Source organism: Drosophila eugracilis, unplaced genomic scaffold (assembly GCF_018153835.1).
Source record: "Drosophila eugracilis isolate 14026-0451.02 unplaced genomic scaffold, ASM1815383v1 contig_2164, whole genome shotgun sequence".
NCBI classification, from domain to species: domain Eukaryota; kingdom Metazoa; phylum Arthropoda; class Insecta; order Diptera; family Drosophilidae; genus Drosophila; species Drosophila eugracilis.
Genome location: NW_024573049.1, coordinates 3,585 through 75,538, shown reverse-complemented (window position 1 = coordinate 75,538; position 71,954 = coordinate 3,585). Strand labels below are relative to the sequence as shown.

General features: G+C 40.2%; 1 protein-coding gene across 1 annotated transcript; it reads right to left on the bottom strand.

Moving 5' to 3' along the window:
* Window positions 1–47,618: 47,618 nt before the first annotated feature.
* On the bottom strand, window positions 47,619–48,979 carry LOC121530061. The gene is made up of 3 exons (XM_041818435.1): window positions 48,182–48,979; window positions 47,925–48,107; window positions 47,619–47,765 (listed from the first exon to the last, which is right to left on the bottom strand). Exons 1-3 carry the CDS (start codon window positions 48,977–48,979, stop codon window positions 47,619–47,621), a joined length of 1,128 nt encoding a protein of 375 aa, XP_041674369.1.
* Between the last annotated feature and the right edge of the window lie 22,975 nt (window positions 48,980–71,954).

The window sequence follows — 71,954 nt, the reverse complement described above, 5'->3', positions numbered from 1 at the left end:
CATAATACCATATCTAGAAGCACACAATGTTATCCCTGCCCATCAATTTGGCTTCCTTCAAAGCCATGGAACAATCGAACAAGTAAACAGAATAACATCAGAAATTCGCACAGCCTTTCAGCATCGGGAATACTGCAGCGCAATATTCCTCGACGTATGTCAAGCCCTTGATAGAGTATGGCTAGATGGTCTCATGCACAAAATTAAAACACACTTGCCTGGATACACTCATAAGCTTCTTGAGTCGTATTTATACAACAGAACCTTCGCAGTAAGGTGCAACACAGCAACATCCGGAGACTACATTATAAAAGCTGGAGTCCCGCAAGGAAGCGCGATAGGGCCTACTCTGTTCCTCCTAAACACATCGGATATTCCCACAAATGAGCAGCTAACAACATCTACGTTCGCTGACGACACCGCAATTCTAAGTCGCTCGGGGAGCCCAGGCAGAGCCACCACACAGCTACCAAATCACCTGCTCGTAGTAGAGAGATGGCTATCTGATTGGCGGATTAAAATAAATGAACAAAAATGTAAACACATAACGTTTACCCTCAACAGACAAACTTGCCCTACTACTATCATTAAATAACATGCAGATTCCCCAATTTAACGATGCCCATCACCTTTTTTTAAAGATAAGATATTTTTTAATTTAAAAAAAAAATTTTTTTTTTTTTTTTAATTTTTATTTAATTTTTTTTTTTTTTTCTTTTTTAAAATTTTTAAAATTATATAAAATTAAAAATTTTAATAATATTCCAAAAAATTTAACTTCCAAAATTAAAATTTTGTTTCTAAATAATTATTTATTAATCTTTAAAATTATATTATATTTTAAAAAGTATTATTATTTACAAAAAAAGCTCAACAAAAATTAATAAAATAAGGTATATGGTTTTGTTCTTAGTAAAAAAAAAAAAAAAAACATAAAAAAAAAAGAAAAAGATTTTTTAAAATAAAAACCCCTCTTTATTTTAACATTAAAAAAAAAAAATAAAAATTAAAAAGAAAAGTATTATTATAATATTTTTCTCCTAGAGATTTTAAAAATTTATTTTTAAAAGATATATTAAATGAAAGAAATACAGATGATAATACATTAAATGAACTTAGAGATAAGCGAGAAAACATAGAAATAGAATTATTTTATAAGTCAATTGAATTGCAAATGTTTTATTTGGATCGATATTGTGGTAAATATAAGTAAAACAAAAATAAATTGTAAAAATATGAATAATATTTTATTAAAATTGTTAATATACACATCATAAAAATGTACATATATACACATGTAAATATAAGATTTAAAATATAAAATGAAAATATGATTAATTATTAAAACAAAAATTAAAATTAAATATCTCCCAACTTTCTGACACACTCATCTGTATATTGTTTAATGGCGTTTTTGACTCTTTTATTTTCACGCGTTTAGATAAGCATCAGTATCACTTAAAAAACTTTCCATTGATTTAACACCTCTTTTTAAACGATTTGATCGCTCCCTATTATTAGTAAAATGTCCAAATTTGTCAACAGACATAATGATTATAAATAAAAATCTCTTTTGTGTTTAATATATATACTCGAATTAAACAATAATTCCCTGCTCTCGCAGTTCTTCTATTGTTGAGAAAATCTCATTATTGTGATTGTTGTTACCCGCTGTTTTTGCTGCCCCTAAAATACGTGTAGCCGTTCGACTAGTTCTTTCACATCATTCCAATATATAATATGTAATTTGGCTTTGATTCCTCCAGAGTCATATAACCGAAACCAGTCTTTGACGAAGTGGAGTGGATGTTGTAGGATTTTCATTATCATTTATTATATTTTTAAACATTTTAGTGTATTTAAATACATACGTGAACCTTTACTTCGATTTTGTACGTTATAACCTAATCTATGAAAATTTGTTTCTAAAATAATATTTTTATTTTTAAACCATGATCATTTCTTTTTTGGTGTTGTTTATAAAATATAAGAGAGTAAAGACCAGGAGTTATGTCGCAACTCATTCCACTAGAAAATTGAATCTTATTTAATGCATAATCTGAACTTTTTTTTAGGTCCGTAAGCTTTATCCAATAAATTTTCCCGACTCAAATGGCTGATATTAAAATCATAATTTTCACTATCTAGCTCATCTTCTATATTTATATCATCCCTCATTTCATTTTCTTCTGTAGGCATTGATATAGGTTCCGTCTCACTCTCTTTGTCCTCATAATCATGTGTTTCGTCTTTCTTTCCTTTTTTAAAAACATTTGTTTGTGAAAAATAATCTTTATACGAATCACTATCATTCATAGATCGGTACTGAGATACATTTCTGTTTGAATAATGTTCTCTCCCATTGGTTGTGTAGTACAGGTCATCAACATATGTCATGTCATTCTCGTACGTTTTATTTTGGTATAATTCACGTTTAACCTTGGCTCCTGTAGTATAGGCCAGTCCAATACTCTCAGGACCCCATCCAGTGATAACCCAATAGATTTTATTGTATAGATGGAAAGAATAGATTTATTTGATCGTTTAGTTGGAGCAGCCGTTGCTGCCGCTCCAAGCTCCCAAAAGGATCTTCTGCTCTTACAATATTTTTAGGAGTCGGGAAGTCTAATGTCTCGTAGCTGTGCTGCCAACAGCGGAGAGACGGTTACATTTATTATATACGAGTATATATATATATATTATGTTATATGATCGTATTACACTAGTAGTTTAATAAAGCTGGTTCTGGCAGAGATTAATGGGCTATTAAGCTGTCACATTAGTGATAAAAATATAGTTTCCCCCACCCCGAAACCCATTATCCGTCGTCTCCTGTGATAAGGATTCCCCTCACCACCCTTTTAGTCAGTATGGATTCTGGCACAGAAACCATAAACCCATAAATTTTAGTTTTTAAAATCAGTGCACGTGTTCAAAGAAGTAATAAAATGTAACGATTGTGTCATGATTAGTTTTCCGACCCCCAATGTGTTATTTGGGACTATTGAAATGAATTCCTGACACTAATCAGGAGGATTGGAAACGTCTTAAAGGGTTGAATTTTCTCAAAACACTGTCGATTTTCATATATGTAAGCCTCTGTCTACGTGTGTGCGTGTGTATGGTTGAGTAGGAACCCCAGATGTGTGTGGAAACATGACATGTGGAACCGATGAGGAAGATCCATTCCAACCCATAGATAAAAAGGATACACATTAATTATTAAAACATGGTGTTCCCCACCCCGAAACCCATTATCAGTCGTGATTAGGATATCCCCTCACCACACCCGCAGGTCCTTTTAGTCAGTATGGATTCTGGCACAGAAATCATAAACCCATAATTTAAAGTTTTTAAAATCAGTGCACGTGTTCAAAGAAGTAATAAAATGTGACGATATGGAGAACCGATATACGTTCATGGACGCACCATAACAAAATTGTCAAGTGCATAGTGAAGTATAAGTCAATGTTTCAAGTTGTTTATTTAAATTTCAGCTTTTTTAGATTTCAGTAAGTAAGGAGAAAAGGGATACAAGGAGTGTAACGTTGCAGTAATTGTTTTCTGAGAACTCGTTTCTAAGATATTTATAGTAGCTAGAACATAGGACATAGGCTGATTATAATACATCAGTTTTACGTTTAGCTGAATTTATTTTAAAATTTTAAATACTTATATGCACGGATACTTGGTATGTATGTGTGCGCCTGATACCTGACTCAGGCTATAAGATCCTCCCTCCATTGGTTTTCTGAAAGACATGACCCTTTGCTATCTCTTTGGTGAGTCCACCTGGGAACTCACCCCTATCCTCAAGTGTGTGCTCGGGGCTGCTTGTGCGTGGAGCGAACTCACCCCAACCGTCAAGTGTGTGCTGATATATGCTTGTGCAAGTTGCAGTTTTTAACTTACAATCGTATAAATCATACTATTGAAAAGGGCTTGAAAAATGCATTCCAATGAAACCAAACACACTATTTTTTTTTAGGGAGGGTCTATATTGGGACCCCCAAATACCGAAATTTTTACGTTTTTTGGGTAGTAATGAGCACTTGGGGAAAACGGAATGAATTACGTACGTAATGTAATGATCTTGGACTCCTATGACCTATACCTGAAATATAGAATTGGAAAGCATTTTGTCTGAATTTTTTGGATCTGCGGATGCTGCTCTAAGACATAAGACTGTTTGTAGCGGAAAAGTGTCCAGGCTACCGGAATTACACAAGCGAACTCTGGAGCTTACCCAATACCGCAAACAGCTTGAGGTTCCGTTCGTCGTGTACGTCGACTTTGAATGTGTACTGGAGCCCAGAAATATTGAAGTAAGCCCAAAATTATTCAATTTAAACTCTCATATACCTATAGTTTATGCTTATTATATTAAGTGTGCCTTTGATTCTAGGCTATATACATTTTTAATAAATACAGGTAGTATCGCAGGATCTAATTTTGTAGATTTATCAAAAATAAAATTAAACCAATCATAATGACTCCTAAAGACGAGTTTGAATTTCAAAAATTAATTATTATTAAATGTTAGAGTTGACTCACTCGAACCGTCGTCGTATGCAGACGTGTATTTTATTGTGCTCCGGGAAAAAAGTATTCAATAATATCCAAAAAAGTGCAGTGACTGGTTTCGTAAACCAACAACAACGCGAAAAGACGCTTTCAGCGATGAAATCGCTAATGTTTATATTGATAAATTAATTAATTAATTTAAAACAAAACTCTTAAAATTCTAACAAACTCAACCTCGATTGCAATGAGTTTAAACGACGTTCGCACACAACGTCAACGTGAGCAAGACGAGAGACGGCTCTCAGTACAAAGAAACAACGCTTACTTCTCTTTCAAAGCAACCTAAAGTAATGCAAGCTCTTCCCGAACACGGTCAATTACCCCAAACTTGACCGAATTCTTAAACGTAGAGAGCGAGAGAGCGCGTTCTTGCTCCCCCTCGCTACCATCGATGTCTCTGCAGCCAAAGAGCGCAGCAGCTAGCACCGCAATTTCTTTGACAACGTCAACCGTAACAACAATAACAACCGCAACTGTAACGACAGCGCGATTAACGACGTCATCAGCTAGCAGCGCAAACATTAACACTTCTGCCGCTGCGCTTCCCGAAAAAGAGAAAAAAACAAAGAAAATAATAAGCCGGCTGTGCAGACTGGTATGGATCGCTACATCCAAATCAAAAGGAAGCTAAGCCCCTTAAACTCTCAACGCAAAATAACCCGTGGCAATGCTAACATAGCTGCAATAGAAACGCCCTCTAAATCAAACCGTTTTAAAATCTTGGCAGAGGATGATGCCGAATCTACTGAAGTCGAAAAAAGGAAGACTAAGCCCCCGCCAATTTACATACGAGAAAAAAGTTCCAACGTTCTTGTCAACAAAATTTTCGAGCTTATTGGCAAGGACAACTTCCACATAACACCACTCGTAAAGGGCAACATCCAGGAAACAAAAGTTCAAACGAAGTCTGAAAATAATTACAGAGTATTATCGAAGTATCTCACCGACAAAAAAAAGAACTTTAACACGTATCAGCTAAAAAGCAGCAAGGGGTTGCAAGTCGTACTTAAGGGCATAGAGTCCGAACTATTGATAACAAAGGCGCTACAAGAGAAGGGATTTAGCGCTAAGACAGTCTTCAATATCCTTAACAGCGATAGAAAGCCGCAGCCACTCTTAATGGTTGAGCGCGAACCAGAAATTAAGCCCCTAAAGAAATACGAAGTGCACCCTATATACAATCTTCAGTTCCTGCTGCACCGCAGAATTACGGTTGACGAGCCGTGTAATATGCACATATATAGAAACACATATGTTGACCACCCACTGTACCAAGAGTACTTCAAGGGCACACACTGTAGTGTTTATGTTTGTTTGTATAATTTGAAACCTGGGTCATAAACCTTAAGTGACCGAATTTCCAAACGCTAGCTGTGCCTCAGCCGTATGCCGAAACTGCATTCGCAGCATAAATTGTAATATGAGCAAACCACTTATGTGTGCATAAAAACCTCCGCTTAAGCAATTAACTATATGTTTAAGAATATATAACCATCTCTCTGCTGCCTCTGTTGGCAGCGCAGCTTCGAGACCTAGACTTCCCAACTCCTAGAAAATATTGTAAAGGAGAAGAACCTTTTGGGAGCTCGGAGCGGAAACAACGGCTGCTCCAGAAAATAAGTCAAACAAATAAAGAACTAAAAAGAAATATTAAACTAACCGATTTATAACCAACTGGATGGTATCCCTGGACGACGTTTAACGTTACACGGCGACCGTGACAGGACATGGACAAAGGCATTCCAAGGACAAGGACCTAGGAGCACGAGAAAAAAAAAGAGACGACGAGGAATTTGAAATCTATGGCGAAATCTAAATGCCAAAAAAATACCTTTAATATCGTAATACCTACGGAAACCGCAGTAAGTAGAGTGTGATGTGCGCAAAAAGAAGTGGCGTGGCTAAACGAATAAAAGCCAGGAGGGCTGAGCTACTAGAACTGTTGAATAGCGGAAAACAAAGCTGGAACAGCTCGGTAAAGATTCATGCGGAAGTTGAGCACCTGAACATTCTGCTCGAACAAAGAAAAACTGAAACCACGGCCACGCACACATCCACCTACGTAGTAATTAAAAATATTGCAACGACTAACAAGAAGACTCTTCCGCCGCCGAAAAAAGAAAGACCGACATCGCTTCCTAGATCGCACACCGTTATCCTTGCCAAGCACCTGTGAAGCCAGCACCGGTGCCCCATCAGAAGACAACAGCCTGCAGCCAGCACCAGCCCGCTTGACGACCAAGGAGAAGAGACCGGCAGCGCTTCCTACCCAATGCACTGCGTTGCATATTTATACCCGTTACTCGTAGAGTAAAAGGGTATACTAGATTCGTTTAAAAGTATGTAACAGATAGAAGGAAGCGTTTGCGACCCTATAAAGTATATATATTCTTGATCAGGATCAATAGCGAAGTCGATTGAGCCATGTCCGTCTGTCCGTACGTCCGTCCGTCCGTCCGTCCGTCCGTCCGTCCGTCCGTCGTATGAACGCTGAGATCTCAGGAAATATAACAGATACAAAGTTGAGATTAACCATGAAGATTCTTGAGGTCCCGGGACAGCGCAAGTTTATTACAGCATCCTGCCACGCCCACTCTAACGCCAACAAATCGCAAAAATTGCTGAAATCTCAGGAACTATTGGAGCTAGAAAGTTGAATTTCAGAAAGTATAATCTTTAGATGCTTGCGCATTTTACAATGGTTCTACTATCCGGCCACACCCACCCATACGCCTACAAGGCTCAAAAGACGGTTTTCGGATTTTCTAGAAAAGTTGATATCTCGGTCACTATAAGAGATAGAAAGTTCGGATCAAGCATGAAGGTTCTAATAATGCTCCCAATGCGAATTGGTTTTTTCCGATGAAGCCACGCCCACTCTAAAGCCCACAAAACCCGAAAAACCAAAAATGCAAAAATCTCAAAAGCGATAAGAGCTACAAAATTTTGCTTAGGAACACGTATTCTAAAGATGTCTCTGCAACTTGCTACGAAGTTGCATCCGGCCACGCCCACTCTAACGCCCACAAACTTTGGCGTCTATAACATTATTATGAATGCCTTCGTTTGACCCTGTATAACTTATTTCTGTTAATATCTATCGATTTACAAAAGATTTTAAAAATCTGAACATTATTTCCCTATTTATAAAGAAATTAAGGTTATAGGCCTCACATGGGCAGTGACGTCACTATAAGCATACTCAACATACTTCCTCTGACAATAGGTGGTGCCTTGTGAATTTCCACTAGCAAAATTAATATTTTAAAATTGTGTAAAACAGTAACGGGTATCTTTAGTCGCGGCACTCGACTATAGCGTTTCCTCTTGTTTTTTTTGGATTGCACTGCGATGCATATTTTTTTTTATATATATATAATAATTGTAAATTGAGCGATATTAATGTTGCCCAATTAGCGTGTGGCCTGAAAAACATACAAAAACTAGGCAGGTTTCTTTATGTTAAAAAAATAATATAGGGCAAGAAAAAAATTAATTTCATAATATGGCCAAATAAGGCAATTTTCATATAGAGACATTACACATTTACACAAAGACAAATTCCAAAGAAACTTAAGAAAAATAAATGGGCCAAGGTAAATGGCAAATCTATAATAAATTGAATTACACAATCAAATTAAGAAAAATTATATTAACGAATGAGAAGACACCCAAAATGGGGTTAGTAGATGTAAAACAGGTGGACTCCACTGTTAATGTAATAGATAAAGTTGAATCCAAAACAAAAGAGCCATAAACAGAAGCCAGGCTAATAGTCTGGACAAAATATAAAACTTAAAAAAAAAGAAACCGCCTACAATAATTATTAAAAAAGATGTTTCGTTAAGAAATAAAATACAACACCTATAATATGTATGTATATCCATATGGAGATATATTATTCTTGGGATGCTAACAGAGATAGACAATCTACGGAAGCTTCTAGAAGCTTCGTATATTGATGAAGGTCTATCGGCCGAGCATGCTGACAAATTCAGCACCAAGGAAGCCATCTCCACAATTGTTAAAAATTGTGAGCATGGCCGACTCAAAACAATATTGGAAGCAAGTAATTTTGCAACAATGAATGAAACCGTCACGAAGTACATACAATGCAGTACTGAAATGACACGCAATGCAAATTCCATATTATACGCCCATCGAGGAAACTATCGCGGTAATAATTACAAAAATAATTATCGCGGTAGAGGTAATAATCGAGGTACATATAACAATAACGGATATTACCAAAATAATGGAAATAACCAAAATAATGGTTACTATGGAAACAATAATAACCATTATAACAATAACTACCGTGGTGGAAACAATCGCGGCGGATACGGCCGTGTTAGAAACCATAAAAATAATGGCAATAATAGCCATAACCATAACAATAACAACCACAACCATAACGTCAGGGTAGTCCATACAGATTCGGGTAGTCCAGACGCCTTTGGGTACACAACAGAAGAAACTCCAAAGCTCACACCATAAATCTCAGTTAAAGTACATTTGTTAGTTTCACAAACGTAGCAACAGGAAAAGAATAAGTCTTTTTACTAGATACAGGTGAGGAAATATCCATATTAAAGGAAAATTCTGATGCTTTTCAAAACATCAAAAATAATCAAATAATAAACATACAGGGTATAAGTCAAGAAGTTACCAAATCAAAAGGTTTAACTTCTATTGAAATTCAAACTTCTAAATACATAATTCCACATGATTTCCACATCGTAAATTTGCAATTCGCTTTTCCTTGTGATGGAATACTAGGAATCGATTTTATTAAAAGATACAACTGTCAATTAGACTTCAAGCCGCCTGAAGACTGGCTTATAATGAGACCCAATAACCTCCAATATCCTATTTATGTTCCAATAACATATAGCTCTGGTAATAACTCTCTAATTCTTCCAGCAAGATCCCAAGTCATCCGAAAAATTGAAATGAATTCAGAAAATGACAGTGTATTAATTCCGAATCAAGAAATTCAGCATAGTATTTATATAGTAAATACCATAGCAACAACCCAGAATGCATATATACGGCTACTAAATACCACAAATACAGATCAAGTAGTTTATATTAAAAATATTCATCATGAACCACTTTCAAACTACGAAGAAGTACAAACCGACTTAGAAACCTGACAAAAAATTCAATACAATAAACAACTCACAACATTATGCACTCAGTATAGTGACGTATTCGGACTAGAAACCGAATCGATCATTACCAATAATTTTTACAAACAAAAACTGAGATTAACTGATGATGAACCTGTATATATAAAAAATTATAGAAATCCTCATAGTCAACAAGACGACAAATTCGGAAAATAAAAAATGGCGATTAGCAATTGACTATCAAATTATAAAAAACTCTTGTCTGATAAATTTCCGCTCCCTAGAATCGACGATATTTTGGATCATCTAGGTAGAGCAAAATATTTCGCATGCCTTGACTTAATGTAGGCAACACAACTTAAAGTTACATCCAGGAAAATGTTCATTTTTCATGCATGAAATCACTTTCCTAGGACATAAATGCACAGATAAAGGAATCTTGCCCGACGACAAAAAATACGACGCCATTCAAAATTACCCAGTCCCACATGATGCGGACAGCTAGAAGATTCGTCGCATTTGGCAATTATTACAGACGTTTCATAAAGAATTTTGCAGAATACTCCCGTCACATAACAAGATTATGTAGGAAAAATGTAAAATTCGAATGGACAGCAGAATGTCAAAACGCCTTTGAACATTTTAAATCAGCATTAATAAATCCAACTCTGTTGCAATACCCAGATTTTAGCAAAGAATTTTGCATAATCACAGATGCTAGCAAATACGCTTGTGGAGCAGTCCTAACTCAAAACAAAAATGGACTTCAGCTTCCGGTTGCATACACATCAAGATCCTTTACGAAAGGTGAAAGCAACAAGAGCACTACAGAATAAGAACTAGCAGCTATTCATTGGGCAATAACACACTTCAGACCATATATTTTTGGTACACATTTCACTGTCAAAACAGACCACAGAGCACTTATTTACTTATTTTCAATGGTAAATCCCAGTTCCAAACTAACAAGAATGAGACTTAAATTAGAGGAATAATTAGAGAATATAATTTTACGGTAGAGTACCTAAAGGGCAAAGATAATTATGTAGCCGATGCGCTCTCCAGAATAACAATCACAGACTTAAAAAACATAAATATTCTGAAAGTCACTACCAGAAACCAAAGTAGACAAAAATCCTGCGCAGGAAAAGAACAAAAAGAATTGCATAAGCAATCTATTGAAAAAACTTCAGAGCCCAACGTATATGAAGTCATTAATAATGATGAAGTACGTAAAGTAGTGACTTTGCATGTAAATAATAATATGTGTTTATTTAAGCACGGAAAAAAATTACAGCAAGATATGATGTTAGCGATTTGTATACTAATGGAACCCTTGACTTAGGTCAGTTCTTCCAAAGGCTTGAAAAGCAGGCCGGTATTCACAAAATCAGCCAACTCAAAGTGGTACCGTGGGAAAATATCTTTGAACATGTTTCATTTGATAATTTTAAAAATATGGGCAATTATATACTGAAATCATTAAGAGTAGCGCTACTCAACCCGGTGACCGTAATAAAAAATAATAAAGATAAAGAAGCTATGTTGCCATGATGATACAAGGTGGTCATACAGGCATTACAAAAACCTTGGCCAAGGTCCAAAGGCACTATAACTGGAAAAATATGTCCAAAGACATAAAAGAGTACATAAAGAATGTCCTAAATGACAAAAGTCTAAAACGACTAAACACACGACAAACCACATTAACCATAACCGAAACTCCGCAAAGGGCTTTCGATAGAGTAATTGTGGATACGATTGGTCTACTACCAAAATGTAATAATGGAAAAGAATACGCAGTAACACTCATCTGCGATTTAACTAAATACTTAGTAGCTATACCGATACCAAATAAAAGTGCAAATGCAGTAGCAAAAGCTATATTTGAAAATTTTATTCTAAAGTACGGTCCAATGAAGACGTTCATTACTGACATGGGAACGGAATATAAAAATTCAATCATTGAGAATTTATGTAAAAATTTAAATATTGAAAACATAACTTCGACTGCACATCATCACCAGACTGTAGGTACCGTGGAGCGAAGCCACAGAACACTCAATGAGTTGATCCGTTCATACATCTCAGTTGACAAAACGGATTGGGATGTATGACAACAAAACTTCGCATATTGTTTTAATACGACCCCCTCTATGGCACATGACTATTGTCCATGTGAGCTAGTTTTTGGTAAAACGTCAAATTTACCAAAACATTTTAATAGCATAGATATAATAATAATAATTTATAATATAGAAGATTATGCTAAGGAATAAAAATTCAGATTAGAACAGGCATTTAAGAGAGCTAGACCAATGCTAGAGGCTCATAAACTAAAACAAAAAATTGTTTACAACAAAAATACTTTAGATTTCGATTTAAAAATAGAAGATCAGGTTTATTGAAAAATGAAACAGGACATAAGCTAGATTTGAAATATACACGCCCTTATAAGGTAGAACAAATGGGAGATAGAGATAACATAACAATATAAAATAATAAAAATAAAAAACAACTAGTACATAAAGATAGATTACATTTTTTTATTTCATAATCAATTTTAATTTCATAAATATATCACGTGTGTCCATACATATATATATAAAAAAAACACAAAAAAAGTATATATACATATAAAAAATAATATATAAGGATACATACATATAAAAAAAATTATCATACATAATATAAACATACATACCTACGATAACAAAAAACAAGAGTAAAACTAAAACAAAAAAGACACAAAAAAATTTTGTATTTGTAATTCTTGTTGCTATAAATAATATCATGTCTTAAATTTTGTAAAATTTATATTAGAAAATAATTCCATTATATTGCGTTATTTTTCAAAAGGAGGGAGATGTAATATGCACACATATATAAAAATATGTATATCGAGCACCCACTGTACAAAGAATACAAAAAGGGGGCATGCACTGAAACACTTTGTCGCAGTGTTTACATAATTCGAGGCCTCGGTCATAAAGCTTAAGTGGCCGAATTTCCAAACGCTCGCTGTTCCTTAGCCGCACGCCGAAACATATGCATCATAAATGTAAGTAGTTTAATAAAGCTGGTTCTTGCACAGATTTATGGCCTATTAAGCTGTCACATTAGTGATAAAAACATGGTTTACCCCACCCCAAAACCCATTATCCGCCGTCTCCTTTGATAAGGATTTCCGCTCACCCTTTTAGTCAGTATGGATTCTGGCACAGAAATCATAAACCCATAAATTATAGTTTTTAAAATCAGTGCACGTGTTCAAAGAAGTAATAAAATGTGACGATTGTGTCATGATTAGTTTTCCGACCCCCCTATCCGTTATTTGGGAATATTGAAATCAGGAATACCTGACCCTAATTAGGAGGATTGGGAACGTCTTAATGGGTTTAATTTTTTCAAAATTTTTTCAGTTTCTATATATTAGGTTGGCAAAAAAGTCTTGCGGTATTTTCGCTAGTTGGCGCTGAAAGCGCGTAGTTCTTGTTTTATTCGTCGCATCAGTTCATACTATACCTTTTTGGAAAGCTCATTTCACGCGCTAACACGTGTTTGATTGTCTTTTCTTTTAAATGCGACACGCTCCGGAAGGCCTGTCGTCGAAAATTGCGATAAAATCGCTGAATTGGTCGAAAGAGACCGACATAGTAACAGCCGTAGCATCGGTCAAGAGCCGGCCATGAGTCATCAAACCGTTATAAACCATTTGAAGAAGCTTGGAGTCACTAAGAAGCTCGATGTATGGGTGCCACACGAATTGACGCAAAAAACAAGAGGAAACGCTATAGTCGAGTGCCGCGACTATAAGATACCCGTTACTGTTTTACAAAATTTTAAAATATTATTTTGCTAGTGGAAATTCACGAGGCGCCACCTATTGTTAGAGGAAGTATGTTGAGTATGCTTATAGTGACGTCACTGCCCATGTGAGGCCTTATAATCTTAATTTCTTTATGAATAGCGAAATAATGTTCTGATTTTTAAAATCTTTGGTAAATCGATAGATATTAACAGAAATAAGTTATACAGGGTCAAACGAAGGCATTCATAATAATATTATAAACGCCACAGTTTTCCGCGGTTTGTGGGCGTTAGAGTGGGCGTGGCCGAATGCAACTTCGTGGAAAGTTGCAGAGGTATCTCCTAAATACGTGTTCCTAAGTAAAATTTTGTAGCTCTTATAGTTTTCGAGATTTTTGCATTTTTGGTTTTTCGGGTTTTGTGGGCTTTAGAGTGGGCGTGGCTTGATCGGAAAACAACAGTTCACATTGGGAGCATCATTTAAACCTACATGCTTAATCCGAACTTTCTATCATTTACAGTTACCGTCTTTTGAGCCTTGTGGGCGTATGGGTGGGTGTGGCCGGATAGTAGTACCACCTTAGGATGCGCTGGAATCTAAAGAATATACTTTCTGAATTTCAACTTTCTAGCTCCAATAGTTCCTGAGATTTCAGCAATTTTAGTTTTTTGCGATTTGTGGGCGTTTGAGTGGGCGTGGCAGGATGCTGTAATAAACTTGCACTGTCCCGGAACCTCAAAAATCTTCATGGTTAATCTCAACTTTGTATCTGTTATAGTTCCTGAGATCTCAGTGTTCATACGACTGGACGGACGGACAGACGGACATGGCTCAATCGACTTCGCTATTGATCCTGATCAAGAATATATATACTTTATAGGGTCGCAAACGCTTCCTTCTATCTGTTACATACTTTTCAACGAATCTAGTATACCCTTTTACTCTACGAGTAACGGGTATAAACATATTTGACCGTATCGATGCATGCGTATCGCTTCTAAATCGCAACAAAATCGACCCGTTTTTGAAGAATATGGTGACTGGCGATGAAAAGTGAGTCACTTACGATAACGTAAGGCGCAAACGGTCGTGGTCGAAAAGCGGTGAAGCGGCCCAGACGGTGGCCAAGCCTGGATTGACGGCCAGGAAGGTTCTTCTGTGTGTTTGTTTGAAGTGGCAGGGAATAATCCAGTATGAGCTGCTCCCCTATTGCTAAAAGCTCAATTCGGACCTGTACCTGCCAACAACTTGACCGCTTGAAGACAGCACTCATGCAGAAGAGGCCATCTTTGATCAACAAAGGCTGAATTCTCTTCCACCAGGACAACGCCAGGACACACACATCTTTAGTGACGCGCCAGAAGCTTCGGGAGCTCGGATGGGAGGTTCTTTTGCATCCACCGTATAGTCCGGATCTCGCACCAAGTGATTACCACCTGTTTCTGTCCATGGCGAACGCGCTTGGTAGTCTACAGATGGCCACAAGAGAGTCCTGTGAAAATTGGCTCTCCTAGTTTTTTGCCAATAGCGAGCTTCTATGAAAGGGGCATTATAAAGTTGGCCAATTTTATGAACAATTGAAAATTCAATAAAAATACCGCAAGACTTTTTTGACAACCTAATATGTAAGCCTCTGTCTACGAGTGTGCGTGTGTATGGTTGAGTGGGAACCCCAGATGTGTGTGGAAACATGACATGTGGAACCGATGAAGAAGGTTTTCCCATGGTTTCCCCCCACCCCGAAACCCTTTATCAGTCGTCTCCTGTTACTAGGATTTCCCCTCACCACCCCCGCAGGTCCTTTTAGTCAGTATGGATTCTTGCACAGAAATCATAAACCCATAAATTATAGTTTTTAAAATCAGTGCACGTGTTCAAAGAAGTAATAAAATGTGACGATGTGGAGAACCGATAAACGTTCATGGACGCACCATAACAAAATTGTCAAGTGCATAGTGAAGTATAAGTCAATGTTTCAAGTTGTTTATTCAAATTTCAGATTTTTAAAATTTCAGTAAGTAAGGAGAAAAGGGATACAAGGAGTGTAACGTTGCAGTAATTATTTTCTGAGAACACGTTTCTAAGATATTTATAGTAGCTAGAACATAGGACATAGGCTGATTATAATACATCAGTTTTACGTTTAGCTGAATTTATTTTAAAATTTTAAATACCTATATGCACGGATACTTGGTATGTATGTGTGCGCCTGATACCTGACTCAGGCTATAAGATCCTCCCTCCATTGGTTTTCTAAAAGACATGACCCTTTGCTATCTCTTTGGTGAGTCCACCTGGGAACTCACCCCTACCCTCAAGTGTGTGCTCGGGGCTGCTTGTGCGTGGAGCTGCGAACTCACCCCAACCGTCAAGTGTGTGCTGATATATGCTTGTGCACGGAGGTGTGGAAATTTATTTTTAAGCGTTTTAATGAAAAGTTGCAGTTTTTAACTTACAATCTTATAAATTATACTATTGAAAAGGGCTTGAAAAATGCATTCCAATGAAACCAAACACACTATTTTTTTTTAGGGAGGGTCTATATTGGGACCCCCAAATACCGAAATTTTTACGTTTTTTGGGTAGTAATGAGCACTTGGGGAAAACGGAATGAATTACGAACGTAATGTAATGATCTTGGACTCCTATGACCTATACCCGAAATATAGGAATTGGAAAGCATTTTTTCTGAATTCTCTGGATCTACGGATTCTGCTCTAAGACATAAGACTGTTTGTAGCGGAAAAGTCTCCAAGCTACCGGAATAAGCGCAAGCAGTTTGAGGTTCCGTTCGTCGTGTACGCTGACTTTGAATGTCTACTGGAGCCGAGAAATATTGAAGTAGGCCCGATGATTCTAAGCTAGATAAATTTGTAATAAAAACAGGTAGTAACGCAGGATCAAATTTTGTAGACTCTCTTGTACAAGATTTATCAAAACTGAATGATGAGTACTTGTATAAAATAAAACCAATCATAATGACTCCTGAAGACGAGTTTGAATTTCAGGATTCATTAAATTGTCATATTTGTAAAAAAATATTATTTAATGATAGAGTTAGGGATCATTGCCATTTAACAGGTTTATTTAGGAGTGCAGTTCATTCTAAATGTAACTTGGAGTATAGACTATGTAAATTATAGCCGCGTTTTTCCATAATTTTTTTAATTACGATTGTCATTTATTTTTTGATGACTTGGCTAAAATTCCTGATAGTATTAATGCAATCCCAGTAAAATAAAGAACAATATATTTTGGTGTCCAAAACTTCAAATGGAAACAATTGAAATTCGATTTCTTGACACATTCAGATTTATGTCATTAAGGGTAGATATCCTTGCTTCTAACTTAATTGATGATCAGTTAAATACAATAAAAACATTTTTTAAAAATTAAAAAGATTCAGGTAGTCGACTTGAAGAAACTTCCCTACCATCAAGAGCAGCATTCTATAGTAACTTGACAGAAAAGGAATGCTCTCAGGATGATTATGAACAAGCACATAATGTCTGGTCACAATTTTCTTGTTCAAGTCTAAAGGATTATCTAGAGTTGTATTTAAAAACTGATGTTTTCCAATTGATTGATATATTTGAAAATTTTAGAAAAATATGTTTACAAATTTATTCATTACACCCACAGTTGCTCAGTTTTTTACTACACCAGGTCTATCTTGGGCAGCCATGTTAAAGACCACAAATATTCAACTAGAGTTATTAGTAGATATCGATATGCATAGATTTATTCAAAATAGCATTCGAGGCGGCTTAGTACAATGTTGCCATAGATATACAAAGGCAAATAACAAATACTTAACAGATTTTGATCCAACAAAGGAATCATCCTTTTTAATGTATTTGGATGCAAACAATTTATATGTTTGGGCAATGTCACAACCTCTTCCATATAAAGGGTTTGAATGGTTGTCCCCTAATGACTTTACAAATTTTGATATACATAACATATCTATTGATATTGAGTATGGATATTTTTTGGAAGTTTACCGTTTTGTCCATCAAATAGTTTTGCGTCTAAAGAGGATAAAGTAAAAAAATTAACAGCTGACTTCGGGAACAAAAACAATTATGTAATCCATTATAGAAATTTGCAGCACTGCATACGAAATGGTTTAATATTAAAAAAGATTCGTAGAGGGGTTCGCTTTTTCCAAAAACCTTGGCTAAATACTTATATTGACTTAAATACTTTACATAGACAGAATGCCAAGAATAAATTTGAAAAAGATTTTTTTAAATTAATAAACAACTTGGTCTATGGGAAAACTATAGAAAATACTGAAAAATGTGTAGAGGTTAAATTGGTAACTACATGGGAGTCTACAGATGTTCATAAACTCGGTTGAAAAAATATTGTGCTAAAAAGTTAATTTCAAAATTAAATTTTAATAGTACAACTATTTTATTATTTTAAATGCCATCCAAATAAAAAAACTTTCTGTGATATGTGATAAACCAATGTATTTGGGTTTTGCTGTATTGGACTTATCAAAGTGGAAAATGTATAATTTTCATTACTATTACATGAAATCCAAATTTCAAGAAAATTTAGTTTTAAATTACATGGATACAGACTCATTTATCTATACTATAAAAACTGATGATTCTTATAAGGATATTCGTGGTGATATTGAATCAAAATTTGATACATCCGATTATTCAGATAGAAGAATTTATAGGTCTATGATCGAAAGTTTATAGCTATAAAATAGATGAAGTTGCAAATTCTTATAATAAAGCATAAGATGTTAGTTCACTGGAACTCCACTATATGGTAGTAGGACAATGTTTAGATCAAGACACAAAATATCAACAAATAGGGTATATAAGAATGTGATTTGTGCTATTGATAGTAAAAAAAGCGTAAACATAATGAAACAGAGTTTGCAATGTTAAATCACAATGATCATGGTACTCTATCAATAAAACATAAAAGGTTAATGGAGAAGGACATTGTGGATAGTATCAATTTCTTAGAACTTAAAAATATATTTTTAAGAGATATAATAAATGGGAGAAATACAGATGTCAATACGTTAAATGAACTTAGAGATAAGCAAGTAAACATAGAACAAGAATTATTTTATAAGTCAATTGAATTGGAAATGTTTTATTTTGATCGAGATTGTGGTAAATATAAGTAAAACAAAAATAAATTGTAAAAAACATATAATATTTTATTAAAAATGTTATTATACACATTATAAAATTGTACATTTATACGTATGTAAATATATTTATTAAATTTAATTATATGTTATAATAAGAAAAATATAAAATAAGAATAAAACAAAAATAAAAATTAAATATTACATTGTCTTTTAATTTGATATTTGTACTATAAAATATCATCTTTATTTACCCAGCTGGCTTCGTCCATTGGAAAGCCAAGCCATTTTACCAAAACTTTATCACCCCTCTGTATTGTTGACTTTTCTAATTTTAAAGATTTCTGTTGTATAATTCGGTCAATACCCTTTTTCAAACACATGTTTATACTTGCTGATACGAACGTGATCGCCAACAAAAAACAATTGCTAAACAAAAAAAAACAACTGCTAAACAACAAAAAACAACTGCTAAAAAAAAAAACCCACTGCTAAACAACAAAAAGCAATATATAATATATAATAAAATGAACATGGAGAACAACAACTATAAGAACGAGGAGACTACAGAAGTCGAATTCGATCCTACTGACGATGATAATAAGAAGACACCTGTTAATCCGACAAGTTTGGTTTGTTATTTCAACGAGAAAAACGATAAAAAAGATGATGCCGCAAAAACAGCGTTCATACCAATTGATGTTGAAAATAATGCAAAACGAATAAAGCTTGAGACGGTAACTCAAGAATTCTATAGAATAAGAAATCTAAGAATAAGAAATCTATTTTGTCAAAGGCAAATGCCTTTCAGAAAATGTCAGAAAGTTGGGGGAAGACCTAAGAAACTCGACTTAACAAAATTTCAAATCTTGAAAATAAAATAGAGGTCTATACCAAGAGAGCAGATAGTACTGATCAAATATTTGAGAAAGTTCTTGAAAAGATAAAAGTTATTGAGGACTATATTTTTAATTATGTTACAAAACCGACATCGATACCAAAAAAGACAAAAATTGAAATAGAAGGTGTAGCCTATACACCAATTCGAAGAATATGATCAAACAAGCAATTGTAAATAAGTTTGCACGGACAGTCTCGCAAACATTTTCAACGAAGACGAGTCATTGCGAAGGGAATAAACGATCTGTGGCAAGCAGATTTGGTTGAAATGGGGGCTCTTCAACATCTAACAAGGGTTATCGTTACTTATTAAATGTAATTGATACGTTTTCTAAATTTTCTTGGGGTTAAGCACTACAATCAAAAAATGCCAATGATGTTGGGAATGGAGAAAATCTTAAAACCAAGTCATGGAACAACAAAAAATTTACAAACAGATGATGGAAAAGAAACTCTTTAATACAAAATTTAAACAATTAATGAAACGTTATGAAATAAATCATTATTCGACGTTCAGCACTCTTAAGGCATCAATTGTCGAGCGTTTTAATTGAACACTCAAAGAGTCAATGTGGCGTGAGTTTAGTTTCAATGGGAAATATAATAGGGTACACAGAACCATAAAAATGAGCCCAATCAGTGTCAACATTACCAATGAAAAACAAATATTACAAGACTCATATAATCACATAACGATATATGTTAAGAGTAAACTACGAAATGGCGATCACGTTCGTATCAGCAAGTATAAACATGTGTTTGAAAAAGGGTATACACCGAATAATACAACAGAAATCTTTAAAATTAGAAAAGTGAACAATACAGAAAGGTGATAAAGTTGATAAAGTAAAATGGCTTGGCCTTCCAATGGACGAAGCCAGCTGGGTAAATAAAGATGAGATTTTATAGTACAAATACCAAATTAAAAGACAATGTAATATTTAATTTTTATTTTTGTATTATTATTATTTTTTTCTTATTATAACATAAAATATATTTAATAAATATATTTACATACGTATAAATGTACAATTTTATAATGTGTATAATAACATTTTTAATAAAATATTATATGTTTTTTACAATTTATTTTTGTTTTACTTATATTTACCACAATCTCGATCAAAATAAAACATTTCCAATTCAATTGACTTATAAAATAATTCTTGTTCTATGTTTACTTGCTTATCTCTAAGTTCATTTAACGTATTGACATCTGTATTTCTCCCATTTATTATATCTCTTAAAAATATATTTTCAAGTTCTATGAAATTGATACTATCCACAATGTCCTTCTCCATTAACCTTTTATGTTTTATTGATAGAGTACCATGATCATCGTAATTTAATTTTGTAAACTCTGTTTCATTATGTTTTCGTTTTCTTTTACTATCATTAGCACAAAGCACATTCTTATATACCCCATTTGTTGATATTTTGTGTGCCCTTGATCTAAACATTGACCTACTACCATATAGTGTAGTTCCAGTGCGTAATACATTTTTATAATGAGCCATAGTTAAATTTCTGGAAATTACACCTTTTGCTTTATTATAAGAATTTTCAACTTCATCTATTTTATAGCTATAAACTTTCAATCATAGACCTATAAATTCTTCTATCTTAATAATCGGATGTATCAAATTTTGATACAATATCACCACGAATATCCTTATAAGAATCATCAGTTTTTATAGTATAGATAAATGAGTCTCTATCCATGTCATTTAACACTAAATTTTCTTGAAATTTGGATTTCATGTATTGGTAATGAAAATTATACATTTTCCACTTTGATAAGTCCAATACAGCAAAACCCAAATACATTGGTTTATCAAATATCACAGAAAGTTTTTTCATTTGGATGGCATAGATCTCGTCATTTATTTTAGTTGCACTATGAAAATTTAATTTTGAAATTAAATTTTTAGCACAATGTTTTTTCAACCGAGTTTATGAACATCTGTAGACTCCCATGTAGTTACCAATTTAACCTCTACACGTTTTTCAGGATTTTCCATAGTTTTCCCATAGACCAAGTTGTTTATTAATTTAAAAAAATCTTTTTCAAATTTATTCTTGGCATTCTGTCTATGTAAAGTATTTAAGTCAATATAAGTATTTAGCCAAGGTTTTTGGAAAAAGCGAACCCCTCTATGAATCTAATATTAACCCATTTTGTATGCGTAGCTTGTAATTGTTATTCTGGAGAGCGCATCGGCTACATAATTATCTTTGCCCTTTAGGTACTCTACCGTAAAATTATATTCTCTAATTATTCCTCTAATTTAAGTCTCATTCTTGTTAGTTTGGAACTGGGATTTACCATTGAAAATAAGTAAATAAGTGCTCTGTGGTCTGTTTTGACAGTGAAATGTGTACCAAAAATATATGGTCTGAAGTGTGTTATTGCCCAATGAATAGCTGCTAGTTCTTATTCTGTAGTGCTCTTGTTGCTTTCACCTTTCGTAAAGGATCTTGATGTGTATGCAACCGGAAGCTGAAGTCCATTTTGTTTTGAGTTAGGACTGCTCCACAAGCGTATTTGCTAGCATCTGTGATTATGCAAAATTCTTTGCTAAAATCTGGGTATTGCAACAGAGTTGGATTTATTAATGCTGATTTAAAATGTTCAAAGGCGTTTTGACATTCTGCTGTCCATTCGAATTTTACATTTTTCCTACATAATCTTGTTATGTGACGGGAGTATTCTGCAAAATTCTTTATGAAACGTCTGTAATAATTGCCAAATGCGACGAATCTTCTAGCTGTCCGCATCATGTGGGACTGGGTAATTTTGAATGGCGTCGTATTTTTTGTCGTCGGGCAAGATTCCTTTATCTGTGCATTTATGTCCTAGGAAAGTGATTTCATGCATGAAAAATGAACATTTTCCTGGATGTAACTTTAAGTTGTGTTGCCTACATTTCTCGAAATCATCAGTTATGTGCTTGAGCATATCATTTTCGGAGCAACCTATGACTATTAAGTCATCCATATAAAGAAATGCTGGCGAAGGTTGTAGTCCAAAGAAGGCTATAGTCATCATTCTCTGAAAAGAGTTTGTCGCTATTTTTAAACTTAATGGTAATCGCGTGAAGCGATATGAACCATTGTTGAAAAGGATGTTATATCGCGTGAACTTTTTTCGAGTTCTATTTGGTGAAAACCTGACATTAAGTCAAGGCATGAGAAATATTTTGCTCTACCTAGATGATCCAAAATATCGTCGATTCTAGGGAGCGGAAATTTATCAGACAAGAGTTTTTTATAATTTGATAGTCAATTGCTAATCGCCATTTTTTATTTTCCGAATTTGGAAGTGACTTTTTTGGTACTAACAAAATTGGGATATTATAAGATGATACAGAGAGTTCCACTATTTTATCGTTAATGAGTTTTTGGACTTGATTTTGCATTTCGTCTTGTTAACTATGAGGATTTCTATAATTTTTTATATATACGGGTTCATCATCAGTTAAAATCAGTTTTTGTTTGTAGAAATTATTGGTAATGATCGATTCGGTTTCTAGTCCGAATACGTCACTATACTGAGTGCATAATGTTGTGAGTTGTTTATTGAATTGAATTTTTTGTCAGGTTTCTAAGTCTGTTTGTTCTTCTTCGTAGTTTGAAAGTAGTTCATGATGAATATTTTTAATATAAACTACTTGATCTGTATTTGTGGTATTTAGTAGCCTTATATATGCATTCTGGGTTGTTGCTATGGTATTTGCTATATAAATACCATGCTGAATTTCTTGATTCGGAATTAATACACTGTCATTTTCTGAATTCATTTCAATTTTTCGGACGACTTGAGATCTTGCTGGCAGAATTAGAGAATTGTTGCCAGAACTGTACGTTATTGGAACATAAATAGGATATTGGAGGTTATTTGGTCTTATTATAATCCAGTCTTCAGACAGCTTCAAGTCAAATTTACAGTTGTATCTTTTGATAAAATCGGTTCCTAGCATTCCATCACATGGAATAGCGAATTGCAAATTTACGATATGGAAATCATGTGGAATTATGTACTTGGAAGTTTGAATTTCAAAATAAGTTAAACCTTTTTATTTGGTTACTTCTTGACTAATACCCTGTATGTTTATGATGTGATTATTTTGAATGTTTCGAAAAATATCGGAATTTTCCTTTAATATGGATATTTCCGCACCTGTATCTAGTAGAAAGACTAATTTTTTTTCTGTTGCTACTTTTATGAAACTGACGAATGTACTTTGATTGAGATTTATAGTGTTAATTTTGGAATTTTGTACTGTTGTCTAAAGGCGTCTGGGAGTTTTCCGAATTCGTATGGACTACCCTGACGTTGTTATTTCGGTTGTGGCTATTATTGTTTTTTCCACCACGGTCACGGCCATGTAGTATTGGCCAGTCCAATCCTCTCAGGGCCCCATCCACTGATAACCCAATATATTTTATTATATAGATGGATAGAATAGATTTATTTGATCGTTTAGTTGGAGCGGCCGTTGTTGCCGCTCCAAGCTCCCAAAAGGTTCTTCTGCTTTTACATTATTTTTAGGAGTCGGGAAGCCTAATGTCTCGTAGCTGTGCTGCCAACAGCGGCAGCGGAGAGACGGTTACATTTTCTTAAGTATATAGCTATGATTGCTTAAGCGGAGTTATATGCACATAAAGGAAGTCTGATTGTATTACATTTATGCTGCTATGCAGTTCCGGCGTGCGGCTAAGGCACAGCGAGCTTTTGGAAATTTGGCCACTTAAGCTTTATGACCGAGGCCTCGAAATATGTAAACACTGCGACAAAGTGTTACAGTACGTGCCCCCTTTTTGTACTCTTGGTACAGTGGGTGCTCGATATACATATTTATATATGTGTGCATATTACACTCCCTCATTTGTTTTTAAAAATGTTTGCTTTTTATTTTCGTTAACAAGTTCAAGTAAAGGTTCTGTAATAGGTTTAAATGTTTCCTCCAACTCTATAACACTTTGATTCTTTACATGTTTTAGGTCATCAAACTTTCTCTTAAAGGCAGATCTCGCTTTTGTTAACTGAGCTAACACATTCATTATTGAAACCTGCATAAATTTAGATAAAGTAAATTTTAAAAGTTATATAATCATTATGTAATCACTCTTCAATTACTCGATCTATACTGTTTACTGGAAACTATAACTTCTAATATTTATGTCCACCCATCCATTCCATGAAATAAAAAATGTATTGTTTATGTATATTTTAAAATTATATTTATTCGACGTATTATAAAATATTGGTTTTTATTATCTATTTATTTTTTATATTTTATTTACCTATTTCTAAATATAAATTATCATTCTTTTTATGAATATTAAATTTCCCATCAACCATTTCTTCAATAAATTCCTCCCGAAGATGTGTATACCTTTCCAGGGTGTATAGAAAGTAATCCTTCAACTCCAGAACAAGGGACTTTCCAATCTTCACACTCCGCCTTGAGGATGGGGAACTTTAAATTTTGAGGCATCCTTGCCTTTGACAAAATAGATTTCTTATTCTTAGATTTCTTATTCTATAGAATTCTTGAGTTACCGTCTCAAGCTTTATTCGTTTTGCATTATTTTCAACATCAATTGGTATGAACGCTGTTTTTGCGGCATCATCTTTTTTATCGTTTTTCTCGTTGAAATAACAAACCAAACTTGTCGGATTAACAGGTGTCTTCTTATTATCATCGTCAGTAGGATCGAATTCGACTTCTGTAGTCTCCTCGTTCTTATAGTTGTTGTTCTCCATGTTCATTTTATTATATATTATATATTGCTTTTTGTTGTTTAGCAGTGGGTTTTTTTTTTTAGCAGTTGTTTTTTGTTGTTTAGCAGTTGTTTTTTTTTGTTTAGCAATTGTTTTTTGTTGGCGATCACGTTCGTATCAGCAAGTATAAACATGTGTTTCAAAAAGGGTATACACCGAATTATACAACGGAAATCTTTAAAATTAGAAAAGTCAACAATACAGAGAGGTGATAAGGTGAATAAAGATGAAATTTTATAGTACAAATACCAAATTAAAAGACAATGCAATATTTAATTTTTATTTTTGTTTTATTCTTATTTTATATTTTTCTTATTATAACATATAATTAAATTTAATAAATATATTTACATACGTATAAATGTACAATTTTATGTGTATAATAACATTTTTAATAAAATATTATATGTTTTTTACAATTTATTTTTGTTTTACTTATATTTACCACAATCTCGATCAAAATAAAACATTTCCAATTCAATTGACTTATAAAATAATTCTTGTTCTATGTTTACTTGCTTATCTCTAAGTTCATTTAACGTATTGACATCTGTATTTCTCCCATTTATTATATCTCTTAAAAATATATTTTTAAGTTCTAAGAAATTGATACTATCCACAATGTCCTTCTCCATTAACCTTTTATGTTTTATTGATAGAGTACCATGATCATTGTGATTTAACATTGCAAACTCTGTTTCATTATGTTTACGCTTTTTTTACTATCAATAGCACAAATCACATTCTTATATACCCTATTTGTTGATATTTTGTGTCTTGATCTAAACATTGTCCTACTACCATATAGTGGAGTTCCAGTGCGTAATACATTTTTATAATGAGCCATAGTTAAATTTCTGGAAATTACACCTTTTGCTTTATTATAAGAGTTTTCAACTTCATCTATTTTATAGCTATAAACTTTCGATCATAGACCTATAAATTCTTCTATCTGAATAATCGGATGTATCAAATTTTGATTCAATATCACCACGAATATCCTTATAAGAATCATCAGTTTTTATAGTATAGATAAATGAGTCTGTATCCATGTAATTTAAAATCAAATTTTCTTGAAATTTGGGTTTCATGTATTGGTAATGAAAATCATACATATTCCACTTTGATAAGTCCAATACAGCAAAACCCAAATACATTGGCTTATCAAATATCACAGAAAGTTTTTTCATTTGGATGGTATAGAACTCGTCATTTATTTTAGTTGCACTATGAAAATTTAATTTTGAAATTAAATTTTTAGCACAATGTTTTTTCAACCGAGTTTATGAACATCTGTAGACTCCCATGTAGTTACCAATTTAACCTCTACACGTTTTTCAGGATTTTCCATAGTTTTCGCACAGACCGAGTGGTTCATTAATTTAAAAAAATCTTTTTCAAATTTATTCTTGGCATTCTGTCTATGTAAAGTATTTAAGTCAATATAAGTATTTAGCCAAGGTTTTTGGAAAAAGCGAACCCCTCTATGAATCTTTTTTAATATTAACCCATTTTGTATGCATAGCTGCAAATTTCTATAATGGATTTTATATTTTTTTTTTTGTTCCCGAGGTCAACTATTAATTTTTTTACTTTATCCTCTTTAGATGCAAAACTATCATCATGAAGGCGATAGGGGTAAATTAGGTCTACTTCCAAAAAATATCCATACTCAATATCAATAGATATGTTATGTATACAACCATTCAAACCCTTTATATGGAAGAGGTTGTGACATTGCCCAACCATATAAATTGTTTGCATCCAAATACATTAAAAAGGATGATTCCTTTGTTGGATCAAAATCTGTTAAGTATTTGTTATTTGCCTTTGTATATCTATGGCAACATTGTACTAAGCCGCCTCGAATGCTATTTTGAATAAATCTATGCATATCGATATCTACTAATAACTCTAGTTGAATATTTGTGGTCTTTAACATGGCTGCCCAAGATAGACCTGGTGCAGTAAAAAACTGAGCAACTGTGGGTGTAATGAATAAATTTGTAAACATATTTTTCTAAAATTTTCAAATATATCAATCAATTGGAAAACATCAGTTTTTAAATACAACTCTAGATAATCCTTTAGACTTGAACAAGAAAATTGTGACCAGACATTATGTGCTTGTTCATAATCATCCTGAGAGCATTCCTTTTCTGTCAAGTTACTATAGAATGCTGCTCTTGATGGTAGGGAAGTTTCTTCAAGTCGACTACCTGAATCTTTTTAATTTTTAAAAAATGTTTTTATTGTATTTAACTGATCATCAATTAAGTTAGAAGCAAGGATATCTACCCTTAATGACATAAATCTGAATGTGTCAAGAAATCGAATTTCAATTGTTTCCATTTGAAGTTTTGGACACCAAAATATATTGTTCTTTATTTTACTGGGATTGCATTAATACTATCAGGAATTTTAGCCAAGTCATCAAAAAATAAATGACAATCGTAATTAGAAAAATTATGGAAACACGCGGCTATAATTTACATAGTCTATACTCCAAGTTACATTTAGAATGAGCTGCACCCCTAAATAAACCTGTTAAATGACAATAGTCCCTAACTCTATCATTTAATAATATTTTTTTATAAATATAACAATTTAATGAATCCTGAAATTCAATCTCTCTCAGGAGTCTTATGATTGGATTAATCTTATACAAGTACTTATCAATCAGTTTTAATAAATTTTGTACAACAGAGTCTACAAAATGTGATCCTGCGTTACTACCAGTGTTTATTACAAATTTATTTAGCTTAGAATTAAAGGCACACTTAACATAATAAGCATAAGTTAGAGGTATTTGAGAGTTAAAATTGAATAATTTTGAGCTTACTTCAATATTTCTCGGATCCAGTACACATTCAAAGTCAGCGTATATGACGAACGGAACCTCAAGCTGCTTACGGTATTGGATAAATTTCAGAGTTCGTTTGTGTAATTCCGGTAGCCTGGACACTTTTCTGCTAGAAAAAGTCTTATGTCTTCGAGCAGCATCCGCAGATCCAGAGAAATTCAGACAAACATTACACAACCATTGTGATCTCTTCTGAGTTAATAATCTATAGAATAACAATGAATATTTTATATAGTATGTTATATATTTATTTATATTATATAATATTGTATGATACATACTTTGAAATATTTTTAATGAACATGTAATGTCCTCTTCCTCCATCTTCCATCTTGCTTGGTCTCTTCATTATTTATTTTTTTTTTTCGCGACTCATGTTGCTTAATGTGCAACCCACCTGCCGCCCAACCGACTGAGGGGCGCTGCCGTCTATCGTACGGCTCGGCGCACGGGGATAGTACCGAGTGGAAAATGTTATAAACTACGAAATTAAATATGTGCTAAGTGGTTTAGTAAAGCAATTTTTACGTTAGTAGGAGAAGTATTAGATGTTATGTGGTAGAGGGCATTGTAACTCGAACATAAACATAATACCCTAAATGGTTCATGAAGGGCAAAGTTCGAGCTGCAACATCCCAAGGATAAGGGAATATAGTTTCTAGTGAGCCTAGCGGGCACATTGATGTTTAAGCGACCTATTAGGGCTTGGCTATCAATATCCCCACTAATAAGATTGTTAATAAAAACAACGCCAAGCATTGTCCTACGGTTAGCAAGGGTCGGTAAGTTTTTAGTAATAGTCTGCTTTTATAGGAGGGAAGATGTAAATTTGCATCCCAATTTTGGCCACGAAGGGCAAAAAAGAGAAAGCTTTTTTGGATTGATTCTATACGGTATTGGTGAGCCGCGTACTGGGGTTTCTAGACGCAAAATCCATACTCTAAGATCGGACGAACGAGAGAGACAAATAAAGTTTTGGTTACGTAAGGGTCATTAAATTCTTTCGACCATCTTTTTATCAAACCTAACACACCTCTGGCTTTTTTAACCATGGAAAATATGTGGTCGGAAAATGTAAGTTTGGCATCCAATAGGACACCTAAGTCGTCTACTAGCTTAATTCTATCTAGGGTTAACCCACAAAGTGTATAAGTGGTCTTTACTTTACACTTAGAGCCGTTAAGATTTAGTAAGTTTGCAGAGCACCAAAATTGAAAGTTGCTTAGATCAGATTGTAGTTTTCTCTGGTAGCACGCATCTTTATATTGAATACAAAGTTTCACAAATTTGTTAAAGCGATTGGAAGGTCATTTATGAATAATGTGAAAAATAGCGGACCTAAATGGCTTCCCTGAGGGACACCGGATGAAGCATAAACCGGACCAGACAAGACATCTTTAAATAAAACATGTTGCGTTTTACCAGTCAGATAACTTTCAACCCACCTAAGAAGATCGCATGGGAATCCGATTAAGTCAAGTTTATGAACTAAAAGTGAGTGATTTACAGAGTCAAATGCTTTACTAAAGTAACCAAGTGATGACATAAGAGGTAAATTCAAGTAACTTTGTAGTTGTAGACCGTCCAGTCATAAAACCATGTTGATATGGAGATATTACTGATCTACACTGGTGTTGCAAATGGGGCACAATAATTTTCTCAGAGTTTAGGAATTGCTGATAATTTAGAGATACCTCTATAATTACCAGCATCCGAAGTTTTCCCTTTCTTGTGTAAAGGAATGATGAAGGATTCCTTCCAAATAGGGGGAAACGTAGTCGTTTCAAGCGAGAGGTTAAACAGTTTGAGAAGAGGATTGCAAATGGAAGACGCGCAGTACCTAAGCACACAGCCGGGAACGCCGTCGGGGCCCGGGGAGTAGGTCGGCTTAATACTCTGAAGATCCTTAAGAATACCACTCTTAGATAGAAAAGGTCGCGTGACGAGGTTCGACTGCGGACCACAGTAGACATAAGGCTGCCTAGCGGTTGTCGAAGGTGAATATGTGGTTTGAAAAAACTTGGCGAACATATCGGCTATTGCCTGATCAGTTCTCGCCGTTGAGTTTTCAAACGTTAGTGCTGAAGGAAACGTTTTTGGTCTACGCTTAGTCTTAACGAAATTATAAAACTGTTTCGAATCCTGTGTGAATTGGGTCCTACAACGAGCTAAATAATTTTTATAACACTGAACGTTATGCACGGTACAATTTGACCGATCAATTAAGTATTGAGAGTAACTAAGCGGAGTTATAGTTTTTAAGTATTTGTTCTGAAGCCTGAACTTTATATTTTTTAAGGTGCTTAAGCCCTTGGTATACCAAGGAGGGTTATCCGTTCTGGGCGGGTACCTCATCGGAACAAATATTTCAAAAATTAGGTTTATTGCATGGTAGAATATGTTTAAAGCTGAAGTCATATCATTGCATGCGTAGAGATCGGACCAGTCAAAATCAGAGATAAGAATATTAAGTTTAAGAAAGTCTGACATGCTAAAACATCAAACCTTTTTGACAGCCCTAGTAGGCTCAGTCGCTTGGAGTGGACCAGCATCGATCGCCAGCTCCAGAGTGGGATAATAAAGATCTTCGGGGCGTGCAAGTGGTGAAACCCTAGATATAAATAGGGAGTCCGAGTCTGAGATTAAGCATAGATCGAGTAACCGACCCAAAGAGTTGTTAACATGGTTAATTTGTTCCAGGGTCATGTCTAACATGATGTGAGGAAGGTGTTAAAGCTAAACTATTTTCATTTTTTGACCAGTTAATTTGTGGTATGTTAAAATCACCCAGAACCACTAACTGATCCAAATCTGATAATAACCTAAAAACGGACTGTATGGCCGCTAGGAGCAACTCATACGTGGATGGGTCGGACTTGGGAGGGATGTAAGAAAACGTAATAAATAAAAACCTACCAGGAAGCGAAAGTTTAACACAAATAAAATCGATATCGCCGAATTTTTTTTTTTGTTTATAGCTTTGCTTTTCTTTATTGAATCTAATCTTAATTTTGAGACTAACAATAAGTTGACGAATCTTAACATTAAAATTTAACTAACAGTATACTAAGACTGCATTCTGGTTGCGCGTCCCGCAGGTCGGTCGCTGGGTAGGTAGGTCATTGCGTCGAAGGCGTGATTGGTTGCTCAACCTTGTTAGACCTCTCGCCAGGTGGTTAGGGTGCACCGATAGCTTGGTGAAGTACTTTACCTTTTGTTCTGCGATCACTTCTTTGACTGGTTGAATGTTTAAGTGGCGGTGTATGTTTTCGTTGCGAACGTACCACGGTGCCCCGGTGATTGTTCTCAGGATCTTCGACTGAACTCTCTGAATAATGTGAATGTTGCTATTGCTGGCGTTCCCCATTACTGGGAGCCGTACATCCATATAGGTTTTAGTACCGAGTTGTACAGTATGTTTTTATATTCAAGGCTACGAGGTGACCGGGCGTTGATAAGCCAATGAAGGCTGCTGGCTTTCAGCTTGAGGTGCTTTAGCTTTCAATGTGCCGGCGCCATGTGAGTCGTCTGTCGAGATGTACTCCTAGGTAAGTTTCTTCGTTTGCTTGTGGGAGTAGAGTGTTGTTTAACTTAATCGGGCAGTTTTGCCTGTTCAGAGTGAACGTAACGTGCTTGCATTTTAGTTCGTTCACTTTAATTCGCCAATCTGATAGCCATTTTTCAACATCGACCATATGACGAGCTAGCTGCGCAGTTGCTTGAATCGGGCATTTAGAGCGGCTGAGAATAGCTGTGTCATCGGCAAACGTAGATGTTGTTAGGAGTGAGCTTGTCGGGATGTCTGCTGTGTAGAGGACATATAGTGTTGGCCCTAGCACGCTTCCTTGAGGAACTCCAGCTCCAACAGTGTAATCATCAGATATAGCAGTGTTGCACCTCACAACAAATTTTCTGTCGTGAAGGTAAGACTCTAAAATCTTGTGGGTGCTGTAAGGGAGCATTGTCTTGATCTTGTACATTAGACCTTCTAGCCAGACTCTATCAAATGCTTGAGAGACATCTATAAATATGGCAGTACAGTACTCTCGTTTTTCGAAAGCGTTTGGAATTTCTGATGTTATCCGGTTGACCTGCTCAATTGTTCCATGCTTTTCACGAAACCCAAATTGGTGTGACGGGATTCCTTCCTGGATTCTGAGGTATGTGTTTATCCGAGTCATTAGGCATTTTTCAAAGAGTTTAGATAGGCAAGAGAGTAGGCTTATAGGTATATATGACGTGGGGATAGTGTGGTCTTTCCCCGGCTTTGCTATCATTATTATAATTGACTTTTTCCATCTCACTGGAAAGTGGACAAGTTTTGCGATGGCATTAAAGAGCTGGGTGAGAGTGCAAACGGCGCAGTATGGGAGCTCGATGATCATTTTGGGAGTTATGAGGTCGCAGCCCGGGGATTTTTTCGGATTCAGTTGTCTTTTGATGATGTTTTACGATTTCGTTCGGGCGAAACTCAATTGGCTCATGTTGAGGCTGGGGCTCATATGATAGAGTCGGCAAAGTAAACGCATTAGTGGCAGAATTTGGTTGAAAGACATTTTTAAGGTGGTTGGCAAACGTGCTGGCTCGGTCTGCGTCACTGCGCTCCTAGCTGCCCTTGGAATTTCTAATAGGCATCACGGTTTCTTTCGGTGAGCTCAGAGTTGGGTGAGCTCTCCATAGTGAGTGTTTTGTACTATTAGTTGACAATTGCTCAATGTAGCGGCGGTGGACATATGTTTCTTCTTGTTGTAGAGCTTGAGCAAGTTGACGTGAGGCATGTTTTAAGCTTTGCTTAGCAGATGGCGATCTGTGAAATTGCCATGCTCGACGTAAGCGTCGCTTTTCGAGGATGAGCTGTTCGATTTGTAGATTTGTCTTCTTTTGATTACGTTGTGTGTTTATAGTATGAGGTGTTGAAACTCGAGCTGCAGAGACGAGTACAGATACCAGTGAATTAACAAAACTGTCTACGTTGGCTTCATCGCTGAGTTGAGCTAATATACTTCCTGTACTTAACCCAGTTGGTTTTATGTGAGGTCAGTTTTAATGGTTGATCCCATGTTCTGGATGTCGGAGTAGAGTAAAAAGGACAGGCGAGTGATCAGATGAAAGATCCGAAAGGCATTCTGCGCTTATCATATTTTTAGGAATGTTTTTGGTAATCGCAAAGTCTATTAAATCCGGAAGTTTCTTTTGGACTGCCGGCCAGTATGTTGGTGTGCCAGAAGAAACATAGTCGAGCTTGTTCTTGGCTTTGATAATTGCATTATAGAGCTGCTTTTCTTTTGGAGTCACAAGACGAGATCCCCAGTGTGTGTGCTTGGCATTGTAGTGAGTTGAAAAACTGCATAAACTCATCTTCGGCTATGGTGAAGCGTGGGGGCAGTATACGGCGGCTAGCGTTAATTGCTTGCCATTATTTAGGTGTATATTTATGGATGTGGCCTGTAGGTAGTTTTTAGCAAATTTCGTATGATAATGGTGCTTAATACGGCTCCTGATTAAAATTCCAGTCCGCCGTGTGCTTTACCATCTGGATGGGTTGTTCCATAGAATGAATATCCTCGTAGTTGGAAATTGTATCTGTTTGTAAGATGTGTTTCTGAAAGCAGAATTACGTCGATTTGATTGTCTAGTAGGAATTGCGCTAACTCGAGTTTATGCTGCGAAACGCCGTTAGCGTTCTACGTAGATATTCATAGGGAAGTCATTATTTGGATTGTTGTGAATCCAGCATTTGTATTAATAGATTTTGGTTTCGCATCAGATCTTGCATTGTTGTACGCATAAAAGACATAAACTCCGTAAGGCTTTGTTGTAGACTGCATATCATAGCTTCAAAGTTACTTTTTGGCTGCTCTGGCGGTTGATGATGCTGAGCCGTGTTAGGTTCTTGGTATGCTGATTGCGGCAATGTGCTTTCTGAGGCTGGGGTAGACAGTCCGGATTTGTAAGCACTTGCGTATGTAACATTTTTGGCAGAGTTTATGGGTCCTAGTGAGGATCTGGCTGCAGTCGAGAAGAAGACTTCAGGGTTTGACCTGGAGGCTATCAACTGTTTATTTTGGGTGCGGGCAGTTATTGGTGGATTCGACTTTTCAGGTCCTTATAAACTGGGCAACCTCTTTAGTTAGCAGTGTGATTTCCACCGCAGGTGCCGCACTTTTTCGAGATGTGGTCATCTTTGCTCGCTGGGCAGTGCGCGGAGTCATGAAGCTCACCACAAGCTACACACACCGGGCGCAGTTAACAGTAAGACCTTGTATGGCCAAATTCTTGGCAGTTCGCACATTGTACCGTGCCATTGCGTTTGTGCGGCTGTAATGTTACACGTCGTCCAGGGGTCCTATCCAGTTGGTTATAAGTCGGTTAGTTTAATATTTCTTTTTAGTTCTTTATTTGTTTGACTTATTTTCTGGAGCAGCCGTTGTTTCCGCTCCGAGCTCCCAAAAGGTTCTTCTCCTTTACAATATTTTCTAGGAGTTGGGAAGTCTAGGTCTCGAAGCTGCGCTGCCAACAGCGGCAGCAGAGAGATGGTTATATATTCTTAAACATATAGTTAATTGCTTAAGCGGAGGTTTTTATGCACACATAAGTGGTTTGCTCATATGGCAATTTATGCTGCGAATGCAGTTTCGGCATGCGGCTGAGGCACAGCGAGCGTTTGGAAATTCGGTCACTTAAGGTTTATGACCCAGGTTTCAAATTATACAAACAAACATAAACACTACAGTGTGTGCCCTTGAAGTACTCTTGGTACAGTGGGTGGTAAACATATGTGTTTCTATATATGTGCATATTACATCCCCCTCATTTTGAAAAATAATGTAATATAATGGAGTTATTTTCTAGTATACATTATACAACTTTAAGACATGATATTATTTATAGCAATAAGATTACATTTTTTTTTGTCTTTTTGTTTTAGTTTTATTTTTTTTTGTGTTGTCTTAGGTATGTATGTTTATTATATGTATGCAAATTTTGTTTATGTGTTTCCTTATTTTTATATGTATACTTATTTTTATATGTATCTTTATATAATTTTTATATATATCTATATGTATGTGTATATGTATGTGTATATGTATGAGTATATGTATGATATTAAAATTTATTATGAAATAAAAAGTTTTAATCTATCTTTGTGAACTAGTTGTTTTTTATTCTTATTATTTAATATTGTTATGTTATCTCTATCTCCTATTTGTTCTACCTTATAAGGGCGTGTATATTTCAAATCTAGCTTATGTCCTGTTTCATTTTTCAATAAAACCTGATCTCCTATTTTTAAATCAAAATCTAAACTAGTTTTGTCGAAAATAATTTTTTGTTTTGGCTTATGAGCTTCTAGCATTAGTCTAGCTCTCTTAAATGCCTGTTCTAATCTAAAGTTTGATTCCTTAGCGTAATCTTCTATATTATAAATTATTATTATTATATCTATGCTATTAAAATGTTTTGGTAAATTTGACGTTTTACCAAAAACTAGCTCACATGGACAATAGTCATGTGCCATAGAGGGGGTCGTATTAAAACAATATGCGAAGTTTTGTTGTCATACATCCCAATCCGTTTTGTCAACTGAGATGTATGAACGGATCAACTCATTGAGTGTTCTGTGGCTTCGCTCCACGGTACCTACAGTCTGGTGATGATGTGCAGTCGAAGTTATGTTTTCAATATTTAAATTTTTACATAAATTCTCAATGATTGAATTTTTATATTCCGTTCCCATGTCAGTAATGAACGTCTTCATTGGACCGTACTTTAGAATAAAATTTTCAAATATAGCTTTTGCTACTGCATTTGCACTTTTATTTGGTATCGGTATAGCTACTAAGTATTTAGTTAAATCGCAGATGAGTGTTACTGCGTATTCTTTTCCATTATTACATTTTGGTAGTAGACCAATCGTATCCACAATTACTCTATCGAAAGCCCTTTGCGGAGTTTCGGTTATGGTTAATGTGGTTTGTCGTGTTTAGTCGTTTAGACTTTTGTCATTTAGGACATTTCTTTATGTACTCTTTTATGTCTTTGGACATATTTTTTCCAGTTATAGTGCCTTTGGACCTTGGCCAAGGTTTTTGTAATGCCTGTATGACCACCTTGTATCATCATGGCAACATAGCTTCTTTATCTTTATTATTTTTTATTACGGTCACCGGGTTGAGTAGCGCTACTCTTAATGATTTCAGTATATAATTGCCCATATTTTTAAAATTATCAAATGAAACATGTTCAAAGATATTTTCCCACGGTACCACTTTGAGTTGGCTGATTTTGTGAATACCGGCCTGCTTTTCAAGCCTTTGGAAGAACTGACCTAAGTCAAGGGTTCCATTAGTATACAAGTCGCTTACATCATATCTTGCTGTAATTTTTATCCGTGCTTGAATAAACACATATTATTATTTACATGCAAGGTCACTACTTTACGTACTTCATCATTATTAATGACTTCATATACGTTGGGCTCTGAAGTTTTTTCAATAGATTGCTTATGCAATTCTTTTTGTTCTTTTCCTGCGCAGGATTTTTGTCTACTTTGGTTTCTGGTAGTGACTTTCAGAATATTTATGTTTTTTAAGTCTGTGATTGTTATTCTGGAGAGCGCATCGGCTACATAATTATCTTTGCCCTTTAGGTACTCTACCAAGCAAAATTATATTCTCTAATTATTCCTCTAATTTAAGTCTCATTCGTGTTAGTTTGGAACTGGGATTTACCATAGAAAATAAGTAAATAAGTGCTCTGTGGTCTATTTTGACAGTGAAATGTCTACCAAAATTATATGGTCTGAAATGTGTTATTGCCCAGTGAATAGCTGCTAGTTCTTGTTATGTAGTGCTCTTGTTGCTTTCACCTTTCGTAAAGGATCTTGATGCGTATGCAACTGGAAGCTGAAGTCCATTTTTGTTTTGAGTTAGGACTGCTCCAGAAGTGTATTTGCTAGCATCTGTGATTATGCAAAATTCTTTGCAAAAATCTGGGTATTGCATCAGAGTTGGGTTTATTAATGCTGATTTAAAATGTTCAAAGGCGTTTTGACATTCTGCTGTCCATTCGAATTTTACATTTTTCCTACATAATCTTGTTATGTGACGGGAGTATTCATGCAAAATTCTTTATGAAACGTCTGTAATAATTGCCAAATGCGACGAATCTTCTAGCTGTCCGCATCATGTGGGACTGGGTAATTTTGAATGGCGTCGTATTTTTTTGTCGTCGGGCAAGATTCCTTTATCTGTGCATTTATGTCCTAGGAAAGTGATTTCATGCATGAAAAATGAACATTTTCCTGGATGTAACTTTAAGTTGTGTTGCCTACATTTCTCGAAATCATCAGTTATGTGCTTGAGCATATCATTTTCGGAGTAACCTATGACTATTAAGTCATCCATATAAAAAGAAATGCTGGCGAAGGTTGTAGTCCAAAGAAGGCTATAGTCATCATTCTCTGAAAAGAGTTTGTCGCTATTTTTTAAACTTAATGGTAATCGCGTGAAGGATATGAACCATTGTTGAAAAGGATGTTATATCGCGTGAACTTTTTCGAGTTCTATTTGTGAAAACCTGACGATTAAGTCAAGGCATGAGAAATATTTTGCTCTACCTAGATGATCCAAAATATCGTCGATTCTAGGGAGCGGAAATTTATCAGACAAGAGTTTTTTATAATTTGATAGTCAATTGCTAATCGCCATTTTTTTATTTTCCGAATTTGGAAGTGACTTTTGGTACTAACAAAATTGGGATATTATAAGATGATACAGAGAGTTCCACTATTTTATCGTTAATGAGTTTTTGGACTTGATTTTGCATTTCGTCTTGTTAACTATGAGGATTTCTATAATTTTTTATATATACGGGTTCATCATCAGTTAAAATCAGTTTTTGTTTGTAGAAATTATTGGTAATGATCGATTCGGTTTCCTAGTCCGAATACGTCACTATACTGAGTGCATAATGTTGTGAGTTGTTTATTGAATTGAATTTTTTGTCAGGTTTCTAAGTCTGTTTGTTCTTCTTCGTAGTTTGAAAGTAGTTCATGATGAATATTTTTAATATAAACTACTTGATCTGTATTTGTGGTATTTAGTAGCCTTATATATGCATTCTGGGTTGTTGCTATGGTATTTGCTATATAAATACCATGCTGAATTTCTTGATTCGGAATTAATACACTGTCATTTTCTGAATTCATTTCAATTTTTCGGACGACTTGAGATCTTGCTGGCAGAATTAGAGAATTGTTGCCAGAACTGTACGTTATTGGAACATAAATAGGATATTGGAGGTTATTTGGTCTTATTATAATCCAGTCTTCAGACAGCTTCAAGTCAAATTTACAGTTGTATCTTTTGATAAAATCGGTTCCTAGCATTCCATCACATGGAATAGCGAATTGCAAATTTACGATATGGAAATCATGTGGAATTATGTACTTGGAAGTTTGAATTTCAAAATAAGTTAAACCTTTTTATTTGGTTACTTCTTGACTAATACCCTGTATGTTTATGATGTGATTATTTTGAATGTTTCGAAAAATATCGGAATTTTCCTTTAATATGGATATTTCCGCACCTGTATCTAGTAGAAAGACTAATTCTTTTTCTGTTGCTACTTTTATGAAACTGACGAATGTACTTTGATTGAGATTTATAGTGTTAATTTTGGAATTTTGTACTGTTGTCTAAGGCGTCTGGGGTTTTCCGAATTCGTATGGACTACCCTGACGTTGTTGTTTCGGTTGTGGCTATTATTGTTTTTTCCACCACGGTCACGGCCATGTAGTATTGGCCAGTCCAATCCTCTCAGGGCCCCATCCACTGATAACCTAATATATTTTATTATATAGATGGATAGAATAGATTTATTTGATCGTTTAGTGCCGCTCCAAGCTCCCAAAAGGTTCTTCTGCCTTTACATTATTTTTAGGAGTCGGGAAGCCTAATGTCTCGTAGCTGTGCTGCCAACAGCGGCAGCGGAGAGACGGTTACATTTTCTTAAGTATATAGCTATGATTGCTTAAGCGGAGTTATATGCACATAAAGGAAGTCTGATTGTATTACATTTATGCTGCTATGCAGTTCCGGCGTGCGGCTAAGGCACAGCGAGCGTTTGGAAATTCGGCAACTTAAGCTTTATGACCGAGGCCTCAAAATATGTAAACACTGCGACAAAGTGTTACAGTACGTGCCCCCTTTTTGTACTCTTGGTACAGTGGGTGCTCGATATACATATTTATATATGTGTGCATATTACACTCCCTCATTTGTTTTTAAAAATGTCTGGTTTTTATTTTCGTTAACAAGTTCCTGTAAAGTTTCTATAATAGGTTTAAATGTTTCCTCCAACTCTATAACGCTTTGATTTTTAACATGTTTGAGGTCATCAAACTTTTTCTTCAAGGCAGATCTCACTTTTGTTAACTGAGCTAACACATTCATTATTGTATACATTTTCATAAGTTATATTTTAAAAATAATCAATAATAAGATAATCAATCTATACTGTTTACTGAAAACTACTACATCTAATATTTATATTACCCTCCACCTCTATCTATCCATCCTTCCATCCATCCATCACATGAAATAAAAAATGTATTGTTTATATAGATTTTAAAATTGTATTTATTCAACGTAGTATTATATAAAATATTGGTTTTTTATTTATTAGTTATATTTTATTTACTTATTTCTAAATATAATTTATCATTCATTTTATAAATATTAAATTTCCCATCAACCACTTCCTCAACAAATTCCTCCCGCAGATGGGTATACCTCTCCGGGGTGTATAGGATGTACTCCTCCAACTCCAGAACAAGGAACTTTCCAATCTTTGTCCTTTTACACTCCGCCTTGAGGATGGGGAACTTCACATTTTCAGGCATCCCTGCCTTTCACAAAATAGATTTCTTATTACATTATTGAATTCTTGAGTTACCGTCTCAAGCTTTAATCGTTTTGCATTATTTTCAACATCAATTGGTATGAACGCTGTTTCTGCGGCATCATCTTTTTCATCGTTCTTCTCGTTGAAATAACAAACCAAACTTGTCGGATTAACAGGTGTCTTCCTATTATCCTCGTCAGTAGGATCGAATTCTACTTCTGTAGTCGCCTCCTTCTTATAGTTGTTGTTGTTGTTCTCCATGTTCACTTATTATTCAATTGTTTTTTGTTGTTTTTGGAGTTCTGTTGTTTTTGTTGTTAATCAGTTTTTTTTATTGTTAGCAGTTGTTTTTTTGTTGTTATTCAGTTGTTTTTGTTGTTGTTAATCAGTTGTTTTTGTTCAATTGTACAACGTCTGCTGAATGTAAAGTCGAAACTTGGACTGTGAATTTTAAAGTAAGCGGTCCCGATTTTTATACCAGGAGCCACACATACAAACGTATATACGGTACATTTGTTTTCAATCCACTAAGTGTAAGCTAATCAAAACGATCGGTTATTGACTCACTCCATTGACAAAGGAAAGTAGAAATGAAAGACATAAATGAACACAGTTGTATTTATCAAAATGTTGAACTCTCTCGTAGTTGTATTGTATTTGTTTTCCCAAATACTTGACAACTTCTATAGGTGGTTGTATTTCCGAAGCTATCAAAATAATGTATATCGTTTTTATTTTTGTTATATGCCACCCAATGGTAGCACTTGATTGTAAATCATCAAGGCTTGCTTTCTCGAATTCTTGGAGATTGTGGAAATAAATCTCTCATAGATACTCCTTGAAAATTTGGGATATATTTTTGAGCAAATGTTTTAATTTCTATATTTGAAAGTGGTCTATTGGTCTATAGCTGACATATTAGTTTTTTCGCTTCTCAATACCATTTCCCTTCCTATATGGTTTTAGGTAGAATCCATTACCTGTTATATACGTATTGAGATATAACCCTTCTTCTACAGCAACACTTTCAATTTTTCTATTATGTCGTTTCTTCTCCTCCATATCCTCTTTCGCCATTCTAACATTGTTTATTGTTCTTGCAATGCAATGCTGCACTTTCACTGGCTTAACTACCGTGGGCACTCGGCAGTCAGGTACGATTGGTAAAAAACCACCAATTTTGGGAACATTAATTATTCTTGGTACTTTTACGTTTTTCTTTGCACCCATTTGAACTGATTTTCGTGCATTTTAATTGCAGTCATAATGTCCAATGGCTTTTTTTTTAATGCTCTGATTTCAAATTTTTTCTGTGTTTTCATAATGTTTGTCACCAAATATGCTGCTGCTTTTTCACCAAGAGTACTGTCTGGTCCTTTAACACGTGAGCTTTGTCAATTAATATAGAATCTGCAATTTGACGGTCAACTAAATCCCTTTTATGGGAATACGCTATGTCGAGCTCTTTACAAGCCTTATCCGGTTTATTTATTCCTTGATCTCCCCCGTTTCAAACGTTTTTTCTAGCTGTGTACCCGGCCCACAAAATGTATATCCTGGTATATGGACTTTAAACAGTAATGTATTAATGAAGTGGTTGACAAGACCACCACCTCTTTTTAAAAAGACTAATGAGCTAATTATAAAAACGTAAAAATGTTCAATCATCAAAGATTTCTCACAAATTTGGATTCTTGCTTATAAGTAAAGGTAACGATATGGATAATGGAAGATATAGAAAAGGTTTTGATCAGTTTATTTTGATTTAAAAAGTTATTAGATTTGGTATAAAAAGAGACTAAAACACAAACATGTCCACAGTTTAACAACATATTTCATTATGTATAGATCAGTGACTTGTCTTTGAATGAATATTAGTTCTTGATGTAGTGGGGCGGTGTTGCCGCAAAAAGATGCCTCTTGATCGCAGATAAGATGGTGGCGGAAATCGGGGGAGTCGTGGAGTGACCCGTCAGCTTTATTCACTTAGCATAAGAAAAAAAGACGATCGCCGACGGCCGACCGCTGCTGTTGGACCCGAGAGAGCGAGAGTGCAAGATTTTGCAGAGAGGGGCGAGGGCGGATGCGCTCTTCAGCGCGGATGCGCTCTTCAGCGCGGATGCGCTCTTCAGCGCGGATGCGCTCTTCAGCGCGGATGCGCTCTTCAGCGTGGATGCGCTCTTCAGCGGCAACAGCTCCCTCGTCGCTACGGTTGGTGACAGGCTCCGGACACGACCCATTCAAAAACGGTGCTCTGGGACACCGGCAGCCCGTCCTGGATCTTCTGGAAGCCCGGCTGCATGATACGCGGGTTCATATCATTGCCCAGGACAACGGAGATCGTCGCTGGCAGATAGAACCGCTCATCCGCCAATGTCACGCCTCGGAAGTGGGCACGCACCGCCTCGCTCAGCTCGAGACGGCGTACGAACGCGCACGTCAGGCTCGATTTTGAAAATGACCTCCAGCCAAACGCTATCATCAAACTTGTTCGTCCCCCACGCTGGTAGTGGGCAGAAGGAAGCACGCTGCTAGCGATGCGTCCATGATAACGGCCCCCCGTGTTGAAGATCCGGCTCCCGATGTCAATGCGCACTAGCGCGGTCGCCAGAACGTTGACGCTGTTCCGCTGCAGCAGCGACCATAGGGTGGGCGCAGCGGCTGCGTCCTGCGGGGTCAATTGAAGAGAGGTGTTGCCTAGTTGCGGATGACGCGGGCGGACGAGCGGTGGACGGCACCCGATGAGTGGCGGACGAAGGCCACTTGCCGGCCAGTGGCGGAAGATCACGCGGACATGGCTATCGGATCCTGGATACACCGCGTCAATCCTGCCTAATCGCCACTCATTGGACGGAAGGTTGTCCTCCTTGATGACCACCATATCCCCAACGCGGAGATTCCTCTTATGGAGCTCCTTGAGGTACTCTTTCTTCCATCGCAGCCGAAATTGCTGTTGAAGAGCTTTCAGGTGCTGTCAGCGATTACTAATTGACGTAGTATCCCCCTTTAGCTCGGGTTCGACCGTGACGAGAAGGGGACCTCTCACCAAAAAGTGCCCGGGTGTAAGAGCCATCAGATCAACAGGGTCTTCGGACATTGGCGCGAGCGGCCGCGAATTTAGGCACGCCTCGATCCTCGCCAGGAGAGTAGCCAGCTCCTCAAAGGTGTATTTCCGTGTGGCGGTGGACTTGTAGAACAAAGTCTTGAAGCTCTTAACGCCTGCCTCCCACAGGCCCCCATGTGGGGGGCTCCCGGAGGAATGAAATGCCAGAGAAGCTGCTGGTGACTGTAGGCACAGAAATTTCTCGGTCGTAACGTCCGACTTAGGTTCTACATAAATAGCCTTAGTGGAGAAGCACACAAACACCAACACATACCCCTTTGTGATGAGGCAAGCTCGCCCCGTATAGTTCTTTATCTCGAAAGGACCGGCATAATCTACACCTGTGTCCGTGAATGGGCGCGAGAAGGACGTCCGTTCCTTCGGTAGCTCTCCATGAGTTGCGCCTGCAACTTCTTCTTGTGGATGACACATACTTTACAAGCATAGACGTCGGACTTGACCAAATTCCTCACCCTTGGAATCCAGAATTTGGCCCGAATCAGGCGGATCATCAGCTGATTGCCACCGTGCAGCATGATGCGATGCGTAAATTGAACAAGGAGTCGAGACAAATGGCAGTCGTATGGAAGGATTATCGGATGCCGTTCGACATATTGGAGAAGTTCAGAGGACGTGACCCGGCCGCAGGCTCTCATAACGCCTTGCGAATCCATGAAGGGGTTCAGATTTTGAATCGGACTGGACGCTGATACTGGACGCTTTTTCGCTTACAGCCCATTTCAGAGACGAAGTGTCTGCCCTGAGTGACGGAAACTAGAAGACGTTCAGCCGACGTAATCTCATTAGCTGTCAGATGCTCTTCGAACGGAGAGCATATCTAAACATTGGCACGGACTCGTAGTGCCTTGTCAAGTGTGGAGAAACGTTCAAGGAGATCTTCGGGGCGCCTTCGCGACATGGACCTTGACTGCTCGCTTCTCGAGTTCAGTCACTGGGACCTCGTTGCCTTGAGTGGGCTACTCGCTGCGAGGCCCTTGCAGCCAGCCAGGCCCGTGCCACCGCAACTGGTTATCCGGAAGGTCTTGGAGAGCTATGCCCCGGCTGGCGAGGTCCGCAGGGTTCTGCTCGGAGCGGACATGTGCCCATTTCTGCACGTCGGTGAACTGGGCGATCTTGGCTACCCGGTTGGCCACGAACGTTGTCCACTGACACGCTGGCTTCTGCAGCCACGCGAGGACAATAGTCGAGTCCGTCCAACAGTATGGGGCAGATACGGGCCCTGGCATCTTTGGCAGAACGGCGGTGGCCATTTCCGACAGCAACAAGGCGCCGCACAGCTCTAGCCGAGGGAGCGACACCGTTTTAACTGGTGCCACTCGAGTCTTTGCAGTCAGCAGGTTCACTATGACCGTAGACCTAACCTCGACACGGACGTAAATTGCTGCGCCGTACGCCTTCTCTGAAGCGTCGCAGAACCCGTGATGCTCGACCCTTAGGTGTGGTCGGAACGCAGACCCATCGAGGAACACGAATCTGATCGAGCACCGAGTACTCTTCAGGAAGTCAACCCATCGTTGACAGAAATCTTGAGGGAGGGCGTCGTCCCAACCCAGATCCAGAAGCCAAATGTCCTGCATGAACATTTTTGCCCGGACAATGAAAGGAGCGAGCCAACCTGCTGGATCGAACAATTTGGCAATTTGGGAGAGGACTTGGTGCTTTGGAACAAAAAAAAACTCATCGCTCGTCGCTTTCCAGCGCACGCCGAGTGTCTTGGAAATCAGGAAATCAGCACGAAGGAGCTGGTCGCTCGGAATGTCTGCCAGGATCGCCTTGCTATTCGACGTCCATTTCCTCAGTGGAAACCCTGCCGACTCTAGGGCGCCCTTAAGCTCCCGAATCACCATTTGGGCTTCGGTTTTGGATTCTGCCCCCGCGAGAATGTCATCAACGTACATAAAATGCCGGATAATTTGGCTTGCCTGCGGGTACTTCAACTCTTCGTCGTCAGCGAGCTGCTGCAGGACACGGATCGCTAGGAACGGGGCACAATTGACACCGAAGGTGAACGTTTTTGTCACCACACAATTTCACAAAGTATGTATATATGTAAGTATATGTATGCACGTGAGGCCTAGGTTGGCACAGTGGGCTGTGGACTGTATAAATGGAGGAACAGAAAGCTGTGTGGTGTAAAAAAAACACTGATTGGGAAAAAATATTACGCCACCGGCGGACTGTTAAATGAATTTAGGAATTTTTGGAAATAAATCACACCGGCTGGCCAATATTAATTATGCCTTATTTTTGTCACCACACAATTTCACTGTTCACTTGGTCAATTTTTCGCGGATTAATTGCACCAAAAAAAAAAAGTATGGTTGTATGTGTGTATATTATATGTATGCACATATGCCTCGACCGTTGGCAAGCGAATAGCGGAATAGCAAATAACGGGGAGGCCGAAAACGGCGAGGAATATGGCGGCACACAAAACGGAGTCGGATGGAAAAATTGGCAGAATTTGAAGAATTTTATTGACTCACTCCATTGACAAAGGAAAGTAGAAATGAAAGACATAAATGAACACAGTTGTATTTATCAAAATGTTGAACTCTCTCGTAGTTGTATTGTATTTGTTTTCCCAAATACTTGACAACTTCTATAGGTGGTTGTATTTCCGAAGCTATCAAAATAATGTATATCGTTTTTATTTTTGTTATATGCCACCCAATGGTAGCACTTGATTGTAAATCATCAAGGCTTGCTTTCTCGAATTCTTGGAGATTGTGGAAATAAATCTCTCATAGATACTCCTTGAAAATTTGGGATATATTTTTGAGCAAATGTTTTAATTTCTATATTTGAAAGTGGTCTATTGGTCTATAGCTGACATATTAGTTTTTTTCGCTTCTCAATACCATTTCCTTCCTATATGGTTTTAGGTAGAATCCATTACCTGTTATATACGTATTGAGATATAACCCTTCTTCTACAGCAACACTTTCAATTTTTCTATTATGTCGTTTCTTCTCCTCCATATCCTCTTTCGCCATTCTAACATTGTTTATTGTTCTTGCAATGCAATGCTGCACTTTCACTGGCTTAACTACCGTGGGCACTCGGCAGTCAGGTACTGATTGGTAAAAACCACCAATTTTGGGAACATTAATTATTCTTGGTACTTTTACGTTTTTCTTTGCACCCATTTGAACTGATTTTCGTGCATTTTAATTGCAGTCATAATGTCCAATGGCTTTTTTTTTTAATGCTCTGATTTCCAAATTTTTTCTGTGTTTTCATAATGTTTGTCACCAAATATGCTGCTGCTTTTTCACCAAGAGTACTGTCTGGTCCTTTAACACGTGAGCTTTGTCAATTAATATAGAATCTGCAATTTGACGGTCAACTAAATCCCTTTTATGGGAATACGCTATGTCGAGCTCTTTACAAGCCTTATCCGGTTTATTTATTCCTTGATCTCCCCGTTTCAAACGTTTTTCTAGCTGTGTACCCGGCCCACAAAATGTATATCCTGGTATATGGACTTTAAACAGTAATGTATTAATGAAGTGGTTGACAAGACCACCACCTCTTTTTAAAAAGACTAATGAGCTAATTATAAAAACGTAAAAATGTTCAATCATCAAAGATTTCTCACAAATTTGGATTCTTGCTTATAAGTAAAGGTAACGATATGGATAATGGAAGATATAGAAAAGGTTTTGATCAGTTTATTTTGATTTAAAAAGTTATTAGATTTGGTATAAAAAGAGACTAAAACACAAACATGTCCACAGTTTAACAACATATTTCATTATGTATAAATCAGTGACTTGTCTTTGAATGAATATTAGTTCTTGATGTAGTGGGGCGGTGTTGCCGCAAAAAGATGCCTCTTGATCGCAGATAAGATGGTGGCGGAAATCGGGGGAGTCGTGGAGTGACCCGTCAGCTTTATTCACTTAGCATAAGAAAAAAAGACGATCGCCGACGGCCGACCGCTGCTGTTGGACCCGAGAGAGCGAGAGTGCAAGATTTTGCAGAGAGGGGCGAGGGCGGATGCGCTCTTCAGCGCGGATGCGCTCTTCAGCGCGGATGCGCTCTTCAGCGCGGATGCGCTCTTCAGCGTGGATGCGCTCTTCAGCGGCAACAGCTCCCTCGTCGCTACGGTTGGTGACAGGCTCCGGACACGACCCATTCAAAAACGGTGCTCTGGGACACCGGCAGCCCGTCCTGGATCTTCTGGAAGCCCGGCTGCATGATACGCGGGTTCATATCATTGCCCAGGACAACGGAGATCGTCGCTGGCAGATAGAACCGCTCATCCGCCAATGTCACGCCTCGGAAGTGGGCACGCACCGCCTCGCTCAGCTCTCGAGACGGCGTACGAACGCGCACGTCAGGCTCGATTTTGAAAATGACCTCCAGCCAAACGCTATCATCAAACTTGTTCGTCCCCCACGCTGGTAGTGGGCAGAAGGAAGCACGCTGCTAGCGATGCGTCCATGATAACGGCCCCCGTGTTGAAGATCCGGCTCCCGATGTCAATGCGCACTAGCGCGGTCGCCAGAACGTTGACGCTGTTCCGCTGCAGCAGCGACCATAGGGTGGGCGCAGCGGCTGCGTCCTGCGGGGTCAATTGAAGAGAGGTGTTGCCTAGTTGCGGATGACGCGGGCGGACGAGCGGTGGACGGCACCCGATGAGTGGCGGACGAAGGCCACTTGCCGGCCAGTGGCGGAAGATCACGCGGACATGGCTATCGGATCCTGGATACACCGCGTCAATCCTGCCTAATCGCCACTCATTGGACGGAAGGTTGTCCTCCTTGATGACCACCATATCCCCAACGCGGAGATTCCTCTTATGGAGCTCCTTGAGGTACTCTTTCTTCCATCGCAGCCGAAATTGCTGTTGAAGAGCTTTCAGGTGCTGTCAGCGATTACTAATTGACGTAGTATCCCCTTTAGCTCGGGTTCGACCGTGACGAGAAGGGGACCTCTCACCAAAAAGTGCCCGGGTGTAAGAGCCATCAGATCAACAGGGTCTTCGGACATTGGCGCGAGCGGCCGCGAATTTAGGCACGCCTCGATCCTCGCCAGGAGAGTAGCCAGCTCCTCAAAGGTGTATTTCCGTGTGGCGGTGGACTTGTAGAACAAAGTCTTGAAGCTCTTAACGCCTGCCTCCCACAGGCCCCCATGTGGGGGGCTCCCGGAGGAATGAAATGCCAGAGAAGCTGCTGGTGACTGTAGGCACAGAAATTTCTCGGTCGTAACGTCCGACTTAGGTTCTACATAAATAGCCTTAGTGGAGAAGCACACAAACACCAACACATACCCCTTTGTGATGAGGCAAGCTCGCCCCGTATAGTTCTTTATCTCGAAAGGACCGGCATAATCTACACCTGTGTCCGTGAATGGGCGCGAGAAGGACGTCCGTTCCTTCGGTAGCTCTCCCATGAGTTGCGCCTGCAACTTCTTCTTGTGGATGACACATACTTTACAAGCATAGACGTCGGACTTGACCAAATTCCTCACCCTTGGAATCCAGAATTTGGCCCGAATCAGGCGGATCATCAGCTGATTGCCACCGTGCAGCATGATGCGATGCGTAAATTGAACAAGGAGTCGAGACAAATGGCAGTCGTATGGAAGGATTATCGGATGCCGTTCGACATATTGGAGAAGTTCAGAGGACGTGACCCGGCCGCAGGCTCTCATAACGCCTTGCGAATCCATGAAGGGGTTCAGATTTTGAATCGGACTGGACGCTGATACTGGACGCTTTTCGCTTAAGCAGCCCATTTCAGAGACGAAGTGTCTGCCCTGAGTGACGGAAACTAGAAGACGTTCAGCCGACGTAATCTCATTAGCTGTCAGATGCTCTTCGAACGGAGAGCATATCTAAACATTGGCACGGACTCGTAGTGCCTTGTCAAGTGTGGAGAAACGTTCAAGGAGATCTTCGGGGGGCGCCTTCGCGACATGGACCTTGACTGCTCGCTTCTCGAGTTCAGTCACTGGGACCTCGTTGCCTTGAGTGGGCTACTCGCTGCGAGGCCCTTGCAGCCAGCCAGGCCCGTGCCACCGCAACTGGTTATCCGGAAGGTCTTGGAGAGCTATGCCCCGGCTGGCGAGGTCCGCAGGGTTCTGCTCGGAGCGGACATGTGCCCATTTCTGCACGTCGGTGAACTGGGCGATCTTGGCTACCCGGTTGGCCACGAACGTTGTCCACTGACACGCTGGCTTCTGCAGCCACGCGAGGACAATAGTCGAGTCCGTCCAACAGTATGGGGCAGATACGGGCCCTGGCATCTTTGGCAGAACGGCGGTGGCCATTTCCGACAGCAACAAGGCGCCGCACAGCTCTAGCCGAGGGAGCGACACCGTTTTAACTGGTGCCACTCGAGTCTTTGCAGTCAGCAGGTTCACTATGACCGTAGACCTAACCTCGACACGGACGTAAATTGCTGCGCCGTACGCCTTCTCTGAAGCGTCGCAGAACCCGTGATGCTCGACCCTTAGGTGTGGTCGGAACGCGACCCATCGAGGAACACGAATCTGATCGAGCACCGAGTAATTCTTCAGGAAGTCAACCCATCGTTGACAGAAATCTTGAGGGAGGGCGTCGTCCCAACCCAGATCCAGAAGCCAAATGTCCTGCATGAACATTTTTGCCCGGACAATGAAAGGAGCGAGCCAACCTGCTGGATCGAACAATTTGGCAATTTGGGAGAGGACTTGGTGCTTTGGAACAAAAAAAAACTCATCGCTCGTCGCTTTCCAGCGCACGCCGAGTGTCTTGGAAATCAGGAAATCAGCACGAAGGAGCTGGTCGCTCGGAATGTCTGCCAGGATCGCCTTGCTATTCGACGTCCATTTCCTCAGTGGAAACCCTGCCGACTCTAGGGCGCCCTTAAGCTCCCGAATCACCATTTGGGCTTCGGTTTTGGATTCTGCCCCCGCGAGAATGTCATCAACGTACATAAAATGCCGGATAATTTGGCTTGCCTGCGGGTACTTCAACTCTTCGTCGTCAGCGAGCTGCTGCAGGACACGGATCGCTAGGAACGGGGCACAATTGACACCGAAGGTGAACGTTTTTGTCACCACACAATTTCACAAAGTATGTATATATGTAAGTATATGTATGCACGTGAGGCCTAGGTTGGCACAGTGGGCTGTGGACTGTATAAATGGAGGAACAGAAAGCTGTGTGGTGTAAAAAAAAAAACTGATTGGGAAAAAAATATTACGCCACCGGCGGACTGTTAAATGAATTTAGGAATTTTTGGAAATAAATCACACCGGCTGGCCAATATTAATTATGCCTTATTTTTGTCACCACACAATTTCACTGTTCACTTGGTCAATTTTTCGCGGATTAATTGCACCAAAAAAAAAAAGTATGGTTGTATGTGTGTATATTATATGTATGCACATATGCCTCGACCGTTGGCAAGCGAATAGCGGAATAGCAAATAACGGGGAGGCCGAAAACGGCGAGGAATATGGCGGCACACAAAACGGAGTCGGATGGAAAAATTGGCAGAATTTGAAGACGAAGATGAGTAGAAAATCTCACACTGCCGTTGTGTCGGAAAACTCGTACTTGGAGTTGACACGGAAGGAAAACAACATCTTGCAGCAATGTGAACGAAATTTAATATTCGTACCACTGATGAAGACCGGCAGAGAGACGGAGACGGAAAAAAAGTCGTACTTATCTTTTGGCGGAACACTGCCGGGAACTGCTGGTAGAAAAGGTATCCAGAATATCCAAAATATCCAGAATATCCAGAAAATCCGGCTCGAAGGACTAAAATGATGTAGTGGGGCGGTGTTGCCGCAAAAAGATGCCTCTCGATCGCAGATAAGATGGTGGCGGAAATCGGGGGAGTGTTGGAGTGACCCATCAGCATTATTCACTTCATACGAAAGAACTGGCTTAATGTAGCTTAGCATAAGAAATAAAGACGATCGCCGACGTCCGACCGCTGCCGTTGGACCCGAGAGAGCGAGAGTGCAAGATTTTGCAGAGAGGGACGAGGGCGAATGCGCTCTTCAGCGCGGATGAGCGGCGGCACAACGGCACCTCACCTAAACAGTTCTGTTATAAATACAAACAACATTCCACCAATTCAATTGGATGGAAGTTTTGAGTGTGCATAAATTGATTTTAATATATACAATTCAATCCCAATTATAGACGAAAAAACAATCTCTTCTATTGTCTTGCCTTATGTGGAGTTGCCTTTAACGGCTCCCAACACGCGTAGGTCCGAAAGAATGGGTGTAACTTTAAGGGCCTATGGCCGTGGCTGTTGCAAGCGGTTTTATTCTGAAATTGCTTACATTAGCCTCACATTACAGAATCTTAATCTTACCGCAGTGTGCCCTCCTACAATTCACAAGAGAATGAAAAGGCACTTTTTCGGCGGCATTCACATTACCGAGATCAAGAAGCCCGTACTTCAAAGGGCCAAGAAATCCACACAAGATCGGATAACTTAAGAAATACTACATTTTCCTACCAATACTGATTCTACCTATCGATTTCAATGTTCGACCGTCGACAGCCCCAACCCCGTGAAGAACTGCTTCACTCAAATCCAAAACTGCAAGTTTAGAGACGGGCCGCAACATTGTCCGAGATAGGCCATTGTTGTTCTGCGCGTCTGGGAAACGATTCCAATTGGGCCTGTCTGGCTATCAGGTTCTCCGCGGCCTCACACTCCGTTGCAGTAAGTCGGTATTCCTCGAGCTTGCTTCTCTGTTTGCGGCACCGGCGCACAAACCTCAAGACCCAGGCTGTGGTCCTCACTAGGCGACTGAAGCTAAAGAATTTTTGGAACGGGATGACAAATTCATTCGTTGCCACCAATGCGAATTCACTGGGCATCTCCTAATCGTCAGATGCTTCTGAAACATGCTCGGTTCGTCCCTCAGGCGCTGGCCAGCCGCTTGCTGGCTGCCTCAAAAATGCGGGACCGCGTCGCATCATCCAGTGCGTTGTCAGCTGTAGGTACCCATCTCCACTGGGAAACCTTTGACGAATCCAAAATGATTTCCACTCGGTTGCCAACAAACTGTTTGTACCGGCGGTGGGTGCTGCAGATCCATATAAGCACCGTCTTTGAGTCCGTCCATAACACCGTCTCGCTGATATCCACGCTGTGTTCCTCCTTGACAGTGTTCATTAGTATGGTTCCAAGGACTTCTGCCTGTAGCTCCAGCCGTGGGATCGACATCGTCCTCATCGGCGCACACTTCGTCTTTGCGCACACGAAGCTAACCAGCACGTTGCCATCCTCGTACGTGACCTCCCAATAGTCCACCGCCGCGAATGCAGATTGACTTCCATACACGAACACGTGCAACTCGATGGTCCGAACAGCTCCACGCCCAAAATAGTGGCGAGGACATCGGAACTGCCCCACGGCGTCCATCTCTCCGCGCCAGGCAGCAAAGGCTCTGCCAATCTCCTCCGGCAGTGGTTCGTCCCACTGGATCTTCTGCCTCCAGATCTTCCGCAGCAACAGCTTTGATGTAATCATCAGGCAGCACAGGCTCAAATACTCCCTCTTTGTAGGGACTCGATCTCCACTTAGAACGCTTTTTGGCACTCGATGATACTCCACGTTGAATCTGAAGTCATCCGTTGCTACCTGCCAGCGCATTCCAAGGATCTCCTGCTCAGCCTCACCCCATTCGACGCTCTTGACTTGTCCAGGTGGTCCCAACGCCGCTTCCACGATGGATAAGCTGGATTAAAACTGGCATAATTCGAATTCAGCCTCCGCATGTATCTCCTTCACTCGAGTAGATACCTCAATAGCTTTGTTCTCCGTTGCGAAACTGTCCACATAGTCATCGACGTAATGGTGGTCGATGATGGACTTGACTGCCCTCGGATCTGAATCCGTAAACTTCAGGGCATTCACCGTCTTCACGTAATGCGCAGTACTCAGCAAGCAGGCTGCTCCAAACGTCATTACGTTTATCTCGTACACATCCGGGTCTCGATCGATGTTACCGTCTCTCCAAAGGAATCGTTGGAAAAGCAGGCAAGGGCAAGGGCTTGTAGTGCTGAGAACTTTGTCCAGTGCCGAATTTAGCGAGGTTCCTCCAACCATGGCTGCAGCATCAAACACAAGTCAGACCTTACCGAGCTTGTTCGGCTTTTCGACACCAAAATGTGGCGAATACCATATCTTGTCGCATTTCCCCTCGACCTCATCGGGCTGCTTGTTCCTTGCATATCCTTTGGATACGTAATCCTTGATGATCCGATCGTATTCCAGCACCAACTGCCCGTTGCGCTTCAACTTTTTTTCGACGTTGATCAGCCGTCTGTGCGCCATCTCCTAGCTCCATGGTAGCACATCGTGGTCGTCCAGAGTAATCCCGTCTGGTAGCGACGCCCCACTTTCATCGTGATGTCTTTGAGGATCATTTGGGCCCGCGCGTCGTCGCTGTCTGCGACCGGTGGCGCGAGCTTCACACCAAAGCTTTCCATGTCGAAGTAGTCCTCCACCATCTTTTCCATTGTGTCGTCCATTGACACGGCTAGAAGGCAGGACCTCGGTGACGGCGTAGTTGACTGTCCACTTACTGGCCCGAACACAACCCACCCAAGCTCGGTTGCGGCCGCATACGGTCCCTCTCTGGCAAACCGCCTTGTCCTAAGTGGCAATCCCAGATGACCATGGTCCAGTCCGATTAGCAACTTCGGCACCACGTTGCTGTAGGGCTTCATCGGCAGACGCGCATCCTTATGCACGCCCTGGACATCTCGTCGACATAACGTCTGCATCGGCAAAAGCCGAAAGCTCGAAACGGCGTACACGTTCCTCAACGCGTGGCGAGTGGGCTTCCCAGCTCCACTTATCTCCAGGCTAACAAGTTGGTGGGCTCCCTTCTGGCCCGTCATCCAAACCTTTGGATGTTCAGCTGTCGATGTTCGCCTTGCACTCCCAGATCCCTCCGTAGCTCGTCGTCGATTATCGTGACGGAGGATCCTTCATCCAAGAGCGCGTATGCGTCCACCTGGCGACCAGCTCCGTACAGCGTTACTGGCAGTATACGAAACAAATGTCGGCCTCCCTCGGCGTCAATGCTTAAATTCCTCTGCACCGGCGCATCCGCTGGCTGCGGGGCCTTTCTCTCCAGGCTTTTTCTGAGGACAGCCGACTGCTGGCGCCTTTCGTGGTCCCTCTAACCACCTCGTGGCGAAGACCTCCTGTCCAGTCTGCGTCTGGAAACTGCTGACTGCTGGTTTCCTCCGTTGTGGCGCCTGAAGCTACATCGTTACTCCGGCCATCTTCGCCCTTCGTCCGCTCAATCTCTGGCATCCGTTGATCTGGCACTCGCCATGCACATCGCAAGATCTCCGTATGACTACTCCGTAAGACTCACTAAAAATAAAAATCTTCCATAAAGATAAGTCTAAAAACCTAACCACTAATCTTAAAGCATCTAAGACTAAGACCAAAGCGCTAAACAAAAACAAACTTACTAACAACAGCGACAGCGAATCCATATAGAACCTTAAAACCTAGGTAAGACTTAAACTTAAGCCGTTAATACTACTAATAAAGTTAAGTTACAAACTTTCATCTTCACTAAATTGTCATTAACAATAATTCACTGGAATTTAAAAGGATATGTAAATAACTATAACCAACTCCTTATTCTCATCAAAAAACATTCACCGCATATAATTTCCCTCCAAGAAACCAACATTCAATACACTAATAATATACCAATCCCAATAAACTACAAACTATTAACAAACATAGCAACCAACAGATTTGGCGGCGTAGCACTTTTAGTTCATAAGTCAATTCAACACACTACCCCTAACACCACAGACGACTTAGAAACAATAACCATAAATATACAATCTAAACTAAAATTAAACATATCTTCAACATACATATCTTCCACCAAAAACATTACTATCCAGACACTTCAAAACCCATTTAACACACAACAAGCACCCCCACTAGGAAGAGAGAGAGTAGAGAGTTTTGAGTGCGGTCGCGTTTTCAAATCGCTACGCTTATTTATCCAAGCTCTCACCGTAAAGGAAAAGTGCAGCCGAGATCGCCGGAACATAAGGTGGAGGGCAGTGGCAAGCAGCCTAGTACCCCCCCAGTAGCAGGAAAAGACAGCCCGAAAGCGGAAGAGGAGCAAGGGGATGTGTTGGGAGGACCATCACCAATCCAATGAGGGAGATAGTCGATGAAATTGACTACCTTCAGAGAGAAGTCCTATCGGCGGTACAAAGCATGATCGAAGAGCAGGGTAAAGCCAAGAAGGCTGTGGAAAAAACCTGTGCAGAAGTACTCGCGAGCGGCAAGAGACCCAGAGGGCAAGAAACCTGGAAATCGACAGCACTTCCAGCAAAAAAGGCGATGTATAAGGCGCCGGCAAACGAAGCCAGCCAAGGAGGAAATAAGGGGAAACATGCTATGGCAGAGAGCACCAGCAATCCCCAAGAACCTGTGAAGAAACCAGAAGAGTGGAAACAGGTGAAACAGAAGGCACGGAAGCCCAAGGTGCGACCACCACGGAACGATGCGATAGTAATCGCAACCTCCACAGGTGGATCCTATGCGGATATCCTGAAAACAGTTAGGACAGAGCCTCAACTGAAGGAGCTAGGACAAGCTGTACAGGCCGTGCGCCGCGCGGAAGGGAGCACCAAGCCAGAGGCTGCAAAGCAAAGGCCTGTTGCATGCTCTGCAAGCGCAAAAAGGAGAAAGACTGCGAACACCCAACAATGAGTGGGAAATGCCCGTACTTCAAGAAGGCCATGCAAGGACTCAGGGGCAAATGAAGTTCCCGCAGATAAACCTAAACCACTGCGAGGTTGCCCAGTCGTTGCTAGAGCAAAGTGCCACCGAACAAAACGTAGACATGGCACCCATAAGCGAGCAAAACAGGAATAAAAACTCCGGAGAATGGCTATCGAATAATAACAAAAAATCGGCAATATGGAGCTGCGGAATTGCGTTTCCGATTGCGCCAGATTAGCAGGAAGAAAAGCGGAAACTGTTTCGTGAGGGATCATGTGAATGGTATAGCTTTCTACAGCTGCTACCTGCCCCCAAGCCTTACCCTTCCTCAGGCAATAACTGCGCTCGAAGAGATTGCAGAAGACGCCCGGGAAAACCGTCCCACCGTAATTGCCGGAGATTTCAATGCATGGGCCTCGGAGTGGGGATCACCCCGGACCAACGCGAGGGGAAAAGCGCTACTTCAGAGCTTCGCCGCACTTGACCTACTACTGTTTAACTCTGGAACGAAACCAACCTTCTCCAGAGCCGGCACCAATTCCATCATTGACCTCACATTTGTGAGCGCTGGATTGGCACCGGGCTGCAGCTGGGAGGTTAGTGACATCTACATGGGGAGTGACCATGCAGCAATCATCTGCACGATAAAGTCTAGAAATAGCCCAACACGAGTTCCAAAAACCGTGTCAGGGTACAAAGTAGAAACGCTAGACGCGGAGATCATACAGATGTTGTTCGACCTCGCTACAAGCGGCTCGGCTGAAGAAAGGGCAACCCACATAGCGGACTATACCAGGCTAGCCTGCGACGCATCTATGCAGAAAAAGAGGAAAAACCCTTCAAAAAGAAAACCCGCATACTGGTGGAATCGTGACATTGCGGAAGTCAGAAACGAATGCCACAGGGCAAGACGTGCGTATCAACGATCAAGAGGAAGGCCCGAATTTGAGACCCTACAGATTGATTACAGGGAAAGAAGACGAGCCCTTGATAACGCAATAAAAGAGAGCAAACATAGGTGCTTTAACATGATATGTGATGAAATAGACTCCAACCCATGGGGATTCGCATATAAACTCGCCACTAAGCGGCTTCGGGTATACAGCAGGCCACCGCCGACATGCCCAGCCAGTCTAAGAAGGATAGTGGAAACACTATTCCCTGTGCAAGTGAGCACGGTGCGAACGCCACCTACCGGGAATATAGCGAGCATAAAGCCCACAAGTGCCGAAAAAGTCCTCGGAATACTAGAGAAAATATTGGATGACAAGGCACCGGGACCAGATGGAGTTCCGAATAAAGTCCTCAAAATTGCAATTAGGGCAAATACAAAAGAGTACGTTGATATGTATAACGCTTGCCTAAAAGAAGGTGTGTTCCCCAGGCGCTGGAAAACAGAGCGGTTGGTACTCATACCAAAGGGGGACAAACCGGTGGAGGAACCTTCCTCGTACAGGCCGCTATGTATGCTGGATACGGTGGGAAAAATTCTGGAAAGAATAATCCACTCCCGGCTGGAGGGTGCCCTTGCCAGACCAACGGCCTCTCCGAGATGCAGTATGGCTTTCGAAAGGGGCTATCAACCATCGACGCCGTCGACAAACTGCGCGAAATCGCTGATAAGGCCATTGAGGGAAAAAGGTGGTTGTACGGCAGTAAGCAGTATTGCATAGCGGCAACTCTGGATGTTAAAAATGCATTCAACTCGGCTAGCTGGCATCATACACTAAATGCACTGAGGAACCTAAGCGTCCCAGCGTATATACAGAATATAATATCGAGCTATTTCGAAGACCGCCTGCTACTGTACGAAACAGAATCCGGGCAGGCAACTCACATGGTCACCGGGGGAGTTTCCCATGGATCAGTCCCTGGCCCTCTGTTGTGGAACGTCATGTACGATGGGATTCTTAGGATCGTGATGCCGGAAGGGGCACAACTGATTGGCTTTGCGGATGACGTAACCATAGTGGTAACGGCTAAAAAACTCCCAGAAGCGGAGGAAATCTGCAACGAAGCTGGGAAACGAGCAAGCGCATGGCTCGACGACAACGGTCTTGCCCTGGCAGCGCACAAGACCGAGGCAGTCCTAATAGTAATAGCTACGATACGAATCGGAGAAGCAATAATCAAGTCAAGCCCAAGTCTAAAGTACCTAGGAGTCATGATCGACCACCGGCTTTCCTTTAAAGACCATTTAGCCTACGCCAGTGGGAAGGCAGGTAGAACGGCGGCGGCGATTTCGCGAATCATGGCGAACACCCGGGGACCGAGGCAACCAGGACGCAGATTGCTTGTTAGCGTTGTCACATCGACGCTGATGTATGCTGCTCCCATATGGGCCCGAGCCACGAAAAATGGAAGCCACAGGCAGGATGGCAACTCTGTACAGAGATTGTGTGCCCTGCGGGTATGCTGTGCCTTCCGCAGGGTATCCTATGACGCGGCAATGGTAATAGCAGGAATCATACCGTTTGATCTGTTAGCAAAGGAATCTGCTAATATCCGCGCAGGAGCACAGGGGTCGCCACCGCTGAATCCCTACGCAAAAGATGCAGAGAACTCACCATCTCTAAGTGGCAAGAGAGGTGGGTAAATAGTAGCAAAGGACGATGGACGTATAAGCTCATCCCAGATCTGCAGAGATGGCTGGGACGTAAGCATGGACATGTGGACTACTACTTAACGCAACTTCTGACAGGACACGGATGCTCTAAATACTATCTGAATAGGTTTAAGCATGAACGCTATCCGCACTGCCCACTCTACGAGTCGGATAACGAAGACGCAGAACATGTGTTTTTTGTCTGTCCGAGATTTAAAAACGAACGTCTAGATCTGAGCATAAGGGTTGGGAGGACGCCAGCCGCTTTTAACCTGGTGGAAATTATGCTTGAATCTGAAGTAAATTGGTCCGCTGTAAGCAACATGGCCACAATAGTACTCAAAAAACTGCGCAACGCAGAAAGACTGCGAAATTCCAATAGGATAGAATCCTAGAGAGCCCTAAGGGCATTCCCCCCCGGCGAAGTAATACCTAACGGCAGTACCGCCGGGGAAGCGGGGAGGGTGGAGTTTTTACTGGGTTAGAGTCCCAGACTTCGGCAAGCTAACCCAGCTCCGAGTTGGCTTTCGAGGCTTTAAACCACCACTAATCAAAAAAAAAAAAAAAAAAAAGCACCCCCACTAATTATAGGGGATTTCAATGGATGGCATCCTTCCTGGGGCTCACCAACAACAAACACACGAGGAAAAATAACTCAAAGATTTATTGACAATGCACACCTTATTTTACTGAACGACAAATCTCCCACTCATTTTTCAACTCACAATACTTACACAGACATAGACCTCACACTCTGCTATCCAATTTTTGACCACCCCCCCCACACTAAGTGGGAAATACTGAACGACCTTCATGGTAGCGATCATTTTCCTATTATCATCACCCTATTTCCATCAACTAATATACAAAAATTCAACATACCCTTCTTTAAGCTAAAAGAGGCCAACTGGGAAAAATTCAACTTATTTAGGCAACAATCAAACGAAAAATACCCAACCAGCCCAAATTAACAGATTCATCCTATCTAGCGCAAACCTTTCCATCCCACAAACCTCATCAAATACCCACCCCTACAGAGTTCCATGGTGGAACAAAAATCTCGACCAGCTACAAAAAGAAAAACAAAAAGCGTGGAAAACACTCAACCGCCATATAACACTAGAAAACATCAAAGACTACAGACATAAAAATGCAAAATTAGATTCACCTTAAAAAATAGTAAAAATGAAGCCTCTAGATCCTTTACTTCAACCATCCAACCATCAACCCCTTCATCCAAAATATATAAGACAAAATATATATAAAGACGCTTCTGCGGACTTAACCCAGTTAAGCAAATCCACGCCATAACAAACCCAGACAACAACGTAGTAACTACAACTAATAACGAAATTGCCAATATCTTTGCTAAACATTTTTCAAACCTGTCACACGACATGAATTTCCCAGAAAATTTTCGAAACAACAAATACAGGAACAATAATGTAGATTACACACCCTCCCCATCAGCTCAATCCATAGAAAAACAGATTTCAAACCTCGAACTAGCGTCAGCACTACAAACCCTCAAAGGATCAAAAATAGCTCCAATACTACAAAAAACAGAATAACAGCCCTATTTAACAAAATATTCGATACTCACATACCACAAGCCCTCAAAACTAGCCTTATAATTCCTATCCTGAAGCCAAACAGTGACAAAACTCAAACCATCTCCTACAGACCCATCTCCCTCAACTGTTGCCTAGCAAAAACACTAGATAAGATCATAGCCAAAAGACTTTGGTGGTTTGCAACCTACAACAATCTGCTAAATAAAAATTAATTTGGATTTAAAAAAGGCAAATCGACTTCGGACAGTCTACTTTACGTACACTATCTCATATCGAAGTCACACCAGGACAGCTCACTCGTCACTCTAGATTTTTCAAAAGCCTTCGACCGAGTAGGTGTGTATTCTATAATCGACTAACTTCAGGAATGGAAAACAGGGCCGAAAATAATAAATTACGTCCGAAATTGTATGCTTAACAGAAAAATAATAATTCGTGTCGGTCAACACAAATCCAACACACTACCCTTATTCAACGAAATCCCTCAAGGATCCCCAATCTCCGTTATACTATTCCTCATAGCCTTTTATAAATTGTCCGATATAATATCGTTACACAAGGAAATCAAATTTAATGCATACGCTGATGACTATTTTCTAATAATTGACTTTAATAAAAAGAAAATAGCTTTTAACCTAGGCAACTTTCTAAACGACATAGAAAACTGGGGTTCATATTCCGGGGCATCCCTATCCCTATCAAAGTGCCAACACCTCCACATTTGCAAAAAGCACAACTGCACATACCTTTCGAACCACAAAAACTAAACAAACTCAAGCCACCGAGGGACCTTCCCAACCTTATAGACACATCCATACGATTACATAAAAACAGCAACACACCCAAAGAAATATACCAGAAAATATACGAAGACACTAAATCAAACCTTAAATCACACAACTTTATATTCACTGACGGGTCAAAAATAACCGACATTATAACATACGCCATTACAACGGAAACAAGCATCCTAATATGTGGAATCCTACCACCATACTCCTCTAATTTTACAGCCGAAATCATCGCCATTCTCAAAGCTATCAAAATAATAAAAAACAAAAGAGGCAAATATGTAATCTGCTCAGACTCCCTCGCAGCAATAGACTCAATTAAAAATGCAAACAATAATAATATTTACCCAAATAAAATAAGATCACTATTAACACAGTTTGCCCCAAAAATAAAATTAATTTGGATTCCTTGCACTCTCGCTCTCTCGGGTCCAACTGCAGCGGTCGGCCGTCGGCGATCGTCTTTTTTCTTATGCTAAGCTAAGTTAAATCAGTTTTACTGTATGAAGTGAATAAAGCTGACGGCTCACTCCACGACGCCCCCGAATTCATCTTCTTTGCAATCAAGAAGCATCTTCTTGTGGCTACACCGCCCCACTACATCATTTTGGTCCTTCCAGCCGGATTTTCCGGATATTTTGGATATTTTGGATATTCTGGATACCTTTTCTACCAGCAGTTCCCGGCAGTGTTCCGCCAAAAGATAAGTACGACATTTTTTTCCGTCTCCGTCTCTCTGCCGGTCTTCAGCAGTGGTCCGAACATTAAATTTCGTTCACACTGCTGCAAGATTTTGTTTTCCTTCCGTGCCAACTCCAAGTCCGAGTTTTCCGACACAACGGCAGTGTGAGATTTTCTACTCATCTTCGTCTTCAAATTCTGCAAATTTTTCCATCCGACTCCGTTTTGTGTGCCGCCATATTCCTCGCCGTTTTCGGCCTCCCCGTTATTTGCTTTTCCGCTATTCGCTTGCCAACGGTCGAGGCATATGTGCATACATATAATATACACACATACAACCATAATTTTTTTTTTAGTGCAATTAATCCGCGTAAAATTGACCAAGTGAACAGTGAAATTGTGTGGTGACAAAAATAAGGCATAATTAATATTGGCCAGCCGGTGTGAATTAGTTCCAAAAATTCCTAAATTCATTTAACAGTCCGTCGCTGGCGTAATATTTTTTCCCAATCAGTGTTTTTTTTTACACCACACAGCTTTCTGTTCCTCCAGTTATACAGTCCACTTATCAACGCTCCACTGTGCCAACCTAGGCCTCACGCGCCTATACTTGCATGCATGCCATATATTTTCTTCCTCCAATTTCAGGAAATAAATACATGATAAAATTAAATTGAAAAAAATCTGTTTTTTAAAAAAAAACCGCCATTTTACTACAATCCTACTACTTACAATCCGTGATTGTGTTTTTTTTGGTGCTGTTTTTTTTCCTTTGGGGTGAATTACGAACAGGGTGCCGACGGCATACCCGGCTGCGTAACACTAAATTAAAAAAAATCAATTAATTTCGAAAATAGTTAGGAATTCAATATCTACGTACGAGCCACATTTATACAATATACACATATAGATCGTCATCAATTCTTTTCCAAACGAGCACGTTTTCTTCAGTACTTGTCCATTCTCCGTGCCTCTAGCGCAGCTTCTACTCCGCATCAGGAAACATCCGCCTACAATCTCAACAAACCTCGTCTACTTCTGGGTTGTTTTTTGGTTCCTGAAGTTTTTTTTCACATTCGATTTGTTCCGCACACGATCTTCCTTTCGACATCGGCGCCGCTAGTGCCCACTAGTTCCTTGTGATCGCAATCCATCCGCGATCTCACCGTTCTCGTCACTTTAGTGTGACCGGCCACCGCTTCGAACGAGGCCCCTATTGCGCAAGTCAGTCGACAAGCGCTGACCAGCGAATTGATTTTTGAGAATGCCCACGGGAGACGACAAAAATCCGCGTCCGATCCCAGCCATCAGTATGGACAGATCTTAATCCGCATCTCCGCGGACGCCTCTTTTGAAGGCTAAGGCGACCAGGGCCATTCAAAGGGCAAAGAGTGACGAATCCGTCAATACAATCCCCGATCCTTCACAGAGGCAGACTCGCTCCGTTGTAAAAATGGCTCAAAGTGCGGTCGAAGTGGCGCTGAAAAAGTTCATCGCCACAACAGATCGAATTAGCCAATTTGAGGCCAGCATAAATACCCCGGGCGCCCCAGAAACGGAAATAGGCTCCCAATACATATGCGAAGTCCATTGAGACCAAATTCGGGCACTCTGGGAGAAGGTGGAGAAGTGCTATGAGAGCTGCTTCGGCTAGCAACGTATCCAACGACAATTCGGCCACCTCAGCAGTGCTGGAATCAAAGTTCAGCTACCGTTACTCCGGTGTATTGCCCAGCCTCGAGAGAAAATTGCCTACCAATCCACTCAGGCTTCCGTCAATGTCCACACACCGTTTTAAGAACCTGCGGCTATTGGTCAATAGCTAATTGAAGATCCTTTTTAACCTCCAGGCTATTTCTCAAGATTCCGGGGTCGCGCTGAGGAAGCTGCAATTTACCATTCAGAGTTGTCTGACAGCCCTAGAAATGTCCGCCATCAATGTTGAGGCTTGGGATTGTCTCCTGGTATTTATGATTTCCTCAAAGCTCCCCAAAGTCACACTTTCTATGTGGGAGCAATCCGTACATAATAAGGCCCTCTGGAGGCCATCGGCGACGTCAGGCCTAGTGGCTCCGGGCAATCTCCGCCAAGGTCGGGACTTCCTACTGCCCCTGCATGGAGGCTCAATTCGTACGAGACTCGAGTGGTTCCGGGCCAAAAGGGATGCGATCTCTGTTCGAGGGAGAACCACCCTATCCGCTTATGCGTGCTTAGGCACGAGCACTGGTGACTCAGGGTCCGAAGCGACGTTCATAACTGAACGACTGTTCAACCTTGTCAAGCTTCCCTTCAGGACTATTCAAGCCCAAGTGTCCGGTCTTAATCAGACCATTTCCGCGCAGTCTACTAAATTGTGCCATTTCTCCATTCGGTCGCCTTCTAGACCCGGGCTACAATTAGAGACTGCGGCTTACGTTCTTCCGCAGTTGGCAGGAAATCTGCCATCATATCCGATTCCGCGGGATCGTCTCAAGGGGCTGCCCGACATTCCCCTGGCGGACCCCGACTTCTTTGAGAGCTCCCAAGTCGATGTGTGCTGACATTCTTCCGTCCATTCTCCTCGGTAATTCCAGGGCTAACATCTGCGGGTCACTTCTCGGTCAGGAAACCATTTTTGGATGGGTGCTGACAGGCCCATTATCCCCAGCCAACCCTCGCAGCGTGTCCGTTTTTTCCACACGAGTTGCCCGTAGCCTCGGTGACTCGCTGGATCAGCTTCTCACCAAATTTTGGGAGATGAAGATGTGCCCACACAGATCAATTCGGAATCGGATTCAGTTTGCGAGCACAATTTTGTCCAGACGACGAAAAGAGACGAGTGTGGCAAGTACGTTGTGACGCTCCCCTTACGCGACCTTGAGCAGAAGGGTTCCGAGCTATCGGCTTCACGGTTCTTTGCTCTTGCTCAGTTCCTGCGAAATAAGCAGCACCTGAAGAGGGATCCGCCCCTTAAGGCCCGCTAATACAGGAATACATCGACTCAGGCCACATGACCGAGGTCTCTCCCACGAGCAGTTCCGCTACCTACTATCTTCCACATCATGCCGTCTTCAAGCCCGAAACCACGACCACCAAGGTAGTCTTCAATGCTTCGAGCCCGTCCGCGAACGGGACCAGTCTGAACGACATTCTTTACGCGGGCCCGGTCTTACAATCCGACCTGACGATTCAAATCCTAAAGTGGCGATACTTTAGGTTTGTCTTCAACGCCGACATCGAGAAATGGATCGGCAAATTTGGATAGACCCCAGGCATACTCCGCTCCAACGTATTTTGATTCGCAGTCCCGATGGGGAGATCCGCGACTACGAATTAAAAACGGTCACCTTCGGTGTCAATTGTGCCCCGTTCCTAGCGATCCGTGTCCTGCAGCAGCTCGCTGACGACGAAGAGTTGAATTACCCGCAGGCAAGCCAATTTATCCGGCATTTTATCTATATGCGGGGGCAGACTCCAAAACCGAAGCCCAAATGATGATTCGGTAGCTAAAGGGTGCCCTAGAGTCGGCAGGGTTTCCACTGAGGAAATGGACGTCGAATAGCAAGGCGATCCTGGCCGACATTCCGAGCGACCACCTCCTTCGTGCTGATTTCCTCGACATCGATGCAGAGAGCACGGCCAAGACACTCGGCGTGCGCTGTGAAGCGTCGAGCGATGAGTTTTTTTGTTCCGCCAGAGTTGACTTCCGGCTCGTCCTTCACAAAGCGCCAAGTCCTCTCCCAAATTGCCAAATTGTTCTCCTTTGATTGTCCGGGCAAAAATGTTCATGCAGGGCATTTGGCTTCTGGATCTGGGGTGGGACGACGCCCTCCCTCAAGATTTCTGTCAGCGATGGGTTGACTTCCTGAAGAATTACTCGGTGCTCGATCAGATTCGTGTTCCTCGATGGGTCGCGTTCCGACCACACCTAAGGGTCGAGCACCACGGGTTCTGCGACGCTTCAGAGAAGGCGCTTCGGCGCAGCAATTTACGTCCGCGTCGAGGTTGGATCTACGGTCATAATGAACCTGCTGACTGCAAAGACTCGAGTGGCCCCAGTTAAGACGGTGTCGCTCCCTCGGCTAGGCCACCGCCGTTCTGCCAAAGATGCCAGGGCACGCATCTGCCCCATACTGTTGGACGGACTCGACTATTGTCCTCGCGTGGCTGCAGAAGCCCGCGTGTCAGTGGACAACGTTCGTGGCCAACCGGGTAGCCAAGATCGCCCAGTTCACCGACGTGCAGAAATGGGCACATGTCCGCTCCGAGCAGAACCCTGCGGACCTCGCCAGCCGGGGCGTAGCTCTCCAAGACCTTGCGGATAACCAGTTGTGGTGGCACGGGCCTGGTTGGCTACCTCGCAGCGAGTAGCCCACTCAAGGCAACGATGCCACGTGACTGAACTCGAGAAGCGAGCAGTCAAGGTCCATGTCGCGAAGGCGCCCCCCGAAGATCTCCTTGAACGTTTCTCCACACTTGACAAGGCACTACGAGTCCTTGCCTATGTTTGTCGAAGATACGCTCTCCATTCAAAGAGCACCTGACAGCTAATGAGATTACGTCGGCTGAACGTCTTCTAGTTTCCGTCACTCAGCGCAGACACTTCGTCTCTGAAATGGGCTGCTTAAGCGAAAAGCGTCCAGTATCAGCATCCAGTCCGATTCAAAATCTGAACCCCTTCATGGATTCGCAAGGCCTTATGAGAGCCTGCGGCCGGGTCACGTCCTCTGAACTTCTCCAATATGTCGAACGGCATCCGATAATCCTTCCATACGACTGCAATCTGTCTCGACTCCTTGTTCAATTTACGCATCGCATCACGCTGCACGGTGGCAATTAGCTGATGATCCGCCTGATTCAGGCCAAATTCTGGATTCCAAGGGTGAGGAATTTGGTCAAGTCCGACGTCTATGCTTGTAAAGTATGTGTCATCCACAAGAAGAAGTTGCAGACGCAACTCATGGGAGAGCTACCGAAGGAACGGACGTCCTTCTCGCGCCCATTCACGTACACAGGTGTGGCTTATGCCGGTCCTTTCGAGATGAAGAACTATACGGGGCGAGCCTGCCTCATCACAAAGGGGTGTGTGTTGGTGTTTGTGTGCTTCTCCACTAAGGCTATCCATTTAGAGCCTAAGTCGGACCTTACGACGGAGAAATTTCTGGCTGCTTTCGCTCGATTCGTGTCCCAGAGAGGATGCCCCGTCAAGTGCAGTCGGACAACGGGAAGACCTTTGTGGGGGCAGCTGCCCTACTATCTCGCGATTTTCTCTAGAGCCTAAAAGGGGCTGTGACAGGTACCTACAGTCACCAGCAGCTTCTCTGGCATTTCATTCCTCCGGGAGCCCCCCACATGGGGGCCTGTGGGAGGCAGGCGTTAAGAGCTTCAAGACCTTGTTCTACAAGTCCACCGCCACACGGAAATACACCTTTGAGGAGCTGGCTACTCTCCTGGCGAGAATCGAGGCGTGCCTAAATTCGCGGCCGCTCGCGCCAATGTCCGAAGACCCTGCTGATCTGATGGCTCTTACACCTGGGCACTTTTTGGTGGAAGATCCTCTTCTCGTCACGGTCGAACCCGAGCTAGAGGGGGATACTATCATCTATACTATCATCACGGAGGACAACCTTCCGTCCAATGAGTGGCGATTAGGCAGGATTGAAGCGGTGTAACCAGGATCCGATGGCCATGTCCGCGTGATCGACATCCGCACCGCGCGAGGGCTAGTCAAGCGGCCCGTTGCTAAGGTCATCCTTCTTCCGATGGACGCGTCCGCCTGCCCACAATAATTATGCGTTTCTTCCGTTCCAATGTCCCTGTCCATTGTGCTGTCTCGTAGCTCTGCCCGTAATTCCAAATTCAACTTCACACCAATTCTGATAACGCTGTTTTATTTCTTCATCATAGTTCCGCCAGTCATATTCAGCACGATGTCGCCACGTCCACGCAGCGCCCAGTCACTGGAGAGCAGATGTACTCGAGGTACACAGTCCTACCGATGCCAACCTTTGAAGCAATGTCGGCGCTTTCTACGTCTCAGCGCCGAGAAGCGGCTCCGGGCGGTTCTCGTGAACCGGTATTGCTCCAGCCAGGCACGAGCACTCCGACGGATCGTGCCGGCGTGAGGACTGCTGTAGAATGTGTGGTCAGGATCACCACTCGCTGCTGCACCTCGAGGAGAAGCCGCGGGCTCGCCAGACGCGTCAAGAGGAGCACCGTTCACGGAGCGCGGGAGACAGTACACGGAGTGTCTCAGCTGGCGCTCAGCCGTCGTCCGTCAACTCCCGGCGCGGTTCGGTTGCTTCTCGGCCGAACTCACAAGCAGGTCCACGGCCATCGACTTCCCGGCGCTCGTCGGCCGCTTCTCAGCATTCTTCCGACACTGGCCGGCAAGCTTCAGGTGCTCCACGGCCTTCGTCCGCCACTGATCGGGTGCCGTCCACCGCTCGTCCGCCCGCGTCTCCCGCGCCTAGGCAACTTTTCGCCTCTCGTCAAGGGACCCCGCAGGACGCAGTCGGGGGGCCCTTATCGACCCGTGTACGCCCTCGTGCTGCATCGACGCATCGCTAGCAGCGTGCTTCCTTCTGCCCACTACCAGGGGGACGAACAAGTTTGTTCGGCCACCGTGGGTTCCAAAACGGATCCAGGTCGGGCTGCCGGTGTCCCAGTGCACCGTTTTTGGATGGGTCGTGTCCGGAGCCTGTCACCAACCGTAGCGACGAGGGAGCTGTTGCAACCTGTGTGATTGCAAGGGGGGCGGGATGTTTAGGTGAGGGGCCGTTGTGCCGCCGCTCATCCATGCTGAAGAGCGCATCCACGCTGAAGAGCGCATCCGCGCTGAAGAGCGCATCCGCGCTGAAGAGCGCATCCGCGCTGAAGAGCGCATCCGCGCTGAAGAGCGCATCCGCCCTCGCCCCTCTCTGCAAAATCTTGCACTCTCGCTCTCTCGGGTCCAACTGCAGCGGTCGGCCGTCGGCGATCGTCTTTTTTCTTATGCTAAGCTAAGTTAAGTAAGTTTTTCTGCATGAAGTGAATAAAGCTGACGGCTCACTTCACGACGCCCCCGACTTCATTTTCTCTGCAATCAAGAGGCATCTTTTTGTGGCAATACCGCCCCACTACAACACCCAAAAAACATTAAAAAAATACTACTTTTCCTAAAATCAACACAATTATACCACAGAATCTAAATATAAACATTTAATAAGACTAGTTGCCTAATTTAAGAAAAATAATGTACAGAATACATAGATAACGATTAAATATTAAGTTAAGACAAAACATGTATATATATCATCCCTTATGACTTAAGCACCAACAACTCACATAGCAGAAGGCCACAGTATCCATCGCTATTCATTAAGGTAGTCTAGTTTTGTAAACTTCTCTACCTTTTATAATAATAATAATAATAATAACATATATATCAGATCAGACTGTCAATATTTTAAAAATTAATACTATTCGTTTGGAAAGTAGCATCATTAGTGGTTCATATGTAGACAATACACCCAATCATACGTTACATAAATTCAGTATTAATGTTCCTCTTGGATATAAAATGAATGTGACACCACATAATCATATTTACTTGCCAATCAACTGTGATGAAATAAGCACATTCTCCATACGCATCGTAGATCAAAACGGAGATTTAGTAAATTTGCGTGGTGAAAACGTATCAATTCGGATGCATATTCGCATGATAGAATGATTATTTATAATAAAAGACCTGGTTCATACACTCAACCAAGCATTATAAATTGTAAAGCAATAGGAACTATAAAAAGAAGTTCACTTAAACACTAACTTTAAAAAATAAATTGTTTTTAAAGTTTCTAGGCTCAAAATTAAATATTAATACAAATATACTAGAAGAAAACAATGAATGAATTTTTATATGTTCGAGACAAAGTTTACTCGGATGAAAGTATTTCGAAAAAAGAGTTTCATACCTATTCGTCGTATAATCACCATAAACCAAACGATGAAATTAGAATTACTATCCAAAATCAAGACTTGTATGTGCTCCCTCATGAAAGATACCTCAACTTTCAAGCAATTATTACAAAAGATACAGCAGGCGGCCCTACAGCTGATAACGTTACCAATTGTTTTTTTTTAAGTAATTGTATGGCTTACTTCTTGAAATCAAGTACGAAATAAATGGATGCGAGATTGATAGAACTCGATTTGTCGGTATGACACCTACACTTAAAAATTGTTTATCTCTTGATAACCTTCAAAGTAAAAATTTATTAAATTCTGGATGGAGTGGTGGAGATGACTTTTCAACTGGTGCATACCTTAACTTTTCTATCCCGTAAAAAATTTATTGGGCTTTGCTGAAGACTATAAAAAGGTTTTGTTGAATTGTAAACATGAACTTGTGCTAATGCTAACCAAAAACCTAGATGATGTTTTTGGAAAAAAATAGATTGGAACAAACATTTAAATTAGAAATGAACAATATAAGTTGGAAAATTCCTCATGTGACACCTAGTGACATTGCAAAAATTAAGATGTATGATATTATTAAAAGTGGTGTAAGCCTACCTATTGCATTTCGTATATGGGACTCCTACGTTAACCCAAAATTAGGACAAGAAACCCACCACTGTTGGAATGTTAAACTATCAGCAAATCGGGAAAGACCAAGGCTTGCAATAATCGGATTTACACTAAACGGAAAACTTATCACAAAGAATTTACCAAACTTGAAGGTTCATTTAAATTCTGAATCATACCCATATGATAATTTAAGTGTTTATTTCAATAAGAATCAGTTTGCTCACCTATATGAAATGTATTCAAGATTTCAATCTAGTTACTGCAATCGTAAGTCGCAGCCATTTTTAGCACCAACGGAATTCAAAATGAAAGGTCCAGTTATCGTAATTAATCTATCATATCAAACTGAAACAGTAAAATCTAGTCCTATTGACGAGAGAGCCTATTCATACACGATCGATTAGTCGGTAGATATTTTTGAAAATGATTAAAGATATTGTATTAATTGATATTTAAGGTTTCTTTGACAATAGCAATAAATTTATTCTTAAAGAAATTAGAGTAGTATTCGAGAAAGAAACAAACTTGAACAATAGTTTTGTTATAGAATCACCATATGATTTCAAATTTTTAAATACAAAATCTCGAACCACTGCAAACTGGTTAACAAATAAGCATCATAACATTGCTTGGGACGATGAAGAAAACAGTTTTGTACAAACGCGACGATATCTGAAGGCAATAACTATTGGAAAACAAATAATCTGTAAGGGAATGGAAAAGAAACGTTTTCTACAGTCATTTTTTGGAAACCATGATTTAATTAATGTTGAGGACCGTTATAAAACCAGTTTAGACGAAACAGATTTCCTTATTGTAAAAATCAGGTTAAAGGTGGTGTTTGTGCTCTAAACAATGCTTACAACATTCTAGATTTTTTTAAAAGTAATTCAAAATAAACAAGAACACATCTACTTGCATTCACATCATTTTGAAGCTGAGACCACTTGGGACAAGACCTGTTTCTAGAAGAAGAAATTGATAATTTCTTTTTACAATTTAATGGGAAGATATTTGAAAATCATTTCCAATACCTTCTTAAAACAAAAATTATGTTCATGAGTCAAGGTGCGCAAGATCTGAAAACAATGAAATGTGGTGAACACTTTACATTCTGTAACACCGATTCGAGCCTGGAAACATCTGCATGCCTCTTCTATGTAAATCAGAGGAATGGAGCTAAAAAAATAATTTCATTGTATCAATAATTAATAAATAAACGTATTATGTGAAATGAAAAAAAAATGTTCTTACTTAATCTGAATAGGGGAAGGGAAGGGAAATATATTGACCCACTTGCACACGTATGTTAGGGTAGAAAAGAAGAAGAAAACTTAAAAATTTTAGAATTAATTCGGTAAGCAGGCGGTAAAGAGAATCATTTTTAAAACTTAAAGTCTTGGATGTACACTATATTTTCGAATCAAATTAAATTGTTTCACAAACAGTTTGATGGAGTTGTACAAAATTCTCACTATCTGCGACTTCTCCGTGTTAATTCAAAACTACTTGAGTGTGAAGAAGTTAAAATGATAACTTCCATCCATGGCGTACACCTGGAAACATGTATCTGGAGAAAGGACTCTGCTACGGAAGGAATCGATGTCAAAAAAATTTGAGTACGAAAGGGAGGCAGCAAACATTATGAACATATATTATAATCTATAAATAAGAATGAGAAGGAAATAAAAAATACAAAAAGTACTTCAGACTTTATAACCTTATAACTGCTTTCAGACAAATAATTAATAAATTCATCATATATTGAAAACTAAA

What these genes read in the sequence shown, in the direction of transcription:
- LOC121530061 (XM_041818435.1), bottom strand. Translation starts at nt 48,979, where the DNA reads ATGGGCTGCTTAAGCGAAAAGCGTCCAGTATCAGCGTCCAGTCCGATT. An exon ending in TTACACCCGGGCACTTTTTG is followed by an intron (nt 48,108 to 48,181) that starts GTGAGAGGTCCC and finishes AATCGCTGACAG; the next exon opens with CACCTGAAAGCTCTTCAACA. An exon ending in GATCCGATAGCCATGTCCGC is followed by an intron (nt 47,766 to 47,924) that starts GTGATCTTCCGC and finishes TCGCTGCTGCAG; the next exon opens with CGGAACAGCGTCAACGTTCT.